This window comes from Arachis stenosperma, chromosome 3 (genome assembly GCF_014773155.1).
Source record: "Arachis stenosperma cultivar V10309 chromosome 3, arast.V10309.gnm1.PFL2, whole genome shotgun sequence".
Classification (NCBI taxonomy): Eukaryota; Viridiplantae; Streptophyta; class Magnoliopsida; order Fabales; family Fabaceae; genus Arachis; species Arachis stenosperma.
The window spans coordinates 162,387,393-162,451,706 of record NC_080379.1 but is presented as its reverse complement, the minus strand read 5'-3'; the positions used below and the strand labels follow the sequence as shown (position 1 = coordinate 162,451,706).

The following is a 64,314-nucleotide window of genomic DNA, read 5'->3' as shown; positions in this document are numbered from 1 at the left end:
TGCCATCACTCCGTCGCCCACGAGCTGCCGGTGGTTCTGCTTCGGCTTCTGCATCTATTTCTTCTTCTGCATCTGCTTCTTCTTCTGCTTTGGCTTCTGCATCTGCTTCTTCTTCTACATCTGTATTTTCTTTTGCTTTTGCATTTGCTTTTGCTTTGTTTCTGCTTCTGATTTTGTGCGTTGATTTTGTTGTTGAATTTGATATTGTTGATTCTAAATTTAATGTTGTTGAATTGGGTACTCGTTGAATTTAATGTTTTTCTGCTTTTGAATTTGATTCTGATTCTAATTATTAGTATTTGATGGGAGTAAGGGAGGTGGTGGTGGTGGTGGAGTAAGGGAAGTGCTGGTGGTGGTAAAGGTTCTGGTAGTGATAAAGGGTATTTTTGTCCGTAAAAAATTAAAAAGACAATTTTAATATGAAAAAAATGTTAAGGATGATTCTAAATAAAAAATTACGTTGGGGACTGTAAGGTCTCATATCGGTTGGGGAGGGGAACAAAGCATGCCTTATAAGAGTGTGGATACCTATCCCTATAATGACGCATTTTGACGAGTGAGTGTGGGGGGCTTCGGCTATCATCCATATCGTCAAAGGCAAAATCGTGAGGTCTTATGTGCCAAAGTGGACAATATCGTGCTAGCGCGTGGTCTGGACTGTTACAGATGATATCAGAGCCGGAGCCCGAATCGATGTGCCAGCGAGGGCGCTAGACTTCCTTAGGGGGGTGGATTGTAAGGTCCCACATCGATTGGGGAGGGGAACGAAGCATGCCTTATAAGGGTGTGGATACCTCTCCTTAGCATGACGCGTTTTGACGAGTGAGTGTGGGGGTCTTCGGTTATCATCCCTATCGTCAAAGGCAAAATCGTAAGGTCTTGTGTGCCAAAGCGAAAAATATCGTGCTAGCGGATGGTCTGAGCTGTTACAGGGACAGTTTCGATTCTGACCCTCAACGTTAGGGATCAAAACAATACTTATCCATTTTATGTGAAACTAGTTAAGGACAGAGTTCATCATCATCATCATACATACATACATACACATATATACATATACATATATATATATATATATATATATATATATATATATATATATATATATATATATATATATATTCCATCTAAACCAATAATATTTTTACTCCCCCTGTTATTATATTTATGCATAATTATTTGTAAAAAATAAGTTGTTTTAATTTACTTTTTCATTAGTCATGAACACAAATATATACATCTTTTGATATAAAATTTATCAAATTTTTCTTATCTTAAAAGACATAATTTTGTATTCTAGTAATAAATATATACAAGAGTATTCTTTGAGTACTGTATCTATATTTAATTATAAAAATATTATTGATATAATATTTCTATATATATCTAAATTATCTATTAATACCTTCTCAAGATGGAGCATGCAAGTCTTCAATGCCCAACTTGACCAATGTTGTCTCAAATATTTTGGCACTAAGAACTTTAGTAAAAAGGTCGGCCAACTGAGTGTGAGTGGGAACATAAGATGAACGGAGGCGTTGGTGGACGATCTCATTCGGAACAAGATGAGACTTCAATGTGCTTTGTGCGTTCATGAAAAACTGGATTTTTAGCAATGTGAAGAGCTGCTTGACTATCGCAATAGAGACGAATGGGGACATAGTGAGGCACGTATAGAGAGAGGAGAGTATATCTTTAATCAATTTCAATTCTTTTGTTGTCTGAGCTATTGAACGATATTCAGCTTCAGTAGAAGAGGCAGACACTGTCTGTTGTTTTTGAGTTTTCTAAGATATTGGTTAGTTACCAAGTTGGATGAACCAGCCTGTCATTGACTTGCTAGTGAGTGGACAACTAGTCCAATTGGAGTCACACCATCCATAGAGATGCAAATCATTCTCTCGTGGGAGAAGAATTCTTTGGCCAAGGCGTCCCTTTAAATAGTGTACAACACGTAAAGCGACTTTCCAATGTTCGATACGTAGATTTTGCATGAACTGGGATAACATGTGAACACTGTAGGCTAGATCAGGCCGAGTAAAACACAAATAAATTAGTCTTCCAATAAGCCGACAATATATGTTAGGATTGGATAAAAGAGAACCTGTAGCTGACCCCAATCGATGATTCTCTTCGCACGGTGTTGCTACAGGCTTAGCGCCTAAAAATTATGATTCGATGATTATGTCCAAAGCATATTTTTTTGGCACAAAAAGATTTCAATTAGAGATCTGGCAACTCAACTCCCAAGAAGTACTTCAGTCGGCCTAAATCTTTCATGTGAAAATATGTGTGTAAATACTCTTTGAAACGTTGAATTGCAGCACCATTATTTCCTGCAATTACAAGGTCATCAACATTCACCAAAACTACCAATTGCACGCTATTGTGATGAAGGCTAAACAAGTAATGACCCTTTTGGGATTACTTAAAACTTTATCGAAGGAGGGCAGATGAAAATTTTGCAAACCAGCAATGTGGAGCCTGCCGCAGTCCATAGAGAGATTTCTGAAGTTTACAAACAAGTCCTTGTTGAGGTACTTGAAAACCAGAGGGAAGCTTCATGTAAACGTCCTCATCAAGTTCTCCATGAAGAAATGTATTTTGGACATCCATCTGGTGGAGTTTCCAATTCTGGGTTGCTGTCACTGCGAGTGTTGTGCGAATTGTTACCATCTTTACCACTGGAAAAAATTGTTTCATTGTAATCCAAGCATTTCACTTGATTATTTCCCAAAATTACCAGTCTTGCTTTAAACCTTTCTATTGTCCCATCAGAATTGTATTTAATTTTATAAACTCACTTACACCCATGTGCTTTCTTTCCTGGGAGAAAGGTTGTGAGCTTCCAAGTGTCATTAATTTGAAGCGCACGAATTTCTTGGGACATCGCTTCGTGCCAACGCTTATCTCTAACTGCTTGAAAGAAAAATAGAGGTGCCTGTTTTGTCTGGATAGAGGCAAGAAAACTGCGGTGTTGTTTGAAAAAAAGAATTATAATTCACAAAAGTTTGTATGGGATAGAACACACCTGGGGATTTTGATGGAGAGGGAGGTTGGTCGGTAAGACTTATTGGTATCGTGGCAATAGAGACAAAATCACGTAACCTGACTGAGGGTGTCTTCATACGGTAACCCCGATCAAGTGGAACGCCCATCGTGACTAGTGGTAAATCGGAAGTCGACATTGTTTTTGCTGCACTTGGTTCTGATACATCGTCAACAACGTACTCTTCAATCTCTTCATTAAGCTCATGTCCTCCTTGTTTGTCATTAGGTACTTCAATAAGGGAATCTCCAGCACAGTCATTTAAATGTGGAGTATTGGACTTAAGTGTGGGTGCTGAACTTGGCCCATTGTGTGTGTCTTCTTCAACAATCGTTTCTGTCACAGGAGGTCCAATATCCTGAATTCTTGGTTCCAAAGCCCGATCCACTTTAAAAGGGAACATATTTTCAACAAAATGGACATCACGAGAGACAAAAAAAAAACTTTTTTTTCAAGTCAAATAGTTTCCATCCTTTTTGTCCAAAAGGATACTCACATTTTTTGTAGCGGCTATCGAATTTGTCCCTTTGCCTATTTTGATTTTGAGAATAACACAAAGAGCAAAAAACCCGCAAGTGGTCATAACTTAGAATTGTTCCATGAAAAATCTCATACGAAGTCTTGCCCTTCAGTATTGAGGATGGTGTACGATTAATTAAATAGTCAGCAGTTAAGACACATTCTTCCCAAAACTGAATAGGAAGATTGCCTTGAAAGCGTAATAATTTAACAACATTGATAATATATTGATGTTTGTACTCCACTCATCCATTTTGTTGCAGTGTATTAACACATGACGATTGGTGAACAATGCCTTGTTGTAGGAAGTATTGTTTTAAACACATAAATTCCGTTCTATTATCATATCGCACCATTTTAACATACTTGTTATATTGGCATTCAACCAAAGTGAAAAAAATTTTCAATGTGATTGATACCTCGGCTTTTTCTTTCAACAAATATATCCAAACTGCTCGTGAACAATCATCTACAATAGTTGAAAAATACGAAGCACCACATGAGGAGGGAGTTCTATAGGGTCCCCACAAGTCACAATAGATTAAATAAAAAATATTGAAAGCTTGATAATCATTTAAAGAAAACTTATCTCTTGTTTGTTTGGATTTTTCACAAATTTCACAAATCTCATTACTTGTAGATTTCTCACTTATATTACTCCACAATTTTAAATGATGGATACTCTAGTCTCTTATGCCAAAGTACTAGTTGATTCTCTGTTCTGGCATCACAGACTTGAATCTTGTGTGCCCCATGATACCGATAGAGCCCATCCTTCTGCTCACCCACTCCAATAAGCATTCTTGAGGGTCCTATATGACACAAAATTTATCAGTGAATTGTACTAAACAGTGTTCTTCATCTGTTAATTGAGAAACTGAGAGTAAGTTGCATTTTAATTGATGTACATAGAGAACATTTTTCAATTCAAGTCCTCCTTTGAGTATCACTGTTCCTTGCTTGCACGCTATCACCTGCTCTCTATCCGGTAAATCTACTAAACACCTGCATATAGTTTTTTTTCACATAAATTTTTCAGGGTTCCCGTCGTGTGGTTGGAAGCTCCACTGTCAATAATCTATAAATAAAAAATTCTCTTACCAGTTATTTTCTCAGAGTCATTTGGTTTTTACTTGTTAATCATATTTACCAATACTTTCCATTGCTCATTGGTCAATCCAAACATCTCACGTCTCGTGTCTTCCTTGGTGATAGCATGGCTACCACTTTCATCAGTGTGTGCTACATGTGCACATGCTGGAATTTCTCGAGCACGTGTGCCTTGTCGTTCGTAGCCTTTGCCACTGTCTCTTCCTTCATTCCTTGGTTGATCGCCCCACCATTTTGGATATCCTACAATCTGAAAGCATCCTTTAACATCATGCCCACTTTTACCATAGTTAGAGTATATTGTTGATTTTTGCCTAGGATTTTCTCGTCTTTTCATCCTGTTCCCTGTGAGTCCCACAACCAACTCTCTTTCTTCTGATGCCTTAGCCATCGTCTTCACTCTCTCCTCTTGGACTAGCATTGCATACACAGGATTCAGTGGTGGTACAGGATCTGTTTGCCATGATATTTGACCGCATTGTTCTGTAACTCGCATTATCTAGGACCACTAGAAATTGTGGACCCTCTTTTCTTCCCTTCCCTTCTCAAGTTGAGATCCAATCCCGCACTTACATCCACCACATGTGCATTTTGAAATTTGCTCGCACTGTACTAATTCATCCCACAGTACTTTCAATTTTCCATAATATGCTGTGATGACCATTCCTTCATGTTTGCATCTCGTCAAATCTGACTTCAGTTGTTGTATTCTGGTCCGTTCATAGCAGAAAATCGCTCTTTGATATCTTTCTACACTGTCCGTGCATTCTCAACATACGCAACGGTTGACCGTAGACTTGGTTCAATTGTATTTAAGATCCATGATACAATCATAGATTGGACTATCCACCAATCCTCAAGATCAGATGCACCTTGTTATAGTTCCGTAAGAGTTTCATCGATAAATCTCCATTTTTTCCGAATTCGAAATGATATTTTCACAGCTCTAACCCATTCCTCATAGTTTTCTCCACGCAGCCGCACCTGTGTGATTACATTTTCTAGGTTGTCACTCACATTAAGGTTATATGGCAAGTAAATTTTTTTAGTTCCTTTTTCTAAAGCTTCTGGTACATTTACAGAGTTCTTTTCTTATTCTACTGCCATGGTTATGCAACCTAAATTCTTTTTGTGTTTGTTGGTATTAGAGTATACTCTAATACCATTAATATTGTTATTAGAGTAAAGTACTATTTTTGTTGCTAATGAACTATAAGTCAAATGACATAGTCTTTCTATACTTATCTAAAAGTTGTGGGTTCGAGTCTCACTCCTAATAAAAAAAAAAGCACTATTTTAATTTTTGACATTTGGATTAAATTCTAATTTTATCTTTAATGTTTCAAATAATTTATTTTTGTTCCCAACAGATTGAAATAGGATATTTAAAAATGTTTGAATTAAAATATAAATTTAAAATATTAAAAATCAAATTAAAATTTAAAACATTAAAGATTAAATTAAAATTCGACTCAAATATTTGGGATCAAAATAATACTTTGTCCTTATTATTATAATGTTATTCCCCCAAATTACATTGCAGGATTCCGAAACAAAAAACTGGTGGCTAGTAGCACAAAACAGACACATTGGATATTTTCCAGCAGCATTATTCTCAAACTTGTCAATGGCCAATAGAATTGGTTGGGGTGGCAGAGTTTCTGGTGTTATGAAGGGTCAGAGTCCACCCATGGGCTCCGGTCACTTCCCAGATGGGGACCTGACACATGCCTGTTTCATCAGAAAGATTTCATATGTTGTGTCTGATGGGTCAACCCAGGAACCGGTTCAGGATGTTCCAAAACTTGGGGGTGATAATCCTCAATGCTATGGCCTCAAATATTTTGGCTTTTTGGATCCCCAAAATAGATTCACCCTTCAGTTTGGGGGCCCTGGTGGATCTTGTGCCACATAAATTAAATTTGAAACAAATATCATATAATTAGTGTATTCTTGGATCAATAATAATGTTGGTTCTCATTCTTATTTTTAATTCTTGCAATAAATAAAATGCTACTACAGAATTTACCGGTATATGCTGATTGCACTATACATTCTTTGACCCTTTATGTTATGTGTAATTCAGAATCCAAGAGAACATCTGAGTTTTACAACTAACAATTTGATTAATTGATGAAATGTTAAGGGATAACTCATTCATAAAATGGATAAGACAAAAATGTGCTTGCTTTATGCCTTATTCCCCATAAATCCATAATCATCACAAGCCCCATTCTATGGGAACCAGCTTCTGTTTGTAATCTATTTCTCCATGATATTTATTCTGATACATATAAAAACTATACACAGATACCAAAACAAATAAAATAAAATAAAAATTATGCTTTGTGAATTTTTTTTATTTTGTGTGTTTATTCTGTATTTTATATATTCTTTCCTTCCGTATATGTGTGTAAATCTTTTTTCATATTTTATTTTTACTATTTAAATATTTGGCATAGACATTTTTTATTGATACTCTAAGAGATCAAAACCATATAATTTTCTATTAATATATTAAAATCAAGACTGGTTCAAATTACTCATCATTAGTAACTAGTTAGAAATTATGTTCATAATCTTAAGATGATGACATACATACTTTGCTGAACATTTTTTCAAAGCAAAATAAGCTCCTAATGGACAACCAAATGATTCACTTAAAATGCTTTAATTTGAAGTAAGGATTAGTCAACCATAGAGAAGAGTAATTTGAATGTGTTGTGAATATGACATACAAAGTATATATGTACATGTATTATATACATGAAAATACACAAAATCCAAAGCAAATTAAAAGAAGCTTGTTCTCACACCCTATCATCTATAAAGAAAACCAACCACAACACACCCTCCATACTCTATCCTTTAAGCTAAAAGAAAAGCTTCTCTCTTATTCCCTTCACTTGTCTTCTTCTTACAATCCACAATCATCATGCAATGATGATTAGATTTTATATATATGTATCTTCTTTCATCCTATGCTATATAAGGCTATGATATAACAAAATAATATACAAAGGTATATTATATATCATATACATAAAAAAGAAGGAAAAGAAAAGAGAATTGTTATTTCATATATGGGTAGTAATAGCATTTTTGTTGCAAGGTTATTGTTTAGAGCATTATTAGTGTTGGTCTTGGTGGGGCTTGTTGGTGGCAATGGAGGAAGAACAATAAAGGCTTCAGAAACACTACAAGTGAAGAAGATAGTTAGAGATAACAACATGATGAGCAATAACAATAGGAGGGTTTTCAATGGACCAGATCCAATTCATAACAGGTATTACAAGTCTCACATCACTTAAGAATATTTTTATCAGTTTTATAAATATTTTAGAGTTATAATTTTTGTTTTATTTAATTAATCTACTTAATTTTATGATGTTCAATTTTAAGTGATAAGATGTTGTTATTATGAAAATATCAATAATAACTTGTGAAATAAAAATTAAATGTTGGAGAAAAAATTATTCAAAGAAACTCATTGATTAATATCAAATAAAGATGATATACACTCAAAATTGTGCCAAGTCCTATTTTCATTTAGCATAATTTTTTTTGGTATAGCCAAACCTAATCCAAGTACAAGTTTGATAAAAACATTTGGATATTTTATATTATTGTAATTTTATTAGCGTAAAAAACATAGATTTAACAGAAATAAATTATCTGATTTTTGGTTCAGGAGAGCAGGAAAATGAGGAAATAATTCTGGTCAACCTCCCGGTCAATCTTAGTCAACAAAAAATTCTACAAGCTTCACCCACCATTTGACGAGGAGTAATTCTTGCATATACACCTCATATTTTGGTATATTTAATTATTTATAATAAAAGTAGATTCTATTAAATTTATTCAAAGTAGATTAAATTGTTTATGGATTTTATTAAAAAAGTTTAATTTATGATGTATTAATTTAGACAATTGTATACTATCATTTGATCATATTCTTTCCTTTAAATAATTATTCATGCGATGATTGTAAAAAAAGTAATATTTTTTTTAGTAATGATAAATAAGTGGATGTAGTAGTGTTAGCTTATTTGCTTCTTGTAATTCAAGTATGCATGCAAGAGCTAATTCCACTAACACAAAATTGATTTGTTAGGGACATACATGGAAGGCTAAAGAGGGAGGGGTAAAAAAAGAAAAGAGAAGCTTGTGCCACAGAAGATAAGCTCAAAGCAATGAAAACAAAGTTTTGTTATGTCTCAGAAGTGCAACCAGCTATACTTTAAATCACATAATTTTTTTGTTTTTATTTAGAGGTTTCGAATTCGATTTTTATTTTTAACTTAAAAAAAGTAAATTTAGTGGAATAATTTATACCATTTTGTTCTAAAGCAAAAGAAAATTATTCGTTATGGGTGGTTTTCCATGTAACATAATACAAATATTTCTAACAAGGCCAGTATGAGAGAATGAGAAGCACTTTGTAATAAGGTTATATAATATTGGTGAATATGTTCTAATAACAAACATTTGGAGAGTGATATTTATAACGAGAAACTCTTGCATTAGAAATTTTTAGTATTTTTAATCTGCACAAATATTAAATTATTTTTAATAAATAAATTTATTAATTTATGTTTATAAATTTTAAAAAATATGAGTATAAATTATATTAATTTATGTATATAAATTTTAGTAAATATATACATAAATTATATATCTTTGTATATAAAATTTTTATAAAAAGGTAAATATCAAATCGATATTCGAAAAATTCCTGACAAAATAGTACTTGATTTTTGCTATTGACAAAATAGTCCCTAAAAAGTTTTAAAATTTGATAAGCGTGTCTCCGATCTCGTCGAAAAAAATCTCCGATAAACACAATGCTAACATGGCCACCGTATTTTTGTGACCTGGCAAACCAACCTCAAACCCTCATTCCTCCCTCCCCAGTGCATACTCCCCTCCCTCTCCCTCTCCATCGCAACCCCCGGGAGTGGATCCTCTCCAATGAAAAAAAAACTGGATGGTGTGTAGTGTTTAATCTAACAATTCATTACTCTCTCTCTTATTTATTTCTGGTCCCACTTATAGAATCAATGGTGAGAGATCACACTGGATTCTGTCAAGTGTTAAAAAAATTGGAGATGATCTAATGGGCGCAACCCCCCTTCCCTCTCCCTCCCCAACGCACTCTCCCTCCCTCTCCATTGCAGTCCTCCCTCTACTCAATGCACACTCCTTCCCCATCGCAGCCCCCTTCCCTCTCCCTCCCCATCACAACCCCCTTCCAAATGCACACTCCCCCTTTCCTTTTCCTATCCAATTGCAGCAGCAGAAACAGCAATAACAGTAGAAACAATACCATTAAAACATCAAATAGAACCAACAGAAGAACCTGCACATTCAGAACCTAACCTTGCTTGTTCCTTCTTCTCTCTTCTCCCTCCTTCCTTCTTTCTCTTCTTGGAGAACAATAACAATAACAATAATAATATCCTTTCATACACACACAGATATTTACACAAACAAATAACCTGCATATATAAATATAAAGAAAGAGAGAAAGGTTAAGGGACTGAGAGAATGCAGCTATTTCAAGCCTTATTGTGACTCCGACAGTAGTGGCGGTGGTCCTTGATAGTCTCTAGCCGTTGAGGTTATTGTTGCTATTGAAGTTGTTGCTGTGATGGTGAGGAAAAAGGAAGTGTGGGTTGGGGTTGTTATTGTTATTGTTGCTTGCTGTTGCTATTAATGTTGAGGTAGTTGTTGCTATGAGTGGTGGTGTTGAGGGAGGAAAGGGGAGTCTGCGTTGGAGAGGATGTTGTGATGGGGAGGGAGAAGGAGAAGGAGGGAGAAATGAGTGTTGGGGAGGGGGGTTGTGATGGGAAGCTAAGGGAGAGGAAAGAGGGGGTTGCGATGGGAGGGAGATGGAGGAGGAGTCTGTGTTGGGGAGGGAGATATTAGGGTTTGGTAGATGATTTGTCAGGTAATTAAAATACAGTGGCTAGGTCAGTATTGTGCTTACCAGAAATTTGCTCCGGCAAATTCGGAGATACGCTTGTCAAATTTTAAAATATTTTAGAAACTATTTTGTTAATAACAAAAGTCAAGTACTATTTCATCAGTATCAGAATCTTTTAAATACTAATTTGATATTTACTTCTTTTATAAGTATATATGTAAATTATTATTAACTAAATATTGATAGAAAAAAATATTTATTAGTAATCTAGTCATTTATATCTGTTTTGTCAATCATTTTTCATTTACGAATGAAATAATTGCAGAAATTATTTTTAATATGGAAAGAGAGATGGTGTTTTAGTTGAATATTGACATTTGAAGTGTTTTACAGTATTGTAGATATTGTCCAACACGCCCCCTACGTGGTGCAACACGCCCTCCACGTGTTGGCTAAGATGCTGCCACGTGTCCAACACGTCCCCCACGTGTTATAACACGCCCCCACGTGTTGACTTTCCACCTAAAAAATCCACTCATTTATAATTACACAAAATACTCTCATTTTCAACAAAAACACCAATATTTTTTTCATATAAAAAAATTAACCAAATAATTGTATATTCAACTCCACACTTATATTTCCTCGAAAAAATGTTATCACAAATTTGGTTACACTTGATATTTTCATTTTTTTTTCTTTTCCTTTTTTGTAAATAAGGACTAAAGTAAACTCCACCATTTAAAGGGGTTGGTACTTGGTAGCTAGCCCTAGCTTTAGTAAAATAAAGGTTAAATTACACAGTTGGTCCCTACACTTTCAGTGAAATTGCAAATTAGTCCTTACACTTTAAAAGTTTATAATTGGGTCCCTAAAGAGAATTAAAATTTGCAATTTAGTCCCCGCCGTTCAAAAAGTGTTTGATTTACAGAATATTCTCAGAATATTCTGTATTTTGAACACGTGAGCTGCACATGTTTGCAATAGGGACCAATTTGCAACTTTAGTCAAAGTATGGGGACCAACCGTGTAATTTAACCATTTGAAAATGACAAAAAATTCTCCAGACTATCTGAATCCACCCTACCCCTCCCCAGCTCTCTCACTCTCACTTTCTCACTTTTCAAAATGGCACCCCAACCCCAACGCTCTCTGTCTCTCATGCAAGGTTTAATTCATAGCAAACTATATGTGACTAAACCCTGATTCCTTAGACCTTTTTAGTCTCCTCTAAAATTCATTAACCGCCAATTCCTTGGTCACTTAATTCCAATTAGAGAGTGAAGTTCAATTCTAGTTATATGCCACAAAAACCCTAATTATCCAAATATAAGAGGATTATATATCACGTAAAATATATATTTTCTAAAACTAAATAATATATTTTCTTATTTTTAAATAAAATAAAATTTAAATCATAATTAATAGGAGTGCGTGCTTGCTTCTTGGAGAGTTGGGGACCACTTGATTCCTTAATAGTCCACGCCTAATCTCAAGTTAGGCGCAGCCTTGGCAGAATTGATGGAAAAGAAGTATGGACTATTATACATCATTAAAAAGCTCAGGAAGTTAGCTTTCCAACGCCACTAGAATCGCGTCAATTAGACCTCTGTAACTCGAGTTATTCAGGTTTGAGTGCAGAGAGGTCAGGGTTGACAACATCATTCGCCTTCTTCTCTTTTACTGTGAAAACTCCATCAAATCCATCCGAATACTACCTAAAATAAACATAATTGCACACAACTCAAAGTAGCATCCATAGTGGCTAAAAGATAATTAATTATTGATTAAACTCTACAAATTAAATGCAAATTCACTAGAAAAAGGTAGGAAAGATGCTCACGCATCATTCGCCTCCGTCACCGCGCCGAATTCACTATTAAATTGAGTTGTTATTTTTGTGTTGATTTGTTACTATTTTTTTCTTAGACATTAAATTGTTCGCTTTGAGCATGCTTGGGATTGGAATTGTTCTCTTTCATTTATCGTCGGTGTTTAGTATTGGGATTGGAAGAGAAGAAAAAGTTGTCGGATGAAAGAGGCGAGATGGAGGAAGGAGGCAAGACTCGACTTGTGAGCACAAATGCGGTGGATCCGGCGTAGCGACGGTGAACCGAGGTGACAGATAGAGAGCGATAGGGTTCGGTGTCGTTTTAGAAAGTGAGAAAGTGAGAAAGTGAGAGTGAGAGAGTTGGGGAGGGACGGGGTAAGTTCAGATAGCCTAAGGAATTTTTGGTCACTTCAAATGATTAAATTATACAGTTGATCCCCATACTTTCACTAAAATTGCAAATTGGTCCCTATTGTCAACATGTGCAGCTCACATGATCAAAATACAGAATATTCTGAGAATATTCTGTTAAATCAAACACTTTTTGAACGGCGAGGACTAAATTGCAAATTTTAATTCTCTTTAGGGACCCAATTATAAACTTTTAAAGTGTAAAGACTAATTTACAATTTCACTGAAAGTATAGGAACCAACTGTGTAATTTAACCTAAAATAAAGGAGCTAAGGGTATGTTGGTCTTTTTAACCAGATTCCTTTGGCGAAAGTAGTGAAACTACTTGGTCTTTGGTCCAGTCCATGCAACATATTTTATTGTCTCATGTACAGCCTATGTTATTCAAAGTCTTAGGTTAGTCTAGATGATTACTTCACTAATTTACTTAAATAAATATTAAAAATTTAAATTTTATTTTATATATATTGTGAGAAATAAAAGGTTAATTTAGTAAAAGAATTTGTATATTATTAAGTGTATTTAAATTGTCAATATAAAAAAATATTTATAAGTGCTAAAAGAATCGTAATAATAAAATCGTAATATTTTATAATAAATATTCAGATATACTAAATAATTCTAATAAATACTAATTAATTCTAATATATTTTGACATATGCAATAATTTAGCGACTAGTAGTAAATTATTAGATAAAGTTTAAATACGTAATCGATTAATTATTGATCTGACACATTAAAAAAAATCGTGAGAGAAAAAAAATCAAAATTAAAGGATGCTCATTATTGCTAGCTCAATAATTTTTGGGTAATGCTAGGTAGACAAAAAAACAGCCAAAACTTACCTTATTTAGCATTTATTAATTGTTACGATAATTAATGAATGTTAAATAAGACAAATTACAACTGTTTTTGACTGATTTTTTTTTTTGTTGCTAAACATTTCTGTAATTTTTATCTGCTTTCTCGTTTTTGTTATTGTCGTTTTTTTTTCTTTTTCATTTTTAATTGTAGCAAGCAAAAAATGCGTCCAAAGCATGTGAGTTTAAAACCAAGCCAACAAAGAGATAAATTTTTAATCGTCATATATATATATCAACAAAGTGGAGTGCGAGGTAAGAAGAATAAGAACATGGTAAATTGGGGCCTTACCAAGAAAAAATGTATAATTCTCTTAGTAAAATAAAATTCAAGACATTAGATGATAATTTTAAGAATTGAACTAAACAAGCTTGCATGCATTAGCTATTATATCCCCTACAAACTAGAAACAAAGTTTGCAGGTATATAATTGGTACTTAGTTGGACCTTTTAAGTATTTAATTTAAGATTTGAATTACTGGGGTAAAAAACCTAAATAAACTAATGGCAGAAAAAAATTACTCAAATCAGCCAAAACAAAATTTTTTTCAGCAATCCACCAACGAACAAATACATATAATTTGAATCAACATGATTTGAACTGCAAATGCAAGTAATTCGAAACAACTTGACTCGAATTACCTTTGAAAGGAATTGCATGTAATTCGAATCAAGTAGATTCGAATTAGGTGACTATAAATCGAATTGACTCGATTCGAATTAGTAGGCAAACGTGACTCAACGGAGTTCGAATTAACTTGATTCGAATTAGTGTGTTCCAGACCTGTATATATATGTGATGAACGTGAGTTGCTCTCAATATTGAGAGGTCAAATGGCTGGTGAGGACAGTTTTATAGTGTTGGTTCACCACAGAGGATCGATTAAGAGGAAAACTCGGTCAGGTGTCAAGTTCACCGATAAAGATCATCTCTATATTATCGTCAGTTCTACGACGAGCTATGATGACCTTACTAGGTCTGTACTGCAGAAACTAGGTCTGGACGGTGTTAAAAGGGTTAAGAAGTTTTTCTATCGCATTCCAATCACGGTGCTCCAAGATAGCGTGAAGTATGATTGTTTCACGATCGGGAGTGATGAGGACTTGCAGGCCTTGTTTCTCTGTCGCCGGCAGTTTCCCGAAGTGCGGACACCGGAACTGTTGGCAAAGCTGGTTGATGTGGTGTCCAGCTCGGGGGGTTCAAACCGGAATACCAACACTTTAGCGACGGTTGCCGGTTCTAGCTCAAGACCTGCCGTTGTATCTTCCTCAGCTCCCGACGGGGGCTGGCTGCCTCCGGCTGCATACCGAGCTTTCTGCATTCGGCACGTAGCAGCAAATTTCGCCCTCACCTTCAAGGGTAAAGACGCAAGGTGGCTTCTCGTTAACACTGCCTATGCTAAGACGGAGGTTGAGTTCGATTACTGGTTTGATATTCTTCGCTCGGAAGATCCGGCGATGTGTGATTGGGCAAACCGGATTGAGTATTCATTGTGGACACAGTATTGCGATGAGGGCCGGAGATTCGGCGGAGGCCCAGCTGGGTACTGGACAACAATTCAGTCAACACCTTGTTAAATGTATCGAGGCCAACTAGAAGACGGCAAGGTGCTTCACAGTTACTTTGTATGACAGAGACAACTCCGAGTACACGGTCGCAGAGACCACTCCTACTGGTTCTTTCTCCCTTGGTACCTACAGGGTCTCACTCGGATCTCAGACATGTGACTGCGGATACTTCCAGGCACTTCATTTCCCTTGTCCGCACGCACTGGCATGCTGTGCCTACTCACGAGTCACTTGGCACTCCTACGTCCACCCTGTCTACGACTTAGTAACGTTTTTAGTGTTTATCAGATGGGATTCAGACCTCCAATTCCAGAGGATTTCTGGCCACCATATGATGGGCCGACGGTGATACCGGACCCGAACAAGAGGCGTACAAGGGAGGGTCGTCCCAGGTCTACTCGGATACGGACGAACATGGACGAGGCAGATCCAAACCAGCCTAAGAGATGCGGCTTATGTCGGCAACCCGGACACACTCGTCGGAGCTGCCCACAGGTCGGAGGTAGCCAGGGTATACAGTCATAGATGGGTAGGGTTGGTTTTGTGTTGTTTGATTTACTAGTGTCCGTTGTATCGAGTTTTAGTTTTTTAAGGGAAAAAATGTCGTACTTGCATATGCGTTGTATTTCTGCTGTTTTTAACGACTGTGAACTACTAAATAATTTAATCTACCTCTCGAGTCTTTGTCGAACAGATTTTGGGTCGTTTTTTCTGGGATTTGGTGGGGTATGAGGAAGTGAAACTGATTCGTTTCTCCCTTGGTTCGAACTGCTTATATAGGCAGCTAACTAGTAATTCGAATCAAGTTAATTCCAACTACTTTTTGTGACCAACAGTGAATAATTCGAATCAAGTTAATTCAAACTCCATTGAATCACGTTTGCCTACTAATTCGAATCGAGTCAATTCGATTTATCATCACCTAATTCGAAGCTACTTGATTCGAATTACATGCAATTCCTTTCAAAGGTAATTCGAATCAAGTTGTTTCGAATTACTTGAATTTGCAGTTCAAATCATGTTGATTCGAATTATATTTATTTGTTCGTTGGTGGAGTGCTGAAATAATTTTTGTTTTGGCTGATTTGAGTAATTTTGTTCTGCCATTGGTTTATTTAGGTTTTTTACCCGAATTACTGGCTAGCACCAATAAAATATGAATACAAAATACGAGATTTAATATAATACAAAACAAACTAACACATAGAAATAGATCTTTTCTATTTTTTTTAACACTTCAAAGAATAAAGTGTGATATTTTATCTTTAATTCTATAAGTGGGATCAAATATAAATAAGAAAGAAAACAATGAATAGTAAAATTAAACATTGGACACCATCCCATTTTTTTTCCCATTCGAAAAGATCCACTCCTTTAACGCACTAAATTTAAATTTTTCTAAGCTAAAAAACACGGCATATATATGAACTTTAAAGAGTTTTTTAGATAAATTATAATTATATCTTAATATGAACTAGTTTTATTGGTTTTAATGTGTTTTTTATTGTATAAAGTATTTTAGATAAATTTTTTTATATTAATAAATAATAATACAGAGTGTAAGGGCTTGAGCTTGGGCCCATCTCTCACAATCCTCTACTTGCCACACCTCGTACATACTGACTCCAATATTTCTCACTTATTGTTGACCCAACAAAAATGGGGCCCAAAAGCTACCGAAAACTTTATTATAGCTCCCAGAATGAAAAAGAACCAGCAGTTAATAAAACCTCAAAGGAGAAATAGCTTACCAGTGAGATGCAACATTCTCAGCATTAGTTCTTATCCATAATCTAGAGATAGGAAAAATCATAGTAGAAGCTGATTCTCTCAAAATAAAAAGATTGACCAAAATATCAATTTTTTTTTACAGTGTTGTCTTTTGTTAAAATGGACAAAAATTGGATTGAATTTTTACTCTTAATAATCAAATAGTAACATTTTTACTTTTCACAATTAATTTTAATTTATTTATGATATTCTTGGTCAAATAATATTCGATATTATATGATACAAACAAATCTAACTCATGCCTTTTTCATGTTTTATTACTTATTATGTGTAGTAAATATTTTTGTTTAACAATACAAACAAAGAAATTAATAAAAAATTAACATTTTAATTGATTAACTCACATAAACAATAAATTGGTTTTATGACTTTTATCTATAGAAATTATTAAATTGTTTAATATCGTAATACATTATGCAAAAATACTCATAGTAAAAAATTAAAAGAAATTTAATTGGATTATCAAAATCCAAATAGACACAGTCATTGAGTTGAATACTTTTATGTTATAGGAACTGACCATGCCATTCAAATTCGTGATGCTGTCACACCAAAAAGTCCAAAATGGAAACAACTATTGAAAATTTCATATATAAATTCTCAGGTGGCGAAACTTCAAAATTAAAGTAATCAAATAAAAGATTAAATATTGTAAATTATTGCAATCCTCTTAAGATCCTACAAATAATTGAATTTATAAATATTCAGAGAAAGACAAATCAAAGAAAGCAGGCGACATGGTTTATTTTAGCTGCGAAATTGGAAAATGGATTCTCAATAATTTTTTTAATACTTGAAAAAATAAAATACGATCTCTCATCTTTAATTTTATAAGTAAGACAAAAAATAAAAATAAAAAAAATAATAAAAAATTAGATTTAATATTCGATACCATCTAATTTTTTTTCCACCGAAAAACACCGCTCATCGAAATTAGTAATGTACTAACTCTAGCCACCCAAATTGCAAAAGTAATAAAAAAAAAAAAAGATAAGCATGGCTAACAATTAATAAAAAAAAGTAGTTTGAAGTTTGAAGTGTTCAACTTCAATAAGTGTTACCCACAAGCTCACATGTGTAATCTCTTGAATTGACTAGGCATGGCCTTTCAACTTCAAGGGAGAGAATAAATAGAAATAAAAATAAAAAATCTCGTTAATTTCTTCTTTTCCCGAAATTATTTCGAATTATTGATAATGTACCCTCATTCATTATTTTAAGCTGACAAACTTGCGAAACTTTTAAGAAAACTTTTATACAAACTTTCAATTTTAGAAAGTCACATCAACAAAAATATTTAACTTAACTATATTCTAACTTAAAAATATTACAAACATAAGAATGTCATTAAATAATTATTAGTACATTAAGAAATTTCTAGTGATAAATACCTTTTGATTTATTATTATTATTATGAAATGTATAGTGACAATTCTCCTTATCTGATATCATTTTTTTTCTCAAAAATACTCATGTCTTTAATTATTATTAATTTCATGCATATCTTTTTTCCTTTTTCTGTTTTTATGTTATAAAACTTTTCTCTATTTTAATATTATATATATAAGTATTTTAAGAATGTTATGTATACTTAAAATTAACTAATAAATAAGTTATTATATATTTATATATAAATATATATTATTTAATTTATTTTTAATATATATTTTATATTAATAATTAATTGATTTAATAACTGATTTTTAATGGACACTTAGCGTAATTCTAAATGTTTTATATTTATTCACTTTTTTAACAATGAGTTTATATATTAATAATGTAAAAGATCAATCTAGTCTGTATGATTAAAATAAAAATGTTATTTGTATATTAAAATTAGTTACTAAAATTAATTATTAATATATTTGTGTATAAATATATGTGTGATATAATTTATTTTTAATATATATTTATATTTTAATATTTATTTTATACTAATGACTAATTTTGGTAGCTGATTTTGATATACATATAATATAATCTTATTAACAATATATGCGAATACTTTATTTTTTAGAAGAGTAAAGTATCATTTTTATCTTTAATCTTTGGGATAAATTCTATTTGTGCCCATAACATTTAAATCGTTCTATTTGTATTTTAATATTTGTAAAAATAATTCAATGTTATTCTGCACCAATTACTCATCATAAGTTTTAGTTGAAGTTCTTGAATTTAGAATACAAATGTAATAATAACTCATCAAAAGTTGAAACTAATCCTTATAACATTTACATAATTCACTTTTTTTAGGGATATAATTAAACCCAAACATAAATACAATACAATATTAAAATCGAACACATTCAAGTAAAACATAATTGAAAATGAATACATTCAAACAAAAATAATTAAAAAATATAATTTAATCTATTAGTATAATTGATTGTAAAATAATATTAAATCATTTTTATAAATATTAAAAATATAAATAAAATAATTTTAAAATTATAAATACAAACAATACTTACCTCACAACAAAAACGATACTTTACTCTTTTATAAATTGCAATAATTTGTTGTCATTCCACCTCCATTGGAGTTTCATTTTCATTTCTAATACTTAGCTCTGCCTTCCAGCGGGTCCCTCGCCCCCCCCCCCCCTTCCTTATTGCTTATTGTACGTAATTATTAACAAAATTAAAATGAAAAAGAAAATATTTTAAATTTTGTTTAATATAATATATTTGCATAAATTTATATATAAAAAAACAAGTGATAATATTATTTTTTTTGTGTACAGTGCATAATACATTATTTAATCTTTCAAGGCAAAAAAACAGAAAAGAAGTATTTTTTAATTTAGTTAAATTTTGTAATTTAGTTTTTGTCCCTGTCTGAGTGCGAAACACAGAGAAAGAGAAATGAGAAAAGAGAAAAGAGAGGAAGGAAAAAAATAACAGAGTCGGGAATGATTCAAAGACCGAAACATTCAACAGCGACGCCATCTCTAAAACGGTGCGTTTTGCTCTCCGCGTTCCGTTCCCCAACCCTAACCCTAATCCTGCCGTCGAACACCCTCCGGTCGCGCTAAATCCATCCATTTCCCGGTCGATCTACGGAAAAGAAGACAAAGAAGGAGGAGGAGGAGGAGAATAAGCGATCTTGAAGGGCTTTTTTGGATCGCAGGGAAATATTTTTTTGGTGGTTTTGAAAGGGGAAAAACGATGCCGTCACATGCGGATCTGGACCGTCAGATCGAGCACCTGATGGAGTGCAAGCCTCTGTCGGAGGCGGAGGTGAAAGCGCTGTGCGATCAGGCGCGGACGGTTCTGGTTGAGGAGTGGAACGTGCAACCGGTGAAGTGCCCTGTCACCGTCTGCGGCGACATTCACGGCCAGTTCTACGATCTCGTCGAGCTATTCCGCATAGGTGGCAATGCTCCTGATACCAATTACCTCTTCATGGGTGATTATGTAGGTGAGTTTCCCCAAATTTCGTATTATTGTGGCTAGGGCTTGAATATTCCATTTTGAAAGGTTGGTTTTTTGGTTTTGTAAGAAGAGAAGAGGGCTTGATACAGGACGTTATTGAAGTGTGTATTGCTATTTTGACGATTGAAAGAAATTACGTGGTTGGATATGAAAATTGGAATAACTGATATTTTATTCATCTACAGGTCGTTTGTTTTGTGTTTTGATTTTTTTTGTTGTTGTTTTTTTTTTTGGGTCAAGTTTGGATTTTATGGCCGGAGTATTTGCTTTAAATGTTGATGATTGTGTGTGTGTGAGAGACTTATCCGATGAGTGTAGATTATGAAATGGTCTTTGTTTATTTCCGTACCTGTTGCATTGGTACCACTGTCGAAATCTACAGGGGGTTGAAATTTTGAGCTCCTTGTTTCAGCTGTGCCAACCCAACATCTCTTGGGTAGAGAGCAGTTTTGTGGAACTTGCTTCCTCCCCAGCCCTTTCCTCCCTCCCAGTGATGTGATTGCGGTGTGTTTGCTGTGTGTTTAACAATAAGGATTTTGCTAATGGCTGTTATGATATTGAATGTTGTTATTAGATCTTGACATCTTGTACTGGGAGTGCGGTTATTCTTTTACACTATGGGCAGTGAGGTGAGACATGACTGATGAGTAATGAATGTGGAGGAATTATAAATATCCAGATTGGTGTATTTTCTATATAGTTTTCTTTTGATCATTGGAATGATGATGGCATGAGATGCTTTTCTAGGATGTTTCTCAGTGAGGACCAAAACTTTTGATGTCCATGTTGTCCTTTTGATATTTTGCTGAGAACATAATAAGTACAAGTTGTGTTATGTTTTTATTGAGTGATACAAATTGGATTAAAGATTGATACGTTTTCAATAATCTTAGTCTATAAGTGAAAACCTTTGGCTTTTTTACGGCAGAAAGTAATCCCCTAAGCAGGAGTTAAATATTTAGCTATAATGGTCTCAACTTCCGTGAAGGACATTATGTTGAACAACTTAAATGTAATGGAATCATTGAAGAATGTTATAATAGGATGCTTCCTTTGGCAATATCGAAGATCACATTATGTAGCCTTTGAATCTATGAAGCTAATGGCATTTCTCATGATAATTGCTTAATTAATGCAGATCGCGGGTACTATTCTGTGGAGACTGTTACACTTCTGGTTGCCTTGAAAGTCCGCTACAGGGATAGAATTACACTTACCAGGGGAAATCATGAGAGCCGTCAAATTACTCAAGTGTATGAATATTTCATTGCATTCTATGTTTCTCACACAACACACTCTGTTGTTATCCATTGAAATTTTTGTGACTGTGTAAAGGTGCAGCATGTTTAAGGAGAAGTTTTATAGATTTTGCTTGAAGTTTGTGGTAGATCATGTAGCCTCTATCATTGGCTTAGCCCTTAGGATCAATAACCTAGTTTTATGTGGGTTTCAAAGTTATTCTTCTAATCTTGAATCGTCTCTTTCTTTCTTTGTCTTTCTCATAACTCTTTGGCTGTATTATTTAGTGTTAGACATTTTAGATGATATTACTGTGCAAATTGCAAACATACATAGTTGTTGCTACAGATCCCCCTTTGACTCTGTGGTTAATGTCTTAGTTTCTTCCATTTCTTTATAGAAAGTATTGTAATTTGTATGGGAGAGTATATATAAAGCCTGTGTGATGCATCTGATTGAGGGTAACTAAGCATGAATCACATGGCTTATGCTTGCGGTTTCATTTCATTAGTTGTTTGATCGAAATGTATGAGGGAAAAGAACAAACAATCTTCGGTTGACTAAACAATTTTATTTTGAAAAATTGTTTATTTATTGATTTACCATTACCTTTGTCATTGGCTTTCTCCTTTCAGGTACGGCTTCTATGATGAATGTTTAAGAAAATATGGAAACGCCAATGTCTGGAAATACTTTACTGACTTGTTTGATTATTTACCTCTGACTGCCCTTATTGAGAGCCAGGTTTGAATTAAATTTGTTGTGGAGTATTCCTCTGACTATTTTCAGGTCAGCTTCTTTTCTTTTGGTATTTTATTGTAGCTTCTAACTTTCACATATAACAGATTTTCTGCTTGCATGGAGGTCTCTCACCTTCTTTGGATACATTAGATAATATCAGGGCATTGGATCGTATACAAGAGGTTTGTGTGAAATAACTAGTATGAATTCACTGCATGATCTTTCCATCCATTTTATATTAAGAGAATTTCCATATAAAAGAATTATAGCATACGTTGATAGTTGACCTTTTCATCATAGCTTCAGTCTCTGGATGTTTTTAGAAGAATGGTGTTTGATACCGTATAAACTAGTTTATATGTTGTGATTGTGGTGTGTAATACTGTCGTAAAGCTCTTAGGTGTTACCTGGTTGGTTTTGGATCCTCTTTTTTTTCACCCTCTCACTATTTAGTTGACTAATATTTGTATTATTAGTTATTAGTCTTGCCATGTCCATTAGTCATTACGCATTTTAGGACTCCTCATCTTTTTGGTTCATAATGGAATATCAATATTCATATTATCCAAACATGTATATTCATGAGGTTAATTGGATGGACAATGATTTCCCATATGGGTTGCCTAACAATTGTTCTTGTGCACAACAGGTTCCACATGAAGGACCAATGTGTGACCTCTTATGGTCAGATCCAGATGATCGCTGTGGATGGGGAATATCTCCACGAGGTGCTGGTTATACATTTGGACAAGATATAGCTGCTCAGTTTAATCATACCAATGGTCTCTCACTGATATCTAGAGCACACCAGCTTATTATGGAAGGATACAATTGGTGCCAGGTGACATATTTTGAATCAGTATTAACTTATTCCTAGGTTTGGGTGGCTTTTCAATTCCATGTATTAACATTGTGTATATCACTTTTCCAGGACAAGAATGTGGTGACTGTATTTAGCGCTCCAAATTACTGTTACCGATGTGGGAACATGGCTGCAATAATGGAAATTGGAGAGAATATGGAGCAGAATTTTCTGCAGTTCGATCCAGCCCCCAGGCAAATTGAGCCTGACACTACACGCAAGACTCCAGATTATTTTTTGTAACTTCATATATCTGCCTGTTAGTAGTTATCGCTTTCTGCTGTTACTGTAGATTTGTCTTTAAGAAAAGACGAGTTTCACTGTTTAAGTGGAGGGGTGTTCATCAACATAATTCTTTGTTTTGGAGTTACATGCTGCTGCTGCTGCTACTACCTTATTTGCGCAAGAAATCTATAGGAGAACTGACACAAGCCACCAATTGGGATTGTATATTTTTGGGGAGGAAGCGGCAATAACATGGTATATCTTGTTCTGTAATTTTTTTTCTTTTTTATTAAATCTCAAGTTAGAGAAGTGATTTTTGTGTCCTGACAATGATGTTCATTTGAGACTCGAGGCCAAATGAAAGTGCAGGTATTCATTCTGCATGATTGAATTATATAATGGTAGAAGGGTGAAAAAGGTTTTCAAAGTGGAGATGTTAATTATCTGGTCAAGTTTCATTAAACAAAAGTTTTAAACTGTGCTTACATATGGAAGAATAAATATAAGAGTAAATTTTTGAAGTCATTTTGGAACTTTGATGGAGATAAATTACTTCATCAAGGGCCCCAAAAAAATTAAAAAGAAAAAAGAGAAAAAGGTGTCAAGATCTAACACCCTCTAAAGTGTAGGTATAGTCCTTCACTTTGTGTTGAATAGCAGTAGGGAATTAAGCACTTGCTTACTTTAATGCTTATTGTTAATACAAACATGGGAATTCTCATACACGTGGAAAGTTACTTGCCTTAGATCCTGAAGAATAATGCAACTCATCATTAACAAAATAATGGATCGTTCCTTTGCATCTTCGAACATTTACCATCATATTCTCTCCCATTTCAAGTTATAAGTGGGTTTGAGGCTTGCACCCTGTATCATCCAAACAGAGAGGATCAAACTTCTGTGCTTTTATATATAATCTATTATTCTTAGTCTTCAAATTTATGTATTATTCATTTCTTTTTACAGAAACATTTTTATTTACAAATAATATAAGTATATAAATAAGTGGCAAAATCTTAGACAGTACAACTCAAGATGATGCTGGTTTTTTAAACTCATCGCTCGATATTATCTTTCTCGTCCTTCCTTTTTATTAACAACATATACTCAGTCAAAAAAAAAAAAAAAAACACAACTCCACCATATACACTAGCTTGCATATACGTGTTGGTCCTCTAAAATCTAAATGATAAACATTGCACTGAAGTGGCCGTGGCAAAAAGGAGCACGAACTGGTTAAGAATGCATATCTTATGCTTTTCCTTAACAACACGCATGAAAATTGTAGTAGTAGGAACAAGTATGATCATGCCACTTAGAAACAAGTATTTGAGATGACATGCACAAGAAAAGATACTCAGTACTGATTCTGATACAGGAATTGGTCCAAATATGGTTTGGCTTTATCTATTCTACTATAGTGGCATCTGGCATGCCTGTGAAACAAGGAAGTGCGCCAACAAAGCAGACAAAAGAGAAATTCATTATAAGATATTAGAATCTTTGTAGTGATCTCTTCACCAGCCATGTGTGGGCCTCCCTTAAAACTTTAAAAGCATTATTTGATACAAGTAAAGATAAAATAAATAATGATGGGTTGAACTGAACTTAAAAAAAGAATACAAATAATACTAGAGTACAGTTATTTTATGGTATAAAAATACAGAAATCCTCAACAAAGCTAATTGATGATTTGATGGTCAGATGGGAAAGAATTCGAATATGTGAAGTGGTTGCAAGGACCATGACGCACGTGGTTGCAAAAACCATGACGCAAGTGTGTTCCATTATGTTCCACCAAATACTAATAATAGAACTCACCCGAATCAAGAACCTAATTCATTTTTCCTTTCTTATTAGAATAAATAATGAACCCATTTTCTCATATAACACAATACTCAATATAAGATCACAGTACATTTTTGCTCCTTCATTCTGTTGCATGCTGCAATGGCTAAGGACAACAACAAGAGATCATCATCATCATCGTCAATTTGTGAGATTTCAATGTTGTTGGTGGCCAACATCATCAGACTCTCATCTCTCAGGTTCAGTAGTTCTTCAAACTTGTCATCATCATCATCATCACAGCATCATGAGATTGGTGGCGACAGTACCAGAAACTCTGTTGGAAAAATGATGTCCAACAAGAACAGGAAGCACTTATTGTTACAGCAGCCAGAGTTGAACCCTAAAATGCCACGTTCCTATCTAATGAAACCCGAAAAGGAGGAAGAGGGTCCAACAAGCACCACCTTTGTGAACGACGATGTCAATGTGGATGCTGACAAATTTATCAAAAAGATTCGTGCCAAGATTATTAATGGGAATAATGGAAACCCTAATGCTACTGCTGCTCCTCCTAAACCCAGACCTTACTCCTCATCGCCCAGTATATATAGTCTCAAAGATTAGATATAGCTTTTCTCACTCAGTTTGGCAATTTAGTCGACCACATTGTGTAAGATATTAGCTATTTTATATTCATTCAGAATTAATAGTCAAGTATAAATAAAATTTTAGAGCTTTTAATTCGTTTTCAATATACCAAAATTACTTTACTATATTCAGCTTAAAATAAGGATTCGATAAATTTTGATGGAAGAAGATCAAAGAATCATATATTAGGATTAGACACAACAAATCAATATGGTGATCATGAATCAGATAGGTTCTCAAGTGTATTTATTAATACTTTAATATAGATAATCTTGAGATTAAAGGATCCTAAAATTCCAAAAGTAAATCTTTCGTATTTAATCTAATATCTGCCACAGAATCTGCGCAGACCCTAAACTCTGGCCAATCAGTAAAATCATGCTAGAGCAAGTAGTGTAAGATTCATTAATTTTATTTAATTTGTGAACTATTGATCAACAATCAGAGTGGCGCAGCGGAAGCGTGGTGGGCCCATAACCCACAGGTCCCTGGATCGAAACCAGGCTCTGATAAAACAGAGAAGCTTCCCTTTTGGATTTTTGCCTAGATTCAACTGCAATTTATATATACATTCAACCATGCACGCCAGCATGGAACTGTTCTTGCTCTGCCTTTCAAGTTTTAACTTCATTTCTTATAAATCTGTAATGAGAAAGTAAAGTATTCATCAATATTCATCAATTCTTGTGGTTTTTTCCACATTCGTAACATCATTAAGGTTGTTGGCCGTTATCATTTCCAAAACAGATTGATGATGTTCTACTTCCCTCAACCTACAAGATATATTATTTAGTTCCCTGTGTTGATCAATTCAATTACAAAAAATATGTCAAATCTCAGTTTCTGAATTTCATTCTATCAGTTTATTATGTAAGTCCTCCACTTTTTAAGTAATTTTTAAATTTAGTTAACTTGCTTGTATTAGACATAACCAGAATAGTACCCTTGCAAAATTAAACATAGGGTAAAGTATAATTTTAAATTTGCGAAAAAATTTAGGGTCACTAACAAAAGCGTTTAATTTCTTTTTTCCTATTTATATATTAAATATTTTAAAAGTAATTCCATATTTTCATCACTTTTAAGTTTTAACCCCACTACAAATATTAATGAGGATCAAATTTTCTTAAACTACAATTTTTATATAGAATATAAAAATTTGATGATATGATGTAAACTGGGAAAAAAGACAATAAAACCCTAATTTTTTATAAGTTAATTTTCGTTATTTTTCTATGTAATTTTATTGGTTATTAATTTTAGTCATTTTTTAAATTATTAACAAACCATATAATATAATAGCAGGTTGTCACATGTACCATTTACTGTATATGTCACAATCTTCAATAATAATTTGTTGTTAAGTCAACAATGAAATAACATTGAACCATTTTTTAAATGTTCAGGATATAAATAAGGTTAAAAAAATATTAATTAAAGACAATGTTAATATTTATCTCAAGTATTTGAAATAAAAATAAAAATTTAATGTTGATACATTATTAATATAAAATAATTTTATATGTGTATCTAATTATATAAATTAAATCAGTAAAAATAACTTATTTTTATATTAAAAGTATGAATGGTTATATGAAAAAAATAAATATTATTATACGAGGTACCACTCATAAAAAGATGGCAAAAATAATTTTTTTTAATTGTTTATTTGGCTAAAATAAAAAAATATTTTAAAAATATAAATTAATAATAGAAGTATAAATCATGAATAAAATAAAAATATGAAAAAAAATAATTATATTAATGATTCTAACTATTATTAATTTAAATGACACTGAATTTCTTGAATTAATATTGAATAATTTTTTTCTAAAATCTTAATTTAACAATAAATTTTATTCAAAAAATTAAAAAAATAAATAAGAAATATATGACTAAAAACAAAACAATTAATAATAAGCATTGGCAATTAAAATATATATCTTAAAAAATCAGAGAAAAGTAAAAAAATATTAAAAAGAATTATACTTCATCCTTCGAAATAAACATAACCATGCACCTTCTACATGTTATCCTTTCAGGAGACTTGTAATTAAAAGAATGTTTTTACATTTCAGAAAATTTTACACTAAATGTTATATCACAATAATTTTACAATATAAAATTTTTCAAATGTGAACCCTCACATTAGTTTTGTTTTTTTTTTTGTTTTTTTTTGTTTTAGTTTGAAACCCCCACCAAAAAAAAAGCAAGTATAGTAAGTGTTGTTTGTCAGTGTATATACGTATAAACTAACTAATCCCAGGTGAATGCGGGTTGAAAATCTCCGTCGAAAGTGCGAGTGCATACTAGTCCTCTCTCTCATTGCTTGTTTCCCAAGGCATCAACCCTGTAACCGGATGAGCAAAATTGGAAAGAAGAAAATCCCTGAGGCCAGTATCCCAAACCTCACAAAACCTGAAGCGCCAGTTAGCCGGTTCAACAGCTTGAGTTCCAAGACCCGGTACCCGATCCTTGGAGGCTTTGCAAAGGTCCTCATGCCAGTCCACAACATACGTAGCAGCCCTCCTATGGAACTTAGCCTTGAAACTCTCCCACACCTGGTACTTATAGTGGTTCACCACCATACTCCCCTCACCAATGTTCCTGTGCCCGTAACCCTCCCTCAGCTCAAAATGATGCACCACATTCAACAAGCTCGCGTCAATCATTTCAGGCCTCACTATTGACTTGTGCCTCTCGCTGCTCCTTACCCTGCATGTGTACCCTAAACTCACCCCTCGTTTAGGGTGTGACCTTAGTCCAGAAGGGCCGAAACTACGACACTCTGTTCTTATCTCCGCAACTGAATTCGAAGATGACAAGTTCGAAACCACGGATCTCAGTGCGTTCTTTCTATCCCCCAATTCGTTGGGGAAATGGAAGAATTCGTCAACGTCAAAGAACGCAACCCAGTTACAGTGTTCTTTGGCCTTCAAGGCGCAATGCGAAAACCCTGCTTCTTGCGTCTTAATCCAAGGCCACGTCACCCTACTAACGTTGTAGCCTTTAGAATCCAGATCCTTAACGACGCCGTCAGTTCCGTCGTCGGCGTCGCTGTTGTTATCGTACACGAACCACCGTTCGACGCCGAGCCACGAGTGGTACATAACCCACTCCCTCAACGCGCGTGCTTGATTCCACACCATGGTGCACGCGCACAACTCGTGCTTATTCTTCCGTGCTCCACCATTATTCGTAGCAGTGTATCCGTGGACCCTAGCGACAGATGGCATCACCTCGCGAACCGGATGTCTCACGTGACCCGTCACGTGACTAACCGTTACGGTTATTTGACTTATTTCCTCAGCTTTGTCATGGTAGTTGTTGATGGAGTGCGGCAAGGAGCACCTTACCACTTCTTGAGCCACGGTGACGGCTTTCGTTGTGATAGAAAACGCAGCGTTTTGGGAACCGGTGAGTCTGAAGTGGCACTGGAATCTGGTCGGGTCGGAGATTCGGTGTGGACGGAGGTTGAGTCCCTTGACGAAGACGACGGCGGTGTCGCCGTCGAGTTCGGCCTCGTAGGCCAGGTTGTTCCAGCTGAGAACGGTTTGGTTGTCGAGGGCGGCGAGAGTTCCGCCACCGGGGTCCCCGCGGCGGCGCAAGTCAACGGCGGAGAAATTTGAGCTGGTCGCAGGGAGAGGGCACCGTACTATGGAACGAAACTGGTCGAAGCGGTCGGTGGAGAGGACCGGTTCAACGTGGAGGTGGTTGAGGGGGGTGTAGAAGAGGCACTGGAGTTGGGTGGGAGGGGGGAGAGTGTGGTGGGGGTTGGCGAGCGTGAGGAGCACGTGATGAGGGAAGAGGATGCGATGATGGAGTCGGAGTGGAGTTGATAGGAGAAGAGAGTGTGAGGTGGAAGAGTGGAAGGAGTAGTGAAAGTGGTTGAGGAAGAGGAATAGGGAGAGTAGTATGGATAAAGAGAGGAAGAGGGGTGGTGAGAGGTGGTTCCTCTTGCGGCGTTGGTCTGAGAATGAATCCATTATTAATGAGAGAAGAGAAGAAGAGAGGATAAATAGAGAGAAATATTGTGAAAAGCGTTGGGTGGGAGAGGACGCGTATATGAATCAAATTGGCTGAGCCGTCAAAGTAGAAAGAGATACACATCACATGCAAATGGGTTTTGTGTATTATCTAATTTAATTATATACTATATTTCTGTTCACGAACCTTTCAATCTATGGATAATGAAACAGATTTCTTTTTAATAAGGACATAGACTAAGGTTTCAACTCACCTATCCAGAGCCAAACTTGTTCTTGTCACCATAAGCCTTAATAATAATTTCTATATAATTTAATTATCATTCAATAATAATATTGTACTATAATTTATGATATAACATGATTTTGCAAGTTTTTATTTGGTAAATAATTATTTTAAATTATTATTATATTTACAAAAACTGAATATATCAAAATATAGTTTTTGTATTTGTAACTCTAAATGCACGTGGCAAAAAAATTTATAATGAGACAAAGAGCGATGTCATAATACAACAACTTATTACGAAAGTTTTTTCTTGAAATATAATGAAAGATGACCAACTCAATTTCTTTTAGAATATTCTTTTAAAACAACCAAAATTGTTATATTTATTTATTGTTATATCTGATTAAAATAAGAATTAATTAATAAGATTATATTATTTGATTTCATTGTTATATATTGTCTTTTATTCATTTAGTTCATTTTATTTTTCTACTTCAGCAATTGCTTTTAAAAACTAAAGTAAAGTTTTTTTAAACATGAACTAATATTTTTTCCGTTGCTCACATGCTCATAAAGCTTGAAAACCTTCTTAGTTTACTTGTATTTTCAGAAAAAAAAAAAATTAAAAGCACAATAATCCAACTTCCTTAGCTTCTCAAGTTGTTTAGCCTTTTTAATCCACGTACTAGCATCGAATTAAACAAAAATATCCAAAATATTGTTAGAGATCTTTTTTGGTAATTATTGTTAGACATATTTACAAAATAGAAAATGGTTAAATAAGTACATGAATAATTAAAAATACGTCAATTTTTAAAAATAATTAATATTTGAATTAATAAAATGTTGATGTTATTATTATTATTTATTATTATTATACGCCAACAATGCAAAGCATTATATAAATGTATTTTTTAAACATCCTAATACAAGAAAATAATAAATAATTTTAAGAATTTAACTAATATGTGTCATAATTTTTTATAAAATTATTAATTTAAAAAATTTATAAATAAATATGTAAAATTTAAGTTTTTAATAAATTTATTATGTATTTATTCAAAATACATATTTAATTTCTTGAAAATTCATATCATGTTCTTAAACTAAGTGGTGGTGGCCGCCACAATAAGTGGAGCCTTGCCGATTTTGACTCTGAACAAGTATACTTTTTCTGTTTGTTTTGGAAACGTGGGCACGGCAAATATTAAAATATATGATAAAATATTATTTTAGTATTTAATATTTGAATTCAATCTTAATTAATTTTTAATATTAGATATTAAAATAATATTTTATCCTAAAATATAAAATACATATTGGATAATATATATTCTGTAATTGACTTTTATATTCACATAATATATTTATTTTACATAATAAGATTGATAGGTTTTTCAAAGAATTTTATTGTAAATTCATAAGTTCTTAAAAAAATATAAAATCACACATAAGCATTTTATAATGAAATAAAAAAATTTTAAAAAAATTATTTTGTTGGTTATTACCCTATTTTAATTTATCAGGCTTAGAAAATCAAATAAAGTATTAATGTAAGAGACAATATAAAGTTGTTTCATAATCCATTGGATGCAATTTCATCTTCTTTTCTTTATTTTAGGTGCGGGGTGTAGGAATTAAGGTGTTAGATCAAATAAATTCCCCACACACAATGTTAATTTCTTTTCGAAGATTTCTGATTGTTCGTGAAACATGGCAGGATTTCATGAGTGGCAAGTTAATGCATCCAAGAAAATCGGAACAATAACAAAACATGTGTTTGCATATCAACATTAAACAATTCTGCATCCCCTTCTCTAGTGAAATATACGTTACCTTTCTTCCAACTCCAACAATATGCTGAAACATTACATCGACTAAGGAGTAAGGGTGTTGTAACAACCTCGTCTAAATTAGAAAGATGCTTTTCTTGTAAGATGTTTTTTTGGCATTGGATGGTTGAAAAGAGGAGACACGAATCTTTATAATTTATGAATGGTGTTTTTATGCTTTGTGATTGTAACAATTGTGTAATTTAGTTGTTATACTTTTGAGGTGTGAATGTTGCGTTGATAAGAACTTGTAATTTGTGATGTATTCTTGTTGACAATACCAAAAGAAATAGATTATAAATTAGTAGACTTTCTCTTTTTTGAGTGAGTTTGTACAACGTATCTTAAAAAAAAGAAAGAAAAAATAACCCTTACTTTTAGGATTAGACCTCATCTAAATCCTGTTGAGAGAATAAATAGACCAATACGGCCTACTAGCAACTAAGCCCCATAATTGGTTTGACTTTGCCAGATTTTAAACCCAGTGTGCTTATATGAAATTACAACGGTTTGAACCTGATCAATACGATAAAAGAAATAAAAGACAAAAGCAGGAAAGTTAATTAAAGTTGGGTTTAAAAGTCTTTAAAGAGAATAAAAAAAGATATGAGAAATTGCGTTGAGTTTAAAAAATTAATATTTGATTAAAATGATGAATAAATATTATTAAAAAATTATTAATTGTTTTATATAATTGTGTTGTGCTTGTATGCAGGAAAATAATTTTAAAAACATGGCTCAATTACTTTATACAATGTGGTCTATAATAATTAAACTTAGCTGAATTACAAGTCTATAAACTTATAAATATGAGAAAAATAAAGAAATGAGTCCAAAATTCACAGACTTCATACAGTTATCTACTCTTAATTAATTTTCTTGAACCTTTCGTCGAAAGCTAAATCCTTTCCTCTCTCTCCTCTCTCCTTTTACTCCGGTCATGTCATTCTAAGGAAGAAAGAAAAGGAAAGTTGATAAACCATTATTTTATGGTTTATTTTGTACTCAATTGAGTGGTTTTTATCAACTATTTACCCACTTATTCATATGATTTGCATGTTTTATTTTTTCCTTCCAGATTTTGTGCTATGATTAAAAACATGCTTCTTTGGACTTGAAATTTTACTATATTTAAATCTCTCTTATTACCATTCGATATCTTGATATGTGTATTAAGTGATTTCAGAGATTATAGGGCAGGAATGGCTCAGAGGATGGAAAAGAAGCATGCAAAAGTGGAAGGAATACAAGAAAATAAAGGAATTGCCAAAGCTGTCAGCCTGACCTCTTCGCACTCAAACGGTCATAACTTGAGCTACAGAGATCCAAATGATGCGGTTTCAGTTGCGTTAGAAAGCTAACGTCGGGGACTTCATTTTGATATATAATTTGCCATAGTGGCCATACTGCTAGGCAACGTGAACTCGTGCTCCACACGGACGCGTCGCAGTGACAAAAATCAGCGTGGCAGATTTCACTCTCAGCGATTTCTGGGCTATTTCCGGCCCAGTTTCAAGCTCAGAAAACATAGATTAAAGGCTGCAAAGTGAAGGAATGAAGGGGAGGAGACTGATAATTCACTTTTCATAATTTAGATGTAGTTTTTAGAAAGAGAAGTTCTCTCATCTCTCTTAGGTTTTAGGATTAGGATTCCTCTTAAAGGATTTAGGATTTTTTCTTCTCAATTTCCAGGTTTAATGTTCCTTTTATTTATTTTCCAATTTAATTTATGAACTTTTCCATGTTAGATTTGAATTTATGTTTAAACGTAATTTGATGTGTTTCAGATTTATGATTGCTTTCTTTTATTTATGATATAAATAATTTAAATTTTTTTCTTTTGGCTTTGGTTGAGTCGTTGGAGATACTTGAGTTATCAAACTCATTGTTGATTGAAAATTAGAATTCTTCAAGAATTAATTCGAGTCCAATAACTCTAGCCTTTCCCAAGGAAAGACTAGGACCTGAAGAATCAATTTAATTTATCCACTTAACTTACTTTCATAGTTAGAGATTAACTAGTGGGAGAAAAATCCAATCCTCATAACAATTGATAAGGATAACTAGGATAGGACTTCTAATTCTCATACCTTGCCAAGAGTTTTATTAATTATTAATTTATTTTTTTGTCAATTAAATTACTTGTTCAAACCTTTTTGAAACCCCAAAGTACACCTTTGCATAACCAATAATAAATCATACTTTTCTGCAATTCCTTGAGAATATGACCCGAGGTTTAAATACTTCGGTTATCAATTTTATCAGGGGTTTGTTACTTGTGACAACCAAAACTTTTGTAACAAAAGAATTCTTGTCGGTCTAGAAGCTATACTTATAACGGAAATTTATTTGTGAAAATTCTAGATCGCGCGAAAGTTTCGTTCTTCAAAATGGCGCCGTTGTTGGGGAATTGCAAACGTGTGCCTTATTATTGGTTATTGTAAATATTTGCTTTTAAATTGATTTTTTCTGAAAAAAAAAAATTAGATTTTTATTTTAAAATTTTTATCTTATCTTATCTTAGTTTTAAATTTTTTAAAAAATCATATCTTTTTCAAAATCTCATCTTATTTTTTTCAAAAATCATATCTTTTTCAAAATATTTTCTTTTTGTTAGTTTTTGTTTTTATTTTCTCCTACTACTATGAACTCTCACTCCTTTGGCTATGAGTTTGGTTACAATCATGTTACAAGAAGATGAGATTACAATGAAAGCTTAGGCTATGGATGGAACAATCAAAGATGAGAGGAGCCATGAGGATTTGATCAACCCCCTTGGCAACAACCACCTCCAAGGCACTATCAACAACCATTCTGTGATGCGCACCAAGACAATGGTTATGGTGGACCCCCTTGTAATTACCAACAAGGCCCACCATATGATTATGAACCACCTCCTCAACACAACTCTAGACCACCATACTCACAAGCCCCCTACTACCAAACACCATCACATGATTCTAACCTTTATCCACCATATCAACCACCCTATGAGCCATATGAGCCATACATAGATCCACCCCAATTCTAACCCAGTTACTCCCAAGGACCACTACCTCCATATACACCACCTCCATATCCATCAATTCAAGAGCCTTATGATCCTACTTATGATATCCGAGCAGAACAAGAGTCAAGGGATCGTATCAAGGAAACAATGGATCGATTTCAATCAACCCTGCGTCAGTTGGACCGAGCGATAAATCGAACAGCACCCGAAGCTTTCATGGCTAAAGAATCTCAACTTGAGAACATGAAATTAAAATGTGCTGTGCAGCAAGTGGAAAAGATGGAGAGTGATGAACCACCCTCTTATCATGAACCCTTCCTCCCAAGTAATGAACCCTCACATCCACCCCAATCTCAAATGGATGACATCCTTCATGGTCTTCTTCAAGGACAAGCAAAGATGAAAAGGGATGTACTAGAAATCGTGATTGCCTTGACCGAGGTAGTAAATCATATAGCTCCCCAACATCTGAGTACTCAAAGTACTCCCATGGCTACATGTGAAGAATCAAAAGAAGAGGCGCAGCATGAAGGAGACACTAGAAACTCCGGTGGACAATGAGGAACATGGCTTTGTATTGGAACAAGTGGAGAAAGCCATAACAGTTGCAGAGGAAGAAGTGGTTGAAGATTTAGGAGATGCTGAACCTCCATGGGAATCTAGAATTATAGAGTACCCCTCCAATGAGATTGAAATTGATGTCAAGAAGCCCAGTGCACAACCTCCATGGCATATTCCTTATGAAGACTTGGATGCATGGGATAGATCAAGAAGTAAGTTCCCCTGGTAATGAGGATCATGCATCAAGGCCTCCCTGTAATAAAACTACATCCGCAATTGAACTTCTCGAATATGAAGACTGTTCTCTGATTGAGTCTGAGAATGATGTGGAAGCGGAAATCCTTAGAAAAGGGCGGACGGGAGTTGAGTACGCTTTGTCAAGAACATTAGAGACTTCTCCACCGAGGCTGTCGTCTACTCCTTCACTTGTGTGGGTAAAACTTATCTCTGTTCATCTTTCTATCCCACTTGAGTACGATATTCTTGAAACGTGCGGCCAACTCAGGAAACTTTGTGGCATTAAGCATAAGAAAAAAATGTTTAGTGGTTGGAGTTGCAAATCAAGGCTCATCAAGATTGATATTTCAAGAGTTAGATATAAGGACTCAACTGGTGATAATTTGGTTAAATCTAAAAGAAGAGTTTGGTACTCCGTAGAGAACTCAGATTGCTTGCCACCCAGTTGGAACAATAATGATCAACAAGAAGACGGGTGTAAAAGCAAAGTTTGGGACCCCGGAATTCATTCTGGCAATCAACACTTTTGGGGCCCTGTCACTTGCTTCAACTTGCTTGAAGACTTTTTGCGCCTGGATTGGGATCCAGGAGGCCATTGGAATTACAAACATTGGTGGAGATTCCTGGATGAGTTCAAGCACAAGCCGCCATGACAAGGAGCTCGCCAAATGTCCAACTTAAGGACTTTAACTAAAAGTGCTAGGTGGGAGACAACCCACCATGGTATGATCATTCTTTTTTTTTCAATTATAATTTTATTTAGTTTTGTTTGTTTTTGAATTTTATTTTATTTTATTTCATTGAACCTGGAATTATTCATAACATCTGCATCAGCATCTGCATACTACATTCTGCATTTTGCATAAAAAAAGAAAGCACGCGACGTGACAGCGTCGCTGACGCGTCCGCGTCGTAGGTGCATTAGGAAGAAAAGAAAAGTGAACAGAGAGTCACGCGAAAGCGTGGCTGGAGGCATGCTTTAGGCACAAATATGCCCACGCAACTGCGTGCACCACGCATCCGCGTTATGTGCAAAATAGCCTCCCACGCGTCCACGTCATCCACGCGAACGCGTGGCTCTGTGAAATTGACGTAAATGGGTGTATAGCAGTAAGTTGGGTTGGAATGGGGCTGGACTCGTGCTAGAAGCCCAAGTCCTCCCACGCGAACGCGTGCTCCACGCGGCCGCGTCGTTTTCCAAAAATGGCTATCCACGCGATTGTATCCCCCACGCGACCGCGTCACCCTAAAATTTGGCAATATGAGTTTCAAACAGAGAGTTGCGCGACCGCGAGGCTGCCCTCGCTCTAATGGCACAAATCGATCCATGCGACCGCGTCATTTCATTGAAGCGCTATCCGTGCGAACGCATCACTCACGTGTCCGCGTCACAAGCGGCGCAGAGCTTATCCAAAGCAGCCAAATATCTTATCTTTTATTCCCCATATCTAAATCTTTCCTTTCCTTCTTATTTCTTTCTTCCTCCTTTCTTACTTTCTTTTTCTTTTCCATTGGTGTTAAAAATTCTCTTCTTCAACTATTGCATCTTTTTTTTTGCATTATTCTAGTGCTTCATGACTTGTTTTATTCTGATTGGGTATTATTATTCATAAGTCAATGCTAATTTTTATAATACTGATATTCATTTTGCATTGATATGCACTTACACTATCTTGCATTACCCACACTCTCTTCCTCATTGTTGCAAATTTTGCACTATTGATATGCCATTTGCTTCCACTATTTTCTCACTTGCATGTTGTAACTACCATGTAATTGAGACCTTTATTATTTGGCATTAACATCTATATTTTCTTTATGTTCTTATCTTTATTTCTGGGTTACTTTCCTTCTTTTTCTCTTCTTTCAGGATGGCTACCGAGGAAGGAAAAGGGAAAACTTCTATATGGAGAGACAGGCAAGTCAATCTGCACAATCTATAGAGGAAGACATCAATTGGAATAGCCCGTCCACTTGTACATCTTAGCATGCACTGAGGACGGTGCAACCTTTAAGTGTGGGGAGGTCGATACCGATCTTCACGGGTTAGTTATTTTCTTCTCAACACCAATGTCTTATTTTCTTTATTAGTTCATTGTTGCATTGCATAATAGATTGCATGTGTAGTTGATTGTTTGCATTTAAATACCACTTGGTTGAAAAATAATAAATTTTTTTTAGGACCCTATTTTTGAAAAATTTCACTAATTTAAATTAAAAATTAAAATTTTCTATGTATTAAATTTGTTTGAAGTTGTATTTGGAACATGGTTTTTGAGTCAAAGAACACACAACCTGTGAGATTTTGAGCTTATTTACATGGTTACATTATTTAACCATAAATTTTTATTCTTGTGTGTTTTCTTCTCTATAATTACAATCTTTGCTTTGTTCCATTCTATATGTCCATTATTTAGTATATTTACATGCTTGCATATGATTGAGGCCATCATTTGATTATTAGCTCACTTATTCCAAATAGCCTACCCTTTCAATCACCTTTGTTAGCCCCCTTAGCCTTTTTGACCCCCTCTTCTGTTTTATAACCACATTACTAGTCTTAAGCAGAAAAACAAATTAAAAATCCCAAGTTGAATCCTTGGTAAGCTTAAGATAGATATTGTGTATAATTTAAGTATGGAGAATTTTATGGGAACATGGGATGATAGGAAAAAAGGGAATTAAATTAAATAAGTTATTTTAAAATTTGGGAAGTATGCTCATGTGAAATCAAAATAATTAAATTACCATGTGCTTTGATAAAAAAAATTTTAGTAATTAAATAAGAAGATACAAAAATTACCCCAATACAAAATAAAAAGAACCAATGCACATGGGACAAAATTCAAAAAATAAATTTGGTGCATGAGCATGTAATACAAAAGTGGGAAAATTTGGGTAGCTAGGTAAAGAACTTTGAAATTATATAAAGTGTGCATATTAGGTGAGATCTTAGACTAATCAAGGATTCACTTTGCTAGCTCACTTAGCCTTATATATACATCCTGGCCTTACCTTTACCTCAACCCCATTACAACCTTGAAAAGACCTCATGATGTTTGCATTGGTATGCTAAATATTTATTGATTGGTTAGATGAAGAACAACATTTAGAAAGCATGATTAGAGAAGAGTAGAGTGAATTATCCTATACACTTGAGAGATTAGAGTGCATATACACTACCAGTAAGGGTTCAACACTTGATTCTATGTTCCCTGCTTTCATGAGCTATCTTCTTACAAGTTTACTTGTCTCTTATTGTGTGATTTAAATTAGTGGAATCCAATTTATATTTGTCTTGAAGAATTTATTTACTTTTAACCAAGTAGGTAGAAGCATTTCAAATTTAGTTGCATCTATATAGATAGGATTGTATTTCATACATTTTACCATTCCTATTCACTCCTTTATAGCTTCTCTTGAGCTTAGCATGACATGCTAATGTTTAAGTGTGGGGAGGTTGATAAACCACTATTTTATGGTTTATCTTGTGCTCAATTGAGTGGTTTTTATAAACTCTTTACCCACTTATTTATATGACTTGCATGTTTTACTTTTTCCTTCCGGATTTTGTGCTATGATTGAAAACATGCTTCTTTGGTCTTGAAATTTTACTATGTTTAAATCTCTCTTATTACCATTCGATGCCTTGATATGTGTGTTAAGTGATTTCAGAGATTACAGAGCAGGAATGGCTCAGAGGATAGAAAGGAAGCATGCAAAAGTGGAAGGAATACAAGAAACTGAAGGAATTGCCAAAGCTGTCAGCCTGACCTCTTCGCACTCAAACAGTCATAACTTGAGCTACAGAGGTCCAAATGATGCGGTTCCAGTTGAGTTGGAAAGCTAACGTCCGGGGCTTCGATTTGAAATATAATTTGTTATAGTAGCCGTACAGCTAGGCGATGCGAACGCGTACTTTACGCAGACACGTCACAGTGACAAAAATCAGCGTGGCAGATTTCGCCCTCAGCGATTTCTGGGCTATTTCCGGCCCAGTTTCAAGCCTAGAAAATACAGATTAAAGGCTGCAAAGTAGAAAAATAAAGGGGAGGAGACTGATAATTCACTTTTCATAATTTAGATGTAGTTTTTAGATAGAGAGATGTTCTCTCTTCTCTCTTAGGTTTTAGGATTAGGATTTGTCTTAAAGGATTTAGGATTTCTTCTTCTCAATTTTCAGGTTTAATGTTCCTTTTATTTATTTTCCCAATTTAATTTATGAACTTTTCCATGTTAGATTTGAATTTATGTTTAAACGTAATTTGATGTGTTTCAGATTTATGATTGCTTTCTTTTATTTATGATATAAATAATTTAGATTTTTTCCTTTTGGCTTTGGTTGAGTCATTGGAGACACTTGAGTTATTAAACTCATTATTGATTGAATATTGGAATTCTTCAAGAATTAATTCGAGTCCAATAACTCTAGCCTTTCCCAAGGAAAGACTAGGACCTGAAGAATCAATTTAATTTATCCACTTAACTTACTTTCATAGTTAGAGGTTAACAAGTGGGAGAAAAATTCAATCCTCATCACAATTGATAAGGATAACTAGGATAGGACTTCTAATTCTCATACCTTGCCAAGAGTTTTATTAATTATTAATTTATTTTTTCTTGTCAATTAAATTACTTGTTCAAACCTTTTTGAAACCCCAAAGTACACCTTTGCATAACCAATAATAAATCATACTTCCCTGCAATTCCTTGAGAAGACGACCCTAGGTTTAAATACTTCGGTTATCAATTTTATAAGGGGTTTGTTACTTGTGACAACCAAAATTTTTGTAAGAAAGGAATTCTTATCGGTCTAGAAGCTATACTTACAACAGAAATTTATTTATGAAAATTTTAGATCGCGCGAGAGTTTCATTTTTCAAAAGTATAGAAGCTATAGTGGGTTGAAGAACAAAAAACTTGTTGCTAAATCTAAGCAAGAAGAAAGAGCTACAATCAAGTAGCAAGTTGTATTTGGTTAGAGCTCATCAAAAAGCAACTTCCTTCATTTGTGCTACACAGAGGAATCAAGAAGAAATCAACAAAGTCTCAAGCACTAATCCAACAACAATGAAAAAAATGAAGTCAACTATGGCCAGAGGTTCATCAACGCTCCAAAACTAAAACTTGGAGTCAAAACAAAGCTCTACGATCAAGATCAAGAAAATTTGAAGAAAAAGAATGAGAGAGAATGGGTAAGTTGAAAGCAACAGATTCGGATCTTTCTCTCTTCACTGTCAAAGCCGCTGCAAGCTTTGATGGTGGAGAAGAAGACAGCATTAGGGTTGAAACTGATTCAACTTTGGAAGCTTCACTCTTCTATAATAAGGGTGAACGGCTAAGGGTTGAAGGCAAAGAGAGTAAGTAAAAAACATTGAGTTCAATTCTCATAACTACCCAAGTTAATTGAGTTCTTCTCCTTTATGTTGTTCATTTAGTATTTTTTTTTTCTCAGTTTAGTCTACCTGTGTCTCATTGAAAAAGACAAACATGGTGAGGTTTATAAAAAAGAGTCAATGAGAGGTAAAAGGCAGTAAGTTAAACAATAAGAAAAAGCCATAAGATGTCTCAGAGGTTCTTTGTACATCTTTTTATTTTGTATCATGATCTTGAGGGAATTTTCTTACAAGTTGGGTTAACACTTTGCTGATGAAAGCTAGGATAAGTTATAGTCAAATTCAAATTGGGTTAGAATATGAATTTGTCCCAGATAGAATTTGGTAGATCCTAGGAGAGCATTGGTGTATGTAATCTTGTAAAAGAGATAGTGAAATTCCATCATGATTGTGATGAAGACTGGATGTAGGCTACATTGCATTAGGTAGCTGAACCAGGATATATTGTGTGTTACTCCTTCATCTATACTTCACTTTAGTTTCTGTTGGTCAAGAACCAAAATGAAAATGTCTCTTAACTTGTTACGAGACAAAAGTAAAAATATATCCTAAGTTTCTTTGAAAAAACAAAAGTAATATTCAGCGGAAAAAGAAGTTAAGATTCAATCCCTCTTCTCTTAATGTTTATACCCTGGGACGAGCTATGCGACCCGGGCTTACTGAAGACACGAGCGACCGACCTCTTCAAGTTGGATCGCCACCGACCTCTTCTTAAAGAGTTCGGCCAAATCGCCATAGAGGCCCAAGAAGGCCCAAACGAAGAAACGCAGCCCACTCTAAAGGCGGCTAAGCCTAAAAAGATAAGGTGGTTCCCCTAAAAGGTAAAATAAGATAACTAACTTATCTTAAAGGACATCTCGCACTACTATAAATACACTGGAGCACCCAAGTATAACTCATACTCTGATTCTACACAAAATCCTGTCTAAAGCACGTGCTAACTTAAGCATCGGAGTCTCTTGCAGGTACGACCACCATCCGATGATCAAGGATCAGCAGCACCACCAAGTTCAACAAGTCGGACACGACAACTCCGACCACAACAGCAGATCTCATTCGAGATCGACCTTTAGTTTCAGGTAACCCTCGAAACACTTAGCCATTAATAACTATCAAATTGTTAATTGGAGAGAGTTTTGAGATAATAACAAAGTTGCAGATCGAACTGTATACACCATTTAAATCCATATTATTCTATCAATAATAATTAAAAGAATAATTATTCAACTTAGTTCTTAAGATTTTAAAAATTAGATATTTTAGTCGCTTAAATTTAAAAATAGACAAAATAATTTCTATTTACTTTCATTAGATAATATAATTCTGTTCGTTAATTGCAAACAACAACTACTAATATAAAACATTAACTCGCATACGTGACCATTAAATGTTTACATGTGCGAACTGACAAATCGGTCCTTAAAGTAAAATACAAAATAATTTTTAAAAAAGTAAAAACCAAATTATATTAGGTAAAAACCAGATGAAAATCGGACCGTTAACATTACATTACCTTAATACCTTCTTGTAAGCTAATATGTGAAAATATCCAAATTTCTAAGATTCCAATCATTATTTGACATGGTAAAATTCACTTAGAAAAAATATAACAAGAACCAACCCCTTCTCTAAAATTAAAGCATAACCATAATCAATACTAATATTGTCTAATAATACCAAATTTTTAAATCAATACAAATAACATAATATTATGCCATTAGTCTAAAGTCTTACGCATTTTAAACATAAAATATTAACTTATAGTCTTATAATGACTAATAACACAAAGTATTAAAGTTTGCAATACTTGAATTCCACATAAAAATAGCCATCATTCATCACTAATAACACAAAATATTAATTGTGTATGATGACTAGGCCGAGTTCGGGTGACCCTATGCCACGGACCCGACCCGAAATAATGACCGGGTCTATTTTTGAGACCCTTAACCGATCCTAAACCCGATAAAATCACATCAAATTAGTCCTTAAGGTAGTGTTTGGTGGAGAGACAGAGACGGAAAGACTGAGACTGAGAGACAGAGATTAAAATAAATCTCAGTATTCTGTTTGGTACAAAATAGGAGACAGAAATTGAAATAAGAATGAAACTCTAATTTAATTTGCACAGAGGGTAAAATTGGAATTAAGTAATTGAAATAAGTGTATTTTAGATATAAAATGTTATTAAAGTTTTAGTCTCCATCTCTAAAAATTTTAATCCCCTGTGATAATGTTTGGTAGATAGATAGAGACTGAAAGACTGAGACTGAGAGACAGAGACTAAGAGACAAAGACCGAAATAAATTTCAGTATTCTGTTTGGTGCAAAGTGAGAGACAGAAATTGAAACGAAAATAAAACTCTAATTTAATTTGCACAAAGGATAAAATTAGAATTAATTAATTAAAATAAGGGTATTTTAGGTATAAAATGTTATTAAAATTTCAGTTTTCGTCTCTAAAAATTTCAATCCCTTGTGTCCTTACTTTTTGGAGGTACTGAAACACTGAAATTCTAGGATAGAGACAAAAATTTTAGTGTCTCTGAGCCAACAAACATGATATCGTGTCTCAGTCTCTCAGTCTCAGTCCCAATACCTCAAAATAAACGCTACCTGTATTCCTACTTTTTGTAGGTACTGAAATACTGAAATTTTGAAGACAGAAATAGAAATTTTAGTACCAGTCTCTAAACCAACAAACATGATACTGAATCTCAGTCTCTCAATCTCGATATTTTAAAACAAACGCTACTTTAATATTCGGAACCAGACCAAATCTTCGAATCGTACCGGGCCATGTATAACCCCTACATAATATAAATACGCATACACATATCTATCAAGTGTCTAATCTCAACCTTCACACGTTCTAGTTTTTGTACGTTTTTTTAATTCTCTCTATTCCTTTATTTTTGCCGAGAGAAGAGAAGAAAGAATTTTTTTTATTGTTTTTGTAGCTTCGAAAGTGATAAACTTTGCTGCAATAGTGGTGTGTTTCACTTTGGTACAATCAAAGGTTTTGACTGTGTTAAAATAATCACAGATGAAAAAACTGTTACACAAAGCTTCAATTTTTTTTCTTCGTTTTTGTTTTGTTTTGTTTTTCACATATTTATCTGTTTTTCTTTGTTTAGAGAAAAGATGTTGTTGTGGAAGGGTACTCTGCAGTTCGTGCACTTCACAATCATTCTGTAAATTTTTTTATTTCGTTTTGTTTTTTTTTCTTATTTTATTACGTGCTGCAAATTGTGACCACGTTGCATTGCATTGAAGTAATGCAAATTATGGTTTTTGATTGTGTTTTTGTTGGGATTTGTTTGGCTCCTTGTGGATGGTGATCTGTAATAGAAATGCAGAGCAATGAAAAAGATAAAAAAGGCTGAAGAAAATGTGTATCTTTTCTTGAATTGAATGATTTTAGGGAGACAATATATATACATGGACAACTCTCATAACAAACCAAATCTTTCCGTATCATGATAGAAGATTCTTATTTCTAACAGAAAAGAAAAGGTCATCTAAATTCTAGAAACATTAAGAAGGTATAAAGAAAGAAAAGGACAAAAGTCAGAATTTACAAATAGAATAGAGAGAAAAAGACAAAAGTTGATCATTCTATTTGGTCTTGTCTATTGTTGGAATTTTGTGTGCCTTGGGCCTGAAGTATTGATGAATTTGATATGCTCCCGCAAGCTGGAGGATGGTAAATGTCTAAAATCCCCAGCTTGAAAAGATTGGCATGAAAAGGATGCTTTGGGAGAGCTTTTGTAAACATATCGGCTAGCTGATCTGAGGATGGGACTGGAAGCAGTTTCATGATGCCGGCTTGGGCTTTTTGCCGAACAAGGTGGCAATCAACTTCAAGGTGCTTCGTTCGCTCATGGAAAACAGGATTTGCCGCAATGTGGAGGGCACTCTGGTTATCACAGAATAATACAGGTGGTCGATCACAAGATATGTGAAGAAATTGCAATAAGTTCAGAATCCATAGAAGCTCACAGGTGGTGTTTGCAAGAGCGCGATACTCAGCTTCCGTGGAGGACCGAGCCACTGTTGTCTGCTTCTTTGTTTTCCAAGAAACCAAAGATTTGCCTAAGAAGAAGCAATATCCAGTTAAGGAGCGTCTAGTGTCGGGACAGCCGGCCCAGTCAGAATCACTGAATCCAAAAATCTGGAAGTCAGAGTCTCTAGGATAGAATAAGCCTCGACCGGGATTGTTCTTCAAATACTTGAGCACCCGAATTGCAGCTGTGTAATGCATCTGAGTTGGAGAAGCCATGAATTGATTTAATTGCTGGGTTACATAGGTGATATCTGGCCTTGTAGTAGTGAGATATATCAGGCGTCCAATTAATCGGCGATACACCAAAGGATCAGGAAGAAGAGGGCTGTCATCTTGAAACAATTTAGTTGTGATGTCCATAGGAGAACTAATAGGTTTTGCACCTAGCAATCCAGAGTCAGATAACACGTCAATGCAGTATTTATGCTGTGAGAGGGAAATTCCTTTTGAGGAATGGGCTACCTCAATACCAAGAAAGTACTTCAAGGTACCAAGATCCTTAATTTTGAAATGTGCATCCAAAGTACGCTTGATAGCTGCTAATTCAGAAACTAAACTGCCAGTGATGACAATGTCATCAACATAGACCAATATAATAGAAATTTCATTGCCCAAAAATTTAACAAAAAGGCTATAATCAAAGACAGTCTGCTGATACCCACAAGACATCAAGAGTATAGAAAGCTTGTCATACCACATTCGGCTCGATTGTTTCAGTCCATATAAGGATTTGTGAAGACGACAGCAGATCCTTGGATTACTGAGAGTGAGGCCGGGAGGTGGATCCATATACACAACTTCAGTAAGATCGCCATGAAGAAAAGCGTTATTGACGTCGAGCTGATGGATTGGCCACTTTCGGATGGAAGCAATGGCTAAGACCAGTCTAATAGTGGTAGGTTTCACCACTGGGGAAAAGGTCTCCAGAAAATCTATGCCCTCTGTCTGCGTAAATCCTTTTGCTACTAACCGTGCTTTGTAACGCTCAATGGACCCATCTGGATGCCTTTTAATTTTGAAAACCCATTTGCAGCCTATGGGTTTCACGCATGGAGGGCAATCCACCAGAGACCAAGTTTGGTTCAAATCCAAAGCAACAAGTTCCTCTTTCATGGCGGCACGCCACTGAGGGGATTGATTTGCTTCTTGAAAAGACCGAGGTTCATGGTCAGAGTATAAAGATGATAATAAGCTTTTGTAACTGGCTGAGAAATTTGAGAGAGAGAGGACAGAAGAAATTGGATATCGAGTTCTTGAGGGTGTTAACGTGGATGAATGAAGAGAGGCGTTGCATACGTAGTCCTGAAGGTGTATGGGTGGCCTGGTGGTACGGGAACTTTGTCGCAGTGGTGGCATGGGAGGGGCAGTGGTCTTGGGTGAGGTAGAAGATGGGGTATCGGTCGATGTTGATGAGTTTGGGGTGGTAGGGGAGGACGGTAAAGGAGTGGGTGTGGAATTGGTAGGTTGTGTATGGTGGTTTTGGAGAGGGGTTGAGGGCACAGTGGAGGGGTCAGGAATGGCTGCTGGGGATTGAACATAAGGAGGGTATTTAGGGCACGTTGTGGAGTCTGAGAGAGATAAGGGGGGAGTGATTGGATCATGGGTCAAGGTTTGTGGCCCAATAGGTAAGGAGGGATTTGTTGGAATTTTATGTGGGCCTATCTCATTTTGTGTATTGTTTAGGAATGGGGTGTTTTCAGCTGGTGGTGTTGGGCTGAGTATTTGTCTTTGTTTGTGATTTATAGAAAAGGGAAAAGTTTGCTCATAAAACACAACATTTCTGGACACCATAAATTTCTTTTGATCCAAAAGATAAACAATGAATCCCTTTGTACCTATTTGATAACCAAGAAAAATGGCTTTGTGAGCCCTTTGATCAAATTTGGAACGATGGTTGAGAAGGGTTGAAACAAAACAAAGACAACCAAAAACTTTGAGATCATTGTAGTTAAATGCTTTGTTAAGCAAAATTTCAAAAGGAGTTTTAAAATCAAGAATAGAAGAGGGAACTCTATTTATTAAATAAACTGCATGGTTTATAGCATAAGACCAAAAATTAAGAGGTAAATTGGATTGAAACATTAAGGCCCTTGCTACATTTAATATATGTTGATGTTTACGTTCGACACGCCCATTTTGTTGGGGAGTCTCAACACAACTTCGTTGATAAAGAATCCCCTTTGACAAGTAAAAATTTGGGATTAAAAATTCCGGGCCATTGTCTGAACGAATTGTTTTAACTTTAGAGTCAAATTGTGTTTCAACAAGAGCAACAAAATTGATGACATGTTGAGAAACCTCATTCTTGGATTTTAGTAAAATAATCCAAGTGAATCGACTAAAATCATCCACAATAGTTAGAAAATATTTGTGGTTGTGGATTGAATTTTGTCTAAAAGGTCCCCATATATCAAGATGCAATAGATCAAAAGGAACATGAGCACGATTATGACTAATAGAAAAAGAAGGTTTCTTTTGCTTTGAGAAATGGCATACATCACATGCTTCATTTTCATGATTCAAGGAAATAAAGGGATATTGTTTATGTAAAATGCTAAGACGGTGTCCAGAAAGATGTCCTAATCTAAAATGCCACAGGTTGGAAGTGTGGATTAAAGCAATATGTGTGGATGGATGTCGTTTGATAAATTTGTAGTGGACTTCTTGTCTAACACATACAACCCATCTCTTAATTCACCCAAACCAATCATCCTCGATTTGCTCGATTCCTGTATGAGACAATAAAATTGAGAGAAAATAAATTCACAAGGTAATGTAGAAGTGAGCTTAGACACTGAGATAAGATTAAAATGAAATTGAGGTAAATATAATGCATGAATAAGAGTCAAAGAAGAAGAAAATTTAACTATTCCCCTATAATGTGCAGTAGCATTTGAACCGTTAGGCATGTGGACAAGAATAGGTTTTATTTTTGTGTATGAGACAAAAAGAGATAAATTAGAACAAATATGATCACTAGCACCAGAATCTATGATCCAAGTATCACTAAAGGTTTTTGAAAAATCTTTGTTTAAAATAGAAAAGGTTTTTGCAGAACAAAGGATATGTGTACGTGGACTGGGGAGAAGCCCAGATTGGGAGGAGGAGGAACCCTTATCATCTTTAGTCTCTGGCACATGGGCCTCGGCTTGCTTCAAGTAAGCCATCAGAGTGTTATGTTGCTGTGGAGTAAGGCCCAAAAGAGGTTCTGGAGTGCTACCCGTCACTGCCCTATTTCCTTGCAACTGGGCATGTGAATGAGAGGAAGATGTCACGGTCATGGCGGCGCTACTGCTGGAGGAAGCTGCTCGGTCCGGGAGGCGTGGATGACCGGGGTATCGCGGGTGACCGGGTGGATACCCATGCTTTCCATAGCACACATCGACAGTGTGCCCCACCCGGCCGCAAAAGGAACACTGCTTGTTAGAGCCAACACCACGCCCTTGGGAGTAACCGCCGCGGCCTCGCCCTGGTGCAGGACGGCGAGTATTGACAGCAGCAGCGAGTAGGCGTTGATCATCTAGGATTCCAGAAGCGATTTGAAGATTTCGCTCCTGCTGGATCACCATTGCGAAGACTCGAGTAATCGGAGGCAGAGGGTCGAGCATCAGAACTTGTGAGCGAACAACAGCGTATCTTTCATCCAGCCCTTTCAAAAAACGAATTACGAAATCTTGATTTCGATGCTTCTTAGCTGGACAGCTACACGGAGGTAGGGGTCTAGCATTCTCCAGCTCTTCCCAGAGGGTTTTCAGAGAGGTAAAGAAATCTGTGACTGATTGATTTCCTTGCTTGAGTCCGTATACTTCTTCTTGTAGTTCTGCGATTCGCAACAAATCAATCTGTGAAAAACGTTCTCGTAGGTCTTCCCATACAGTGGAGGCGGTTGAGAAGTATATGACGCTTTGAGTGATGGAAGGGGAAAGAGAATGGAACAACCATGATAGAACGAGACTGTTACATCTCTCCCAGGCAGGAAAGGTGGGATCCTCAAGAGAGGGCATGGGGATGGTTCCTGTGAGGAATCCATGCTTGTTCTTCATGATGACGGCCATGGAGAAAGCACGACTCCATGAGTGGTAATTGTTGGCAGTGAGCAGTGGTGTTACCAGAACAGAAGTGGGACTCTCACTAGGATGTATGTAAAAAGGGTTGGATGTGTCTGTGGAGGAAGAAGAAATAGTTTCTGCATTTGTATTTGTAGAGCTAGAAGAAGAAGAAGAATGTGGTGTGTTTGGGTTAGTGGTCTTGGCCATTGGGTATCAGCAGAGCTTCTTTAAAGAAGCTCTGATACCATAATAGAAATGCAGAGCAATGAAAAAGATAAAGAAGGCTGAAGAAAATGTGTATCTTTTCTTGAATTGAATGATTTTAGGGAGACAATATATATACATGGACAACTCTCATAACAAACCAAATCTTTCCGTATCATGATAGAAGATTCTTATTTCTAACAGAAAAGAAAAGGTCATCTAAATTCTAGAAACATTAAGAAGGTATAAAGAAAGAAAAGGACAAAAGTCAGAATTTACAAATAGAATAGAGAGAAAAAGACAAAAGTTGATCATTCTATTTGGTCTTGTCTATTGTTGGAATTTTGTGTGCCTTGGGCCTGAAGTATTGATCAATTTGATAATCTGTTTGCAATTTGGGTCTTGAATTGTTGCTCGTGGTTGTTACTTGGATGCTTACATGATATCTCAGATCAAAAGACCAATGGTATCTTCTAGAGGAGCAGCGTAAGTTCAATTTGCTTTTTTGCTTGTCTTGTTTGGTGGCTTTGTTTTTTTTGTTATTACTAGTATTTTTATTTGTAATATATAAATTTTTTAGAATTACGGATCACCTTATTCTGACGATATAAATCATGTATGACACAAAAAATTTATAAAATCAAATTATTTTTATAAAAAAAAATCGTAATTAACAAAAGTCGTTGACCAAAAAGATTAGATCAAGTAGATAAAAAATTAAATAATAAAATTTTTTGTTATTATTTTTATATGAAAAAAATCTAATTTTTTATAATATTTAATTTTAATATTCGTTATCTAAAATTTAAAATAATTTAATGTGTATATTTTTATATTTAATTAGGTATTAACTGTTAAGTCTGTTGTACAAATAGAAATAATTAATTTTTTTACTTGTTATTTAAAAATAAATTTTTTTCTCTTTATGTATATAAAAATATAATTAGATATTAGCATAATAAATTATACTGATAGTTATAAAATTAACTCAAAATTAATTTTTTTTAAAACAATTGAATCTATATTCTAACTCTTAATTATAATATTAGTATTCTTTTCAAATTATATGTAATAAATATTTGAAAGAAGAGAAATAAAAATATAGATTAGCCAGATCACTTTTTCATTTTTAATACTGGATTAACAATGATGTTTTTCTAAATTGTAATATACTGTAGTATTTTTCTAAAATATGGACGGAGTACAAATTAGACCGTCCGATTTTTAAGAGGTATAGACGGTCCGATTTTTAGGTACACAAATCGGACCGTCCGATTTCTGTACTCGGACCGTCCGGTTTGTGTACTCCAAATTTTTTTTATTTTTTCAAAACAAATCAGTGGGTCCGATTTGTGTACTCCAAACTTTTAAAAATTTTTAAACACAAATCGGAGGGTCCGATTTGTATACCTCCCATAGTTTTAAAAAACACCAAAAATTACTACATTAAGGTATAACACCTATCTACTTCTATATCCAAATTTTTTAGCCTTAGAAAGATAAGCAGTAAAAATTTAAAATTAAATAAAAAATTAAAAAGTTATGTATATAATAACAATAATAATATTTTTTATTTAAACTATTATTTTGTTAATTTTGTTTTATGTAGAAGAGAGATAGAAAAAATAGAGAATAAGAGAAAAGAGAGATAAAGATAAAGATGAAGAATGAGAGTGAGAGTTTGTTAATTTTAGAAGAAAAAAATTATTTTAATTGTAAAAAATATTAGATGACATATTTTGATTTGTCAAATTATTAATATAAAATATAAATTATATATAGAGTAAAAATAGTAGAGAGAAATAGAAAAATTGAGAGAAGTAGATGAAAGAATTTAGGATGAGAGTTTATTAATTTTAAGAAAAAAATATTTTCTCTCAATTTTAATAAGAGAGTGTCATGTGATACATTTGATTATTAAATTAGATAGTAATATATGATACATAATATAGGTATATTTTAATTTTAATTTTAATATTTTAATTTAATTTTAATGCAATTAAAGAATGTCATGTTGTATATTTTGATTGTCAAATTAGTAATTAATCATTGATATTGATAATGATATATAAAATAGATAGAGTGGTTGAAGGAATGAAAGAAAAAGAGAAAGGAAGAGTGAGGAGGGGAGAACTCTCTAATTTTGAAGAGAAAGATTTGATTTCAATTGCAATGAGGAAGTGACATGTGACACATTTTAGTTGTAAAATTAGTAAAGAGGGGGAGAAGAATTTTTTAATTTTGAAAAGAAAAATTTAATTTTAATTACAATAAGAGAGTGATATGTGTCACATTTTGGTTGTAAAATTAGTAAGGAAGAAAGGAGAATTCCTTAATTTTGAAAGGAAATATTTGATTTCAATTGCAATGAAAAAGTGACATATGACACATTTTTGTTGTAAAATTAGAGATATATAATAGATTATTTTAGTGTGATGAGATACATTTTTGCTTAATAAAGCAGTTGAATTTTAATTGTTTTTTGTTACAGAACTATTCTCTTATGGAGATTCAATTTTATTGCTTCTTGAAATCTTCTTGTTGATTTCTCAAATTGTCTAACTAAGTTTTTCTTGAACTAAAGTTCGGGGCAACCCCACGTTGCAATTGATAATGCTGTTCAGAAACCGACTCAAGATGATGCCGTAAAATACCTAGAGACCGTGAAGGATGCTTTTCATGATAAGCCGGAAAAGTATGCTAACTTTTTACAAGTAATGAAAGATTTTAGGGCTCAAAGGTGTGATCATTTTGGACCTCATTATTACGTCTTGCATTCCTCCAAGCCTTTTTTTTTTGGGACATGGAAATATTCTGTATTATTAGGAGTAGAGATCTTGATTCTATTAACAAAATTGATTTGTTTATCTTTTGTTCATACGTAGAACTGATACAGATGGTGTCATAGCAAGAGTGAAGGAGCTCTTTAAAGGGCATAGAAATCTAATTGTAGGGTTTAACACCTTCTTGCCTAAGGAACATGAAATTGCACTTCCATTGGAGGATGAACAACCTCAGCAGAATAAGCCTGTTGATTTTGTTGAAGCTGTAAATTTTGTAGGCAAGGTCAAGGTAAGTTTTTGTTGAGTTTGAATGTGTAAGCTTTTCAAGTTGCATTTGTGCACAAGAAAGAAGAAACCCAAAAAAAATGTTTTGGCCAACAATAAATTTCAGGCTGCCAATTTTATTGTTGGCATTGATATTTGGTATTGTTGAACAATCAATTGTTGCAACTTGCTTTAAAATTTTTAGTTCCAGTTTGGTTAAACAATTTAAATAAGTTTTTTTTTCAAAAAAGCTTAAAGTATAAAGATTTTTATAACTAACTTGGATTAGTTTAGTGGCCAACTCATTCGTCTGCTTAAGCAAGTGTCGGGAATTTGAACTCCGCCTTGTACATACAACAACTCATTGGCCAGCGGCAGACCCTTGAATGGAGCTCAGATCCGCAACGGATTAGTCCTTAACCTATCGGGTTGGGGATACCCTTTGGGTAAACAAAAAAAAATGGCTTTATTAATAGCAACTTATAAATAAGTTATTTTGTATTTGAATTTTTAATTATAGAAGGACTTGTCTTAAAGTTGTAGCATTTGGATAAATAATTCAAAAAATATAATTTTTTTACACAAGAAAATAAAAATTAAAATAACGATAATAACAAATACTTTTCAATATTGAATGTTTACATAATCTAATCACTAATATTACAATCGTTTAGACAATTGATTTTTTATTTGCTCTCTTATTAGTTCTAATTTTTAGACAATTGATTCTTACCCCGTAATATCATTAAAAATGGGTTCTTCTATTTTTTTTTATAGTTTCCATGCTGGCACAGCAAAAGGCTACACACAAGCAAATAAAACCAAGCCTAACCAAGGCTAATTAACTCTCCCTAAGCTAGGTAAGACAAAACGTAAACTAGATATTACACAACAAGAGAATAAGAAATAAAACTCTAGCCACACATGCGGCAAGAGAAACAAGAAACAAGACACGAATAAGATGTTAGATATCACCATTCTTAGCACCTGTTTTTCGAAGCCTTCTATCTCTTACCTAATCTAACAACAAACACTATACATCTTATTCCACAACAAGAGAATAAGAAATAAAACTCTAGCCACAGCAAGCGAAATAAGACACGAATAAGATGTTAGATATCACAATTCTTAGCACCTGTTCTTCGAAGCTTTCTATCTCTTGCCCAATCTAGCACCAAACACGATACATCTTGTTCTAATAGGGAGATATTCATCTTTTCCTTCTTGAAGACAATAGCGTTTCTATGTTTTCACAGAGACCAAATTACAGCAAAAAAAGGTTGTCATCCAATCCTCTTTTTCACCCTTTCTATTTGTTCCATATATCCACGATTCAAAAGATTGTCTAGGATCTCCTGCCCAAATCCAAAGTAGATTCCAAAACCTAAGAACCGAACCCCACAGCTTCCAAGCATATTTGCATGTGAAAAACAGATGATGAACAGATTCTGGTGCCTTGCCACATATAACACAGATAATTTCTGATGTTAGTAAGATTTCACACCTAACTAATCTGTCTTTCGTGTTCACTCTTTCTAGGATTACAAACCAAACAAAAATCTCCACACGGGGGAACCAAACTCCTCCACAAAATGTTATAAAAATTGAACATATTCGGCTTTTGTCCTAAATTTTTATTCTTCTACTTCACTTTCACCCGTAACGGTGTTCTTGTATATGGTGAATAGTAATAAAAATTTAATTCACAATAATTTTGATGACAATGCTAAAGAAATTATTGTGTAGTTAGTGTTTGTTGTTTTATTGTGTATGATATGGTAGGTGAACATAGAATTAAAACTGATATTTCATAAATATGCAATAGGTGATTTGTTTTAAAATAGTGGGGGAGGGTCAATACTTTCAGCAAATGAGATAGAACCTTGTGTGAAAATGGTGGTGGATGGCCAATATTCAGCAAAAACAGACAATATTTTCACAGAGCCAAAGCCAATAATGAAAGTAGATTTTTTTGTTTTGAAGTCAATTTTTTTAAGGAAATGATAGAATGACTTATCAAGGATGAGAAGTCATATATTTCAACTTCATATTTTTACTTCTTTAAAAAACTGTGAATTAACTTTTCAAAAAATTAAAAACTTTTTTTTAAATAATGCCAAACATGCGTATTATGACTATTCATAATTAAAGAACAAGTTTTTGTTATTTTTCAAAGAGAAAGTATAGGGAGCCAATGGTCTCAGCGTACAAGGGAGATTTAAGCAGTATTAGATATATGAGCATTAGTATTACATTATTCTATCATGTTACGCTTTTAAAATGAGTGAGTTCATGACATAATATTAAAATTTTAGATTTACGAACTCCCTATCACTACTCTTTTTTCAAACGGGCTCTTGTTCTTTTTGCAAATTATGTAAGTCCTCCACCTTTTAACTTGTTTGTATTAGAGATAAACAGAAGAGTACCCTTGCAAAATTAAACATTGTGTAAAGTATTATTTTAATTTTGCAAAAAAATTTAGGGTCACTAACAAAAGCGTTTAATTTCTTTTTTCCTATTTATATTAAATATTTTAAAAGTAATTCCATATTATCATCACTTTTAAGTTTTAATCCCACTACAAATATTAATGAGAATGCAAATTTTCTTAAACTCTATATTTTTTGATAATTTAATAGATAAAACATGGTCTTATGTAGGATATAAAAATTTGATGATAGGATGTAAAGTAGGGGAAAAAGACAATAAAATCCTAAATTTTTTATAAGTTAATTTTCGTTATTTTTTTGGGTTAATTTTATTGCTTTTTAATTTTAGTTATTTTTTAAATTATTAACAAACCATATAATAGCAGTTTGTCACTAAGCAAAACTTGTTTTGTCACGATAACTGTGAATAATAATTTCTATATAATTTAACTATCATTCAATAATAATATTGTACTATAATTTATGATATAACGTGATTTTGCAAGTTTTGATTTGGTAAATAATTATTTTAAATTATTATTATATTTACAAAAACTGTTGGAATATATCAAAATATAGTTTTTATATCTGTAACTCTAAATGCACGTGGCAAAAAAAGTTTAAATGAAACAAAGAGTGATGTCATAATACAACTTATTCCAAAAAATTTTCTTGAAATATAATGAAAGATGACCAACTCAATTTCTTTTATAATATTCTTTTAAAACAACCAAAAGTGTTATATTTATTTATTGTTATATCTGATTAAAATAAGAATTAATTAATAAGATTATATTATTTGATTTGATTTTATTGTGTTATATTGTCTTTTATTCATTTAGTTCATTTTATTTTTCTACTTCAGCAATTGTTTTTAAAACCTAAAGTAAAGTTTTTTTTTTTTAATATGAACTAATACTTTTTCGTTGCTCACATGCGCATAAGCTTGAAAACCTTCTTAGTTTACTTGTATCATCAGAAAAAAAAAAAAAACAAAAAGAATTAAAAGCACAATAATCCAACTTCCTTAGCTTCTAAGTTGTTTAGCCTTTTTAATCCACGTACTAGCATTGAATTAAACTAAAGTATCCAAAATATTGTCAGATATATTTTTTGGGTAACTATTGTTAGACATATTTACAAAATAGAAAATGGTTAAATAAGTACATGAATAATTAAAAATACGTCAATTTTAAAATATAATTAATATTTGATTTAATAAAATGTTATGTTATTATTGGTATTTATTATTATTATTATACGCCAACAATGCAAAGCATTATATACATGTATTTTTTTTAAACATCCTGATTTATCTATTGTTTTACTACTTTTTCTGATACAAGAAAATAATAAATAATTTTAAGAATTTAACTAATATGTGTCATGATTTTTTATAAAATTATTAATTTAAAAAATTTATAAATAAATATGTAAAATTTAAATTTTTAATAAATTTATTATGTATTTATGAAAAATAAAAATTTAATATATTATAATAATCATATTTAATTTCTCCAAAATATGTATCATGTTCTTAAACTGAATGGTGGTGGCCGCCACAATAACTGGAGCCTTGCCGATTTTGACTCCGAGCAAGTATACTTTTTCTATTTGTTTTGCAAACGTGGGCACGGCAAATATAAAATAAGGCGTAATTCTATTTTGGTTTTTAAAATTTAAAGTATTTTATTTGAATTTAAAAAAGTTTTATTTAGTTTTAATGTAATTTTATCTTGATGTTAAAGTTAAATAATTAACGGAATATTTTCTATGATAGCAGTACAAGAATAAGAATAAGGTTAATAATCTAGAGAATAAGTATAAATTTTAAAGATAAAAATCAACCGTAGATGCATCAATACATTTATTTATCATTCTCCTTAGTTTTATAGAAAATATTTCATTTAAATTGTAAGAAAAATGATAAATAAATGTATTGATACATCCAGGCACGGTTGATTTTGTGCCACTAGAGTTTGTACTTATTCTCTAAATTATCGACTTTGTTCTTGTACTGTTGTCATGTAAAACATTTCGTTAATTATTTAACTTTGACCTCATGCTGGGACTATATTGAAACTAAATGAAACTTTTTTTAATTCAAATAAGACACTTTAAACTTTAAGAACCAGAACAAGATTATGTCCGTAGGGGACTAATTTAGTACTATACTCTATAAAATATAAGGTAAAAAAGTAATACTACATGTACATCAAAATCAGCCACCAGTCTAAAATACATGTTAGAATACAAATACACATTGAAAATAAATTAAACTACACATGTATACTATTTATACACAAATACATTGGTAGCCGATTTTAGTTGTTGATTTTAGTATACAAATAATATTTTTAAAAGTAAAATATTATTTTAGTCATTTGGGTTGAATCTTAATTTAGTCTCTAATATTTTAGACGTCCTATTTTAATTTAAAAATTTTTTAAACAGATGATATTATGAATCAAATTAGGATTTGATCCAAAAATCAAAATAGTACTTTATCGTAAAATATAAAATATATACTGGATAATATATATTTTATAACTGATTTTTATATTCACCTAATATTTTCGTTTTACATAAAAAGATTGATAGGTTTTTCCAAAGAATTTCATTGTAAACTTCATAAGTTCTTTAAAAAAAAATATAATCACAAATAAGCATTTTAAAACGAAATAAAAAAATTCAAAAAAATATTTTGTTGGTTATTGCCCTATTTTAATTTATCAGGCTTAGGAAATCAAATAAAGTATTAATGCAAGAGACAATACAAGGTTGTTTCATAATCCATTGGATGCAATTTCATCTTCTTTTCTTTACTTTAGGTGCGGGGTGTAGGAATTATTAGGGTGTTAGATCAAATAAATTCCCCACACACAATGTTAATTTCTTTTCGAAGATTTTCTGATTGTTTGTGAAACATGGCAGGATTTCATGAGTGGCAAGTTAATGCATCCAAGATCCTGATTTTACAGTGTATTAATATCAAATGGAAACAATAACAAAACATGTGTTTGCATATCAACATTAAACAATTCTCCATCCCCTTCTCTAGTAAAATATATGTTACATTTCTTCCAACTCCAACAATAATAGGGGTGTAAGCGGTGCGGATCGGATTGGATATGATATCCGTGTTGTTTAGTGTCAGATCAGATCGAATATCAGATATATTCGCATAATTGAACTTTCTCTTTTTAATTATATTATTATACAAAAAATTCAATAAAAATATTTCTTTCACACTTTTAAATTTATTTATTTCTAAAATATTTTTAATTAAATTTTTTCTAAATAACAAAAATAAAATAATACAATAATGAATAATAATTACTAACTAAAATATACAAACAAATGAACATAATACCAAATATATATATTTATTTATTTTTTAATTATTAATTAGATATGTGATGTAAAGCAGATATCTACGATCCGATCCGTAAAGAGTGCGAATCCGATCCGTAAAGGGTGCGGATCCGATCCAATCCGATCAATTTGCGAATTAAATCGTATCTGCAATTTTCGAATCGGATGCGGATATTTACAGCAGATCTGTAAATACAATTCGATCCATGAACACCCCTAAACAATATGCTGAAACATAACATCGTCTAAGGACTAATGGTGTTGTAACAACCTCATCTAAATTAGAAAGATGCTATTCTTGTAAGATGTTTTTTTGGCATTGGATGGTTGAAGAGGAGACACGAATCTTTATAGTCTATGAATGGTGTTTTTATGCTTTGTGATTGTAACAATTGTGTAATTTAGTTGTTATACTTTTGAGAGGTGAATGTTGCGTTGATAAGAACTTGTAATTTGTGACGTATTCTTGATGACAATACCAAAAGAAATATATTATAAATTAGTAGACTTTCTCTTTTTTGGGTGAGTTTGTACAACGTATCTTAAAATAAAAAAGAAAAAAGAACCCTTAGTTTTAGGATTAGACCTCATCTAAATCCTGTTGAGAGAATAAATAGACCAATTCGGCCTACTAGCAACTAAGCCCCATAATTGGTTTGACCTTGCCAGATTTTAAACCCAGTGTGCTTGTATGAAATTACAACAGTTTGAACCTGATCAATACGATAAAAGAAATAAAAGACAAAAGCAGGAAAGTTAATTAAAGTTGGGTTTAAAAGTCTTTAAAGATAGAATAAGAAAAAGGATGCTGAGAAATTGTTAATTGGAGAGAGTTTTGAGATAATAACAAAGTGGATACGATATCGTTCTCATGTTACGGAAACAATTTTAAATGGTTAGGAACAAATGTCTCGTAATAAAAGCGAATCACTATTTATGGATAATTAAGTTTGATTCAAACAATGTTATTAGTAAAAAAAAAAAAAATTGAAATTCTTAAGTTTAACCACTCAACTAAGGCTACTCTTAATCTTGAATCTCACGAGAATTTGATCCCCAATTTTTTAAGTAAAACAGTGGGTTCTAACTTTCGTGCTAATTGACTAATTCTTTTCCCAGCCCGTGAAGAAAAATACGGGATTGGTCCGAACCCTAAGATATAAATAAACTTGAAATTTAAAATATATAGATGTAGAAATTAATCTGAGAAAGATTAGATGGAGTGAAAAACATTTACGTCCAAATTTTCTTAATTGCTTGGCCCAATTACGCATGATATAAATACGCATACACACATCTGTCAACTCTAATCTCAAACTTCACACGTTCTAGTTTCTGTACGTTTTTTTATTCTCTCTATTCCTTTATTTCTGCACAGAGAGAAATGAATTAGAGCAGAAATAAAATTCATTTTTTTTATTGTTTTTGTAGCTTCGAAAATGATAAACTTTGCTGCAACATTGGTGTGACGTGTGTTTCTCTTTGGTACAATCATAGGTTCTGATTGTGTTAAAATAATCACAGATGAAAAAACTGTTAAACAAAGCTTCAATTTTTTTTCTTCGTTTTTGTTTTGTATTGTTTTGTTTTTCACGTATCTATCTGTTTTTTTTTTTTTGTGTAGAGAAAAGACGTTGCTGTGGAAGGGTAGTCTGCAGTTCGTGCACTTCACAAGCACTGTAAAATTTTTCGTTTTGTTTTTCTTTTTTTATTGTATTATGTGCTGCAAATTGTGACCACGTTGCATTGCATTGAAGTAATGCAAATTATGGTTTTTGATTGTGTTTTTGTTGGGACTTGTTTGCAATGCGGGTCTGGAAATGTTGCTCGTGGTTGTTACTTGGATGCTTACATGAGTTCTCAGATCAAAAGACCAATGGTATCTTCTAAAGGAGAACCGTAAGTTGAATTTCCTTTTTGGCTTGTCTTGTTTCTTGGCTTTCTTTTTGTGTTGTTATTATTTTGGTGTGATCGGATACATTTTTGCTTGATGAAGCAGTTGAATCTTAATTGTTTTTCTTACAGAACTATTATTTTAAGCCCCTTATGTTGATGTTTTGACTTAGTGTGATAAGATCAGATGTTTCTTTTACTAAAATGTGCTTGAATAGGGTTGATAATGTGCCGAAATTTTCTTGTTGATTTCTCAAATTGTATAACTAAAGTTTTTCTTGGACTGAAGCTCGGGGCAACCCCACGCTGCGATTGATAATGCTGTTCAGAAACTGACCCATGATGATGCCGTAAAATACCTGAAGACCGTGAAGGATGCGTTTCATGATAAGCCGAAAAAGTATGCTGACTTTTTAAAAGTAATGAAAGATTTCAAGGCTCAAAGGTGTGATCATTTTGGACCTCATTATTACGTCTTGCAGTTCCTCCAAGCTTTTCTTTTATGGACATGGAAATATTCTGTATTATTAGGAGTAGAGATCTTGGGTCTATTAGCAAAATTGATTTGTCTATCTTTTGTTCATACGTAGAACTGATACAGATGGTGTCGTAGCAAGAGTGAAGAAGCTATTTAAAGGGCATAGAAATCTAATTGTAGGGTTTAACGCCTTCTTGCCTAAGAAACATGAAATTGCACTTCCATTGGAGGATGAACAACCTCAGCGGAATAAGCCTGTTGATTTTGTTGAAGCTGTAAATTTTGTGGGCAAGGTCAAGGTAAGTTTTTGTTGAATTTGAATGTGTAAGCCTTTCAAGCTGCATTTGTGCACAAGAAACCAAAAGGAAAAAGGTTTGGCCAACAATAAATTTCAGGCTGCCAATCTTATTGTTGGCATTGATATTGGTATTGTTGAACAATCAATTGTTGCAACTTGCTTAAAGCTCTTATACTTTTTGCAAATACAACACAAATTGGACAGTTTTAACTGGGATTGAATTCTTTTCATGTAGAGCCGGTTTCAAGGCGATGACAGTGTCTATAAGTCGTTTCTTGATATATTGGAGATGTACAGAAAGAAAACCAAGACTATATCTGAGGTTCTCTTAGAGGTTTGTGTTGTATATGTCTCTGTGTTGCCATCAGGCAAATTTGTATTGGCCTCTATTTCTCTCTGTTTTTTGCGGTTTGTTTTGTTTGGAGTATTGATAGGGTATGAATTTAGATACTCATTTTGATCATATTGGGACTATTTACTATTTACATAGGTTGCTGCACTTTTCCGTGGCCATGAAGATCTTCTTGAGGAGTTTACTCGTTTTCTTCCTGATAAGAGCTATGCAATGCCAGCTGTTGTACCAATGGATGTTGAAAAGGTAATCTTTCAGCTTATTTGTGTGTCCCTTTGATTTTTAGTTAATTATTAAGCAGGTAATATTTCCCTTTGTCTATGACAGAAAGAAAATACCATGGCTTCTCATGAGGACTCTGGTGCTGAACCATTCCATGATGAACATGAAAAGTTTGACCTGTGCCCTATGTCATCTACTTGTGAAGATAAAAGCTCTTTGAAAAGTGAGTTTTCAATACTTTGATCACGGATATATGTTGTAACATTTTCAGAATTTCTTTTACCTTGCCAAACATATGCTTTGAACTTTTTTGCAATGTTTTAAATATTTGAAATCATAAACTCCAACTTCTGATCACCACAGGTATGTGTAGTCAAGTCGGTGCTTTCCTTGAAAAAGTCAAGGAGAAATCTCGAACTCCTGAGGTTTACCAGGAATTTTTGAAGTGTCTACTTTTCTACAGCAGGGAAATTATTACCCGACAAGAATTGCAGTCATCGGTATGGTTGATGAATTTATATATAAAGAAACTCTTGGGGGCCAGCAACTTTTAGTATTTTTGCCCGCATTTTGCCAGCACAAATATTAAATTGTCATTTTACTCATTTGTGTGTGCAAATTCTAAAAAATGTGGATGTAAATTGTATTGATTCATAGGTGCAAATTGTATTGATTCATGTGTACAAAACTCTAGTAAATATAGGTGCAAATTATATATTTGTGTGCAAAACGTCTGAAAATATGGATGCAAATTATGACTGGCTAAGTGCTGGCCAAAAATAATAATATTTGCTGGCCATGTAGCATTGCTTTTATATATATTGATTTTCTTGGCTACATTACTTGTTTTGTTCCCATAACCAGATAACCTGTCAATAACTATTACTTATTAGTGAATCTGGTGTGAAGAAAGCTGAGGCTACAATTATCTTGATCTGATCATTCACTATTTGTTCTTCCAGGTGGGTGATTTGCTGGGGAAATTTCCAGATCTTATGGATGGATTTAATGATTTTTTGGCACAATGCGAGAAGAATGGTAATATTCAACCTATTCTTTTTTCTTTTTCCTTGAACTTATTATTATTTTTTTGTTTTAAATTCTTTCTTCTCATTAATCAAGTTCTGTCATGCAGAAGGATTTTTTGCTGGCGTCATGAATAAAAGTACGTGACATGGTTCTCTCTTCTGCTATCTTATAATATATGCACCCTGTTTTTATTATTATTATTGCTCAAATGAACAATTTTAGTTTCACCTTGTGGCTAAACTGTGATTGTTATGTATCCAGAGTCCTTGCAGAATGAAGGACATGGATTGAAAGCATTGAAGGCAGAGGACATGGATATAGATCAAGGGGTGGAAAAAGAAAGGGATGGAGAGTTACCAATTACTGCCTCATGCATCGAAACACTATTTGAAAAAATAGTCATAGGATGCAAAAGCATAATAAAAAAAGTTAGTTGCTGATTCAAAATCAAGACTCTTAACTACAAATGCAAATGATGTGTTTGGATTTTTATTCTAAACCCAAGAAGTCGAATATGTTATTGTTCTTAAATTGAATAAAAAATTAAGAATTTTGCATATTCAAGTCTCAAAAGTACAGTTAATGAAGGTCTCAATAGTGTTCCTCACTGTGTTCTGGTGTGTCTGGAAACACAGGAATGAAATTGTTTTCAAAAATGCACCTATCCGTGGAGCAACAAGCTTGCAAAGAGGAGAAGGAGAAAGGTGTCAACTTAAATATCCGTGGAGGCAGGGTAGGGTTTTAAAGCCACTTTCAATGCTTTGGTCTACCTCACAATGAACTTGGAGAGCTTTTGAAATATTCAAAGACTTGTTATATTTTTTCCTAATTTCTAACAAGTTGTTAATGGAATAAATGTAAACCATTGGATCTTTCAGCTAACATAATTCAATGCTTCCAATATCATGGTGTATCAGAAACGTCCAAAATGTATAGGTTGATTTAAGACAGACCCAAAAAAGAGTGCTGAGAAATTGTTAATTGGAGAGGGTTTTGAGATAATAACAAATTGGGCAGGATTGAAGAAAGTTCTCAAGTGGTTCCACCAGAAAATTCTAACTTCCAATCATTTTAGTTTAGTTGTAAAGATTTTCTTTTTCAGATGGGTTGGACATTCTCTAATCTTAGTCATTATAACATTACAAATTGATCTATATCAACGCTCACACACAGTGGCACACAAATTCGGTCTCAGCAAAGTTTTGAAAGCGGATATGATTACTTGTGAGAAAAATGAATTACTATACGGGGCACTTAGATAAAGTCGTCAAAAACGTTTTTTTTTTAGGATATTTTTTAAAAATTAAAATTTAATACATATAATTAATTAAATTATATTATTTTTATTAAAATTAGATCAGATAAATTAGTAGTTAAATAAAAAATTAATAAATTAAATTTTGAATCAATATAAATTAATATTTTTTATAAAAAATTACTACAATACCCCTATTATAAATATATATATATATATATTAATTTTTAAAATTTTAAATTTTAACCCTATAACGACGGAGAAGAAAAGGGTTAGAATTTAGGATTCTCAAAATTAATATATAAAATAAAAGTATTTTAGTCATTTTATATAATAGGGGTATTGTAGTCATTTT

The 64,314-nt window shown here is 33.5% G+C and overlaps 3 protein-coding genes and 1 long non-coding RNA gene across 4 annotated transcripts; 3 read left to right on the top strand and 1 right to left on the bottom strand.

Moving 5' to 3' along the window:
- Positions 1–7,474: 7,474 nt before the first annotated feature.
- On the top strand, positions 7,475–8,945 carry LOC130970194 (uncharacterized). The gene is made up of 3 exons (XR_009082022.1): positions 7,475–7,964; positions 8,378–8,494; positions 8,793–8,945. It is a non-coding gene; the product is annotated as an uncharacterized LOC130970194 (long non-coding RNA).
- Positions 8,946–19,912: 10,967 nt separating this feature from the next.
- On the top strand, positions 19,913–23,996 carry LOC130968746 (serine/threonine-protein phosphatase PP2A-2 catalytic subunit-like). Its single transcript, XM_057894193.1, has 6 exons — positions 19,913–20,488; positions 21,641–21,755; positions 22,377–22,485; positions 22,587–22,664; positions 23,132–23,323; positions 23,414–23,996. Exons 1-6 carry the CDS (start codon positions 20,236–20,238, stop codon positions 23,585–23,587), a joined length of 921 nt encoding a protein of 306 aa, XP_057750176.1. The 5' UTR covers positions 19,913–20,235; the 3' UTR covers positions 23,588–23,996.
- Positions 23,997–25,465: 1,469 nt separating this feature from the next.
- On the top strand, positions 25,466–26,086 carry LOC130970751 (uncharacterized). The gene has a single exon (XM_057896927.1). It carries the CDS (start codon positions 25,520–25,522, stop codon positions 25,982–25,984), a length of 465 nt encoding a protein of 154 aa, XP_057752910.1. The 5' UTR covers positions 25,466–25,519; the 3' UTR covers positions 25,985–26,086.
- A 1,893-nt stretch (positions 26,087–27,979) lies between these two features.
- LOC130965817 (glycosyltransferase family 92 protein At1g27200-like) lies at positions 27,980–30,049 on the bottom strand. The gene has a single exon (XM_057890575.1). The coding sequence runs from the start codon at positions 29,992–29,994 to the stop codon at positions 28,318–28,320; it is 1,677 nt and encodes a 558-aa protein (XP_057746558.1). The 5' UTR covers positions 29,995–30,049; the 3' UTR covers positions 27,980–28,317.
- Positions 30,050–64,314: the final 34,265 nt, after the last annotated feature.

Coding starts and splice junctions, on each gene's coding strand:
- LOC130965817 (XM_057890575.1), bottom strand. CDS start 29,994: ATGGATTCATTCTCAGACCAACGCCGCAAGAGGAACCACCTCTCACCA.
- LOC130968746 (XM_057894193.1), top strand. CDS start 20,236: ATGCCGTCACATGCGGATCTGGACCGTCAGATCGAGCACCTGATGGAG. Junction 21,756..22,376: donor AGCCGTCAAATTACTCAAGT/GTATGAATATTT, acceptor TTCTCCTTTCAG/GTACGGCTTCTATGATGAAT. Junction 23,324..23,413: donor AAGGATACAATTGGTGCCAG/GTGACATATTTT, acceptor TCACTTTTCCAG/GACAAGAATGTGGTGACTGT.
- LOC130970751 (XM_057896927.1), top strand. CDS start 25,520: ATGGCTAAGGACAACAACAAGAGATCATCATCATCATCGTCAATTTGT.